This window comes from Oratosquilla oratoria, chromosome 23 (assembly GCF_046742065.1).
Source record: "Oratosquilla oratoria isolate Oo_2021 chromosome 23, ASM4674206v1, whole genome shotgun sequence".
NCBI lineage: Eukaryota > Metazoa > Arthropoda > Malacostraca > Stomatopoda > Squillidae > Oratosquilla > Oratosquilla oratoria.
In genome coordinates, this window is record NC_134799.1 from 6,017,878 (window position 1) to 6,089,966 (window position 72,089).

At 39.8% G+C, this 72,089-nt stretch overlaps 2 protein-coding genes across 2 annotated transcripts; one reads left to right on the forward strand and one right to left on the reverse strand.

The window, feature by feature from the left end:
• Nucleotides 1–7,904: 7,904 nt before the first annotated feature.
• On the reverse strand, nucleotides 7,905–33,675 carry Tti1 (Telo2 interacting protein 1). Its single transcript, XM_076206587.1, has 12 exons — nucleotides 33,356–33,675; nucleotides 32,928–33,067; nucleotides 31,698–31,875; nucleotides 28,007–28,181; nucleotides 26,242–26,445; nucleotides 24,442–24,620; nucleotides 22,087–22,199; nucleotides 18,756–18,866; nucleotides 14,282–14,464; nucleotides 13,030–13,242; nucleotides 9,148–10,736; nucleotides 7,905–8,500 (listed from the first exon to the last, which is right to left on the reverse strand). The coding sequence occupies exons 1-12, from the start codon at nucleotides 33,565–33,567 to the stop codon at nucleotides 8,435–8,437; spliced, it is 3,363 nt and encodes a 1,120-aa protein (XP_076062702.1). The 5' UTR covers nucleotides 33,568–33,675; the 3' UTR covers nucleotides 7,905–8,434.
• A 24,632-nt stretch (nucleotides 33,676–58,307) lies between these two features.
• Inx2 (innexin 2) lies at nucleotides 58,308–65,566 on the forward strand. Its single transcript, XM_076206594.1, has 5 exons — nucleotides 58,308–58,822; nucleotides 62,644–62,885; nucleotides 63,033–63,254; nucleotides 63,378–63,553; nucleotides 63,761–65,566. Exons 1-5 carry the CDS (start codon nucleotides 58,463–58,465, stop codon nucleotides 63,841–63,843), a joined length of 1,083 nt encoding a protein of 360 aa, XP_076062709.1. The 5' UTR covers nucleotides 58,308–58,462; the 3' UTR covers nucleotides 63,844–65,566.
• The last annotated feature ends 6,523 nt before the right edge of the window (nucleotides 65,567–72,089 follow it).

Below are 72,089 nucleotides of genomic sequence, written 5' to 3' on the forward strand. Positions count from 1 at the left end.
GCTCCCCTGAAAATGACTTGTGCCTCCCTGAATTATTTGTAGCCTGTATGCCAATTTCTAATTGTGTAGGTTAATAATTTATTCAGTGGCCTAAGGTAATGTATTGTGGTAGTTGGGTTAAGCTTTGGACAGGCTTCTAGGCCACCATGCATAGGGTTGTGCTTTGTCTCGTATAGTTCGCTTCCTTTCAAATTCCCTGGTGCTGTGGGGTCCTCAAACAGATTCTCCCAGATTCAACTCGCCATGCAATAGAATCGGGTGCTCAGTGGTTCTGTTTTTTGTTCATCTATGGTTTCTTGATATGGTGAGGTCTGTCCACTGGCAATACTGCCAGTGTACTTTTTATATTTGTGTATATGATTGAAAAAAATGATGCAGTAAGCTGGTTCCATTCAGAGGATGCAACAAATGATTTTCTCCTACCAGATTATAAAATTTGCCTGGCGAATATGAGGATTTTTTTTTTTTTAAGATTTGTCATGTCTGAAGCTGGGTTTTGGATAGGGTGTAGAGAGGGGCGTGTGGTTATTCTAATATGGGCCTTACTAAGGTTTTGTGTAGACCTTATTTTCTCTGTCACTGCTTCAAATCTTCTTAGTTTTGCCGCAACGACTTTCGCTTGTTTTAATCGGTCGTTGACGTATCATTATTCCCCGCTGGTTCACTTTAAGTCCCAGTAACTCGTCAGTATTTGAGTATCGTGTGGTTCCTCTTCCTACTGTTATTAATGTTGGCTTGAACTTCGCAACTAATATCACTTCGAATTTGGATCTATTGTTCTTGATTGTCTTCAACTCCGTGACTTAGTTGATCGTTATTTTACTTTGCCATTATTTTGGTTGATCTTCCAGTGTAGACGATATTTTGTATTAATTCATCCGCATACATTACGTAGTCACAGTTTGTTTTGGTGGAGGAAGGAAGTCTGCTGTGTACACCGAGTATCAACTAAAGCCACTTACGTGAACCGGTCGTGTTGTTGATCTCATTCCCGCGATTCAACGCGTCCGAGCAAGAAGGGCACAACAGTCCAAAGCCGTTTGATGATGAGTGGATCCCGATATATATAGCAAACCCAACGGTCAGAATTGTATTCAAATATAAACTTCTTTGTAGTGAGCGACTGCTTAACCATTTCATTCTGGTTGCTACCAGACTACTTTATTCGGCATCATGAGGATTTACATTTTAAAAGATTGATGTTATCGTTTATGGAAGTAACGACTCCTTTGATTCTGAAGAGGTGTCAAATAGATGAACTGAATAACCTGGCGGATGTCAAAATACAATAAACCTAACAACCACAAAGGTATGTGTGTATGTTTCCTATAATCCCCTTTCTTGTCTATCTTTTTTTATGAAAGGAAACACGTAAACGTCGTGGGTTGATTATGTGCATTTTTTCTTATTAAATTCAGGTGATATTATTCAACTGTACTATCACCCTATATTCCCACCTTCCCCCAATTTTAAGACTAACAGTTATCTCGATTATTCTTCTTAGCACCAAACGACTTAAAGGTCAACCGAGAATATTTTCAAAGAGGTAGTGAATATTTGGTAGATACAGGGCCCCGCCAAGGTAGGGGCAGAGGGGGGGGGGGCATGCCCCGGTGAGGCACGTTTTGTGGGGCCGACACTTTAGGCGAGAAGACACTTTTGTGCGGCCGACACTTTTGGTGAAAAGTAAAACAAATTCCCACTAATGTACTTTTAATGCATGATTTATTTATCATGAGTTGTGTGTGGGAATGATGTGTGTATAAACGCTGTTTTGTGGATGAATGTTACATGTGAATCGTGCTGGTGACCATCATATGTGGAAGGTGGTGGTAGTTGTGGTGGTGTGGGGGGGGGCGGCACTTACCCATGTCGGAGCCCTGGGTAGATGTATGGCTTAGTCACCACTACCAGCGAAATTGTGATGGAATGTGAAAGTGACCATGGTGACAGAGCCAGGCATATGAATGATGGCTTCTCTTCCCTCACAACAACCACTACCTATGGCACATAATCTTATAGACATGTCTGCGGGTATCTTTGGCTAGCCTTCCTCTCCCCTTCAGTCAAATCATTTCTCTATTTTCTTTGCTGCATAGGACTGTTTTATTGTGCCTTATCACAGATAAAAACTATTTGTAATTCATGAATCCTTGATACTTTTGCATGTAAATATGAAGCTTGGCATCCAAATCCGATAAATCTTCTTCACTCGATGTGATGTCACTTGCGTATAGCTTGCTGGCCATGTCAAATAATGTAAACAACTCTTACGTCATTAGTTGCCCTAGCGGTGGAAAATGTAACTACGACATTGAAAAGTTCGTTTGCTCTCAGTCACTTTTGGGACCATGCTATTTAGATCAAATCAAGACTATAAAATGCTAGAAACGTGTATTTTAGTGTTCTAACTTCCAAGTTATATTTACATACATGACATAACAATAAAATAAAGAAATCCAAAAACCTTCTCAGTTGCGTTTTTATCATCTCCGTTTCTCTCTTGGTCGCCAAAGAGGATCATAGATAAAATAATTTTCCTATTGATGATAGAAGGGTTTTGGACGCAAATGTCATACGTACGCATATATCTTTGGTCGTTTTCTTATTTCTTGGTCCATACTTAGTACTTCGTACTGATTTTTCCAATTATGTAAAGTGTCTTACTTATCCTATGGATTGGAGACAAAATAATAATAATAATAATAATAATGAATGAAAAATAACAATTACGATATTTATAATGATAATGATTATAGTAACGATAATAATAGTAATAATAATGATAATAATGATAGTAATAATAATAATAATAATGATAATAATAACAACAATTTCTTTAAAAATCTTATTAGCCACCACTATGACTCCACCTCTGGCGCTATGTTGCTCACCCGCGCCAACCCAAAGATAGGAACGCTGGTCCTCTCCAACAAAGTACTAATCACCTTCTTATGGCACGGTCAACCACGCGGAGAAGATGCCTGCTTGGTCCACTTCGTCTATCTTCCTAGTCACAGGTTCGTGCCCCGCACTCCTCCCCGATTCCCAGCAGTGACTGTCACTTCCCTGAGCCAAAAGGGGCATAATGGAGCAAAGGTGACGGTTTCGGCCGCAGCTATTCAGAGCCTCCTGGCGTAGGCTATGTGGTGAACAGAGTCCCCCCCACATGTGCGTCTACGCGACATTTTGGCTTTATAGTATCGTCGCTGCAGAAACGGGATGGACAAGGAATTTATATGTTGTGTAGAAACAGCTGGGCTTCGGCCTTATATTACTATTGTGTAGATTAAGCCTATATTACTGACCCCGCGTCAACTAGGCTTTAACGTCGGGATCGACACCGCTAAGGAATCTTGGAATTACTGAAATAATTGGATTTCACCTTTGAGTAGAGCGTGGTGCATTTATGATCGCACACTGGAGCCATGAAGTACACTGCATTTCTAAAAGTACAAGGCAAGATCCAACCTACGGACAATGTTTGGGTAAATTTAAGTGACTGGAAAAATCAATCAAATACTGGAATTCAAGCATCCTAATTCCATATATGAATAAATTGATAGATTAATACATAAAACGAATAAATAGATAACATAAAGAACCAAAAGAATTTCTATGGAACCCTTGTCATTCTTCCATTATGGTTCCCAAGTTAGATCCACACTGCATCTATGGACCTTGGTACTTTACCCCGTCGCCAGCGTGTCGCCCCCCCCCCCACACACACACTGATTTAAATAATTTCGTGTCAGCCAGAATTAAAACAAAAAAATACGTCACCGGAGCAACGGGGATTATGATTATTTTCTTATATAAATCCCGCTTGATAAACACATTTCTGTGTGGCGTTCTTTAACAATACTGCTCTCTTTCGTCTACGTGCTTCGTAATGATCGATTAAATACACGGAAAAGGCCTGGCCTGGTTAGGATACATCCTAACCAGACCATTTAATATATAAATTCTAAGCAAATATGACTTTCACTGTTATGTCAGGAAATTTCTGTTTACAGAAAAAATAATTAATTCTAAAGATGTGTACATATTTATATAGATGAAAAGGACAGAAAACCTTGTTTGACAAATATTACACAATAGAAGCTCAATCCAGCGCAGTCCGCCAAGTTATGACGCTTTGATGCTGCACGAAGCATTTAAACGTTCGAGGTGACATTAAGCGATTTGTTTTGTTTCCTCCTCCACTGATTCACACTACCGTTGGTAAAATGCTGCAGAATTTCATAACACATTATTCTTAGTCATTCCGGCATTGTGGATTCTCTTATATTGAACAAAACGTGTCGTGTGTCGTATTTCAGATAAAAATACGATACGATTTGATAATGCTGCCTGTTATTACAATTAACCGTTCCATTGCAACTAGAATGAATACAATCTCTTATCAATTTTGTGGATCTATTTACAGATAACATTGTCAGTAGGATTATGAAATTATGTAATTCCTGACAACAAAATTATGAATGAATGTGTAATGATGGGATAACAGTTACGTCGGTGAATGTCAGCGACATATTCAAAATATTCTACGTTGTGAAAGGACCATTCACTATGGAAATCGGATATTTTTTGCACCATATGATGTTGACATTTTTATGGTTAACACAGTGTAGGTATATGCTTCATAATATAAAATAAGTATTTTTTTAGATTTTCTCTACTAATAACACGGTATAATCACATTTCAGAAAGTATTTCATATTAATTCCTCAAGTTTAAAGGAAGAAGGTTATTGGATGGTTACGTGGAAGTAGATAAGAAGTACGTAATCTCATCCCACCCATTGGACCCGATTGGCCAGACTCACCTGGCACCTTTTGGCCGAACCTGTGTGGTCCACCAAATTAGATCTCTTCTTTCCGCGGATGCTCAGGGATACCAACGGTGTTTAACCTTCCACCCACCAAGAAAACCCTAAAGAAATATCTGCAAATAACATTTCATTTGTACTTACCTCTAATACACCATAATGTTTCTGTTTCAAACACTGGGTACTGCAAATAAATCCCAAGATTGATAGTAATTCATCATCATCAAGGGGGACTGCCAAAATCACCGGTTGGTACCCCTATCAATCAATGAGAATGATAAATCTGAGCTGTTTATTTCGGTAATGACACGTCTTATGAACAGTATTTAAATACATTCATTTGCTAAACAGCGCACATATTTACGTATCTATTCATGGTTTGGCTTGCGAAACAGATTTTTTTCTTCCATTATACCATAAATTTGGTTCAATTCCACTTTGAATTCACAGCTTGAACTTTTGTATTTAGTGGACACACACCTGATACATCTATATATATATAAATTGGTTAATTATTATGGCAATATTATTGTTGCAATTTTTTATTTGCTTTTTCTTTTTCTAAATCCATTTTTGCCTTCCACAGAAGTTGACACAGAACGTCTGTATAATACATTGATTGCACTTTGGCACGGCTACCGAAGTAAAGTAGTAAGCCAGAACAAGTTTTCACACCTCTTGGATTGTGCCAATGGAGTTAAAGGAGGCATTGAGCTCCCTAAACCTTTACGCAATTATGCAATAGGCTACTCCAATATGCTAAAACCCACAAACCCGGCAATAAGCTACAACAAACTTTTTATATTTCAAAAATTTGTTGCCTACTTACCACATATCTAAGAAACTTGCCGAAATTCTCACTTCATACAATCCCATTGATTACAGTGTCGAGTCCTCCACTTTCTGGATCTTTTGGCAAACAGTGACTCAAGGGACATTATCGCATTGTTAGACCCGGAGTTCTTCTGTACTGGTATACAGGTTGACTATGCAATTCAATACATAATAGACAAAGTCTATTACAATGATACCATTCCCAACTATATCCTCAAAAAGGTGATAAGAACCCTATTAGAATGTTGCACCAAAGGAGCCCCTTTCATGTGCCCCTAGAGGAAATAATAACTGTCAAACTGATGGTGTTGATATGGGATCACCACTCAGAGCTCTTCGCTATCTTTTTATGGGAAAGTATTGAGGATGATATTTTCTCAGACCTACAAAAACCACAAATCTACTGTAAATGTATAGACGATATTTTCATTCAAGTTGAACAGCAAACAGAAGAACTAAAATGGTAATTAATAAAGGCTTCTGGTATCAATTTTACAACTGAACATAGTGGATGACTCTCTTCCCTTTTTTAGATATATTGATAAAACAGAAAGACAAAGGCACTTACAACACTTCTGTATATGTGAAAACATCTAATTTAGGACAATGCCTTTGTATTGAATTCCCCTTCTGATTCAAAGACTCAACCATCAGCACCTACATTAGAAGATCCCTTAGTCACTGCAATGACTGGCAAGCAATGCATAGCCTCTCCGACCCTTATAAACAATGGATTTGTCAATAAGGAGCATCATACTGTCATTCTGGCTTACTGCCCTGTTGCTTTCTTAATTCCTCCCCCCTCCTCCACAAGCAGATTGCCTTGGGACATGACTTGAAACGCACAAGTCGTCATTTCCCTTGCCATCCCGTCCACTCCCCTTTTCACACTCTTATAGCAACCCATATAACAATGGTGCCCAAATTCACGGCTAAATAAAACCAACTCTCTATCAGAGTTTGTCTTCAACCTGCCTAATAAAGTCCTTCTTTTCCACAGCCTATAAATGACAGTGATGGGTGAGGAAAATGTAGGAGAAATAAGAAAAGATGAAGTGCAAGTAATTATTAAAATGATGAAAGCAGGCAAGGCACCTGGTTTAGATGGGTGACATGTGGAGACTAAAAAGTGTCATGAGAAATAGGCATTTGGGAATGGATGCAAAGAGGAGATTATATGAAAGGATATTTGTGTACTGTGTGGGGCTTAGACTTGGAATTTGAGATTGTATGTGTTTGAAATTAAATGTCTGAGAAGTATGATAGGGGTTACAAGGTTAGATAGAGTGAGAAACAAGGAGGTGAGAAGAAGATTTGGGGTGGAAAAGATGGCAGATAGAGCTGATGAAAGAATACTGGGATGGTTTGGACACATGGATAGAATGAGTGAAGATTAGTAAGAGGTGTGGAAAGCAGAGGTGGAGGGAGTGAATTTTAGGGGACAACTGAGGATGAGATGGATGGGGTGAAAAGGGCACTGAGCAAGAGGAAAAAGTCTGTTAAGTAAGGAAGGTAGAAGGCAGGAGATAGGGGTGAGTGGAGAATGGTTGAGTATAGATGATACAGTGATGCAAGGAAGGGATGGGGTGGGGAATGGGGGATAGCGAGTGGTTATATGTGATGATAAAGGTGGATGGAGTGAACATGAGGGGATGACTAAGGATGAGATGAAAGGATGGGGTAAAAGGGGCAGTGACCAAGAAGGGGATGTCTTGTTGAGCAAAGAAGAGAGAGGGCAGAAGACAGGGGTGAGTATAGAATGGCTATGTATGGATGATACTGTGATGCATTGAAGGGAGTGGGTAGAGGATGGGGTTAAGGATCGGTTGTGTGTGAATGATATTTTGATGCAGCATGAAAGGATTGCTCCCCATCTTCAATGTTGCTGCATGAGGGAACAGAGAGGGGGAGTCACCGATTGAGTGAAGTGGCCTTGCTATGGATGTGCTGTGTCTTGCTACATTGCTTCTGTCCCAGGGCAATGGGTGAGATGTAGTGATGTTCTGTCATCCAGGAGGAGCTAAGGTGAAAGTGAGGGAGGGAATAGTGATGAATGGTGGTGAAATAAGTAGGGATAAAATGTGTGGGAGTGGAATTATGCCTTTTGAATTTGGCTACCTCCCTTATAAGGGGGAAAAGGCCCTTGGTGTGTGTGTGTGCGTGTGTGTGTATATATATATATATATATATATATATATATATATATATATATATATATATATCTATATATATATATATATATATATATATATATATATATATATATATATATAGTCATCAGCCAATTCAATCCACTGACAAACGCCTCCCTATTCCATGCTACCAAGTCACTAACACATTTGTTACGTCCCTCTAAAACTGCTATTCATATATGCCTCCTATTTCTTTGTAAAGTGAAACTATACAAGCACTCCTCCAGTCCTCTGGCACATTCCCCTCCTTTGGGCACACAACAACCTCAATAGTCAGTCCACTATAACAGTTCCTCCCTTTGTCGGACACTTCACATGACATCCATCCATCTAACACATACCATCAATCAACCAATTCATTACTCCAGGTCTCTCTTGTATATACATTACTGTATATCAGTATATCATTCACACCATAAAAATGAGGAAAAAAAAATACAGGATATACATTATATATATATATATATTCAAAATTGTAATGATAACAATACAATTTATTATCATTGTAAAACAATTACCTTTGCACACACAGTAATATACTGTATTAATGATGTCCATATATATGAAATTACCAGCATCAAGATAGATCTTCATATATTTTTTGAACGTCTGGTGGCAAATTCTTATTTTTGATACCAAATATCTGAAAAATAAGTAAAAAATCAGATTAGCAACTCAATCAATCCATTGCCCCTGTTCCCCTTTGCAGAAGACTTGCAGCTCTCAAAATAACAGAGTAAACTGATAATACATTTTCCCCAAAAGGCAAAACTGGACATGATAAAATCATCATTCTAAATGAGAACTTTTTATTTTGTCTACTGTACTGTATGCATAAAATTACTCAAATCATCCCATATAAATGAATGTATTCCAGTAGCTGTATTTATCAATTTATGATCTACAGAATCAAGACAACCATAGATTTTTTTATCTTTAACCCTTTGAATAAAAAACAAGGGGGTGTCACATGGCTGTGTAATGTCACCATGGTTGTTTAATACGTACAGTACATGGATGGGATGGTATTGGAGGCAAATGAGAGGATGATGGGCAGGGGTTCAGTGATGGTACAAGAGTAAAAGGAAATGGAAGGTATACTTGTTGTTTGCATATGACATTGCATTTGTGGCTGGGTCAAAGGAGAATCTGAGGCAACTAGTTGCAGAGTTTGGCAGGGTATTTGAGAGGATAAAGTAAATAAGGGCAAAAGTACAGATATTACTTGAAGAACCTAATAATTTTATGTCAACATTTGGCAAAACAATAATAATCAACAAAACAAAGTACCTTGACAGATGAAAGAGTTGAAGATGGTGCTACTATTTTCATGGGCTGCTGCTGAAAGGCAAGAGCAAGCCATACATGGTGAGGGTAAAGTTCACTCATGGTTGATAACAGCTTAACTGCTTGACTGCACAAATCTGGGGGTTGTCGTTTGTCAGCATAAATAATCAACATATTTACAAATTCTGATGCTTCCCTGGTACGTAAGGGAAATGATATCAGAATGTTCCTGAGCTCCTGCATAATGATTCTTTGTGCCCTGTAAGCTGCAGAGAGATGGTAACCACTATGCTGATTTTTTCCTTGACTTGTTTCTCCTTGACTCTTCAGAAAGTTCATTATTTTGGGTAAAGCTTCTTTAAGGACTCTTCTTTGAAGAAACTCTGCACTTGTAGATATCATGACAGCCAGTGCCTCTACTGTTTTTATCATCACCACAAAATCTTTATCATTCAGCCTGTTCATCAAGGGTTTCCATAGTTTGTGCAGAACTGGAAGTCTTTCATCTTCCTCATACGACAATGCCTTAGTGGCTACTTTTACTATGCTAAGTACAACCAGCTTTACTTTGCGGTCATTTGTGTACAAAAGGTGGGAACATCTCTCAAGGATCATGACCACAAGTTCTATATACCTCGGTACAGGTTTCTTCTTTTCTTCTGTAATTGTTCCATCTTCTTCCATTTCATTCTCTTTCTCTGCTTTGGCTTTGAGGTGCTCTTGCATGCCTGTCACTCCATCCACTGGTTCTTCATCATCATCTGAATCTAAGACAGGAACCTGAGCTTCTTGGTTTTTCTTGTGATGCTTCAAAAGGCACAAAGCTACAGGTCCTAAACTATTACTGTGTTCTGCCTGTTTTGAAGTACCCTCACTGTGTACCTTTTCATTATCATTGCTGTGTTCCTCTTTTCGCTCTTGCATCAAACGAGCAACTGCTGAAACGTAGACAAACATGACCCTTAATATAGGAGTAGCATGTTCACTGTAGTGCGTATCCAAGGAAAGTAAAATATCCTCCACAAGCTCCTCTGTGAAAGCTAACACATCAAACCCTGCATATTCAAGTGCCACTTGGAGAACCAAAGGAGCTGTGGGGAACTGGTTCAAACGGCGCAGTCGTAAGGACAGGGTGAACCAAAAGTGTGGGATACTTTTTTCAATAAGTTGTGCTACATTTTTATATTTGCATACTTCAGCAATAGTTTTAAGGGTATTGTTGGCTGTGTTGGATACCAATACATTTGGCTCTCCAGCTTTCTCCAAGATAGAACACAAAGTTACACTTAGGAACATGATAAAGTTGGGCCCCATTACTTCTGCACATGCCCCAATCAATCTTAACACGTTAGAAACTAAAACAATGTTACTCTTGATCTGTTCAACAGATATGTTTGTATACGAATTCACTGGCACTAAAGACAGATTCTCATCGACTTCAGCTTGTACTTTGTTAGAAGACACAGATGAAAGAGAGATGGGTGCATTAAAAACTTCAGTGGTGTTCACGATGTCTAGAATATTCTGGACAATATTTTCTATTTCTTCTACTTTTCCTTGTTCATCCTCTTCAACTAAAGATTTACTTTTCCCTGAAATGGACCAAAAGAAAAAAGAAATAATAACTCACACTGTAACTACCATATAGATATAAAACTTTATATAAAAAATCCCTATGCACTGAAATAATCAAAACATAGTTCATGAGTTTAGAAGTTTCTACATCAAACCAATGCAAAATAGAACTACAGTAAAGTTAACAGAAATAAAATAATATGAAATATCACACAAATATCTAAAAAAGAAGACAAAAGAATCATACATAGGAGAAAGTATAGGAAATGTGGAAGAATAAAACAAGGGTTGGAGGAAGGGAATAAGGGACCAATATGCAAGATAGAAAATACTTTAAACACAATAAAATATCCCCTTCCCTGCCACTTTCAGCCAGTGACATAGAAATGGTCTTACACTGATACAACACAGAAAAACAGTTCAAAACTTCTTTGCAGAGATCTGTGGGAAAGCCCAAGGACCATTGCCAGCTACTACGGGGCTGCAGGCTTTTCGCTTTATGAAACTGAAGGCAACAATCAATTAATTAGAAATGTTACTTTAGCGTAGACAAATGATGTGTGGTTCTGTTTTGTAGGGGCATCCTAGTAACAGTCCGTAAATTATTGATTGCATGACACTATCTAGTCAATATTCCAGTACAGGGACATGTGTATACAAATATACATATTCCTCCTTATAAGGGGGTGGCCAAGTCAAAGGATACACACCCACTTCATGCACAATAAAACCTATCTAACACTTCTTCCATCTCGGAACCTCATGAATGAAAGGTTATACTGATCCCCTCCCACATTGTTTGGGCCTAAGGCAATGTAGCAAGACAACACTTCTATAGGAGGGCCCAACAGCCACAGCTAGCATATCCCCACTGCTTTGTCATATGGTGACACCCCAACCAATCCCTCCTCATCCACTCAAAATACTTTATAAAGTAAATGATAAGAACATCCCTTCAGGGCATGTCATCCTTTTGTTCATTCATATTCTCCCATCATTCACTCCCATCTTGTGTACTGCTTCTTCTTCATTCAACACAATTCCTCACACATCCATCCACCTCATCCTATGTATTCATCTCAAATTCAATCCAGAAACTTGTGCTTTCCGCCCTCTTTTGGATAGTTTTTGTTCTAACATTCTTTCCATATACCCAAACTACCTCAGCACTCTTTGATCTACCCTACCAAACAGCTTTCTTTTCATCCCATTCTCTGTGGATGAAGGAGGGTTATTATCCTCTTTGATATGATGATGCCTACACAGACATCACGAGGAACGAGTGGGTATATGAGGATGCCAGTGTTGACGTTTTGATTATACAGTGAGTCATCCTTATACGGTAATTCTTTATACGGTAAATTCGCAGTTACGGTATTCGGTAATTACTACCCTTGATTCTATTTACGGTAAGAAAAACTCACAGATATGGTATCCGCTCATGTTTTGGAGGTAAAATTAGATATTTTGAAGAGAAAAGAGCAGGAAGAAGGTACGTTTGCCATAAGTCAAAACTTGGGTTCGGTATACGGTAATTTCAATTTGCGGTAAGGTTTTCAGGAATGCATATGTACCGTATAATGAGGACTCACTGTATTTATTTTGTAGTTGTAGCTGAGTGATCCCTGAATTCTGTGAACCTGTTTGAGCACATTTTCTGTGTTTATTATTACTCAAGAGTAAAAGAGAATGAGTAATACAACAGTTACTTTATATTCTATAACGCAAGTAGTGTGATGCATTGACCCAGGGCAGTGGACAAGATGCAGGGATGACCCGTCATCCAGGAGGTGCCAAGATAAGAGGGAGGGAGGAGGGTGGAGGGGAGTGGAATATATAGGAAATGGAATGGGTGGGAGTGGTTTCTATGCCTTTTTCTTTTTGGCTACCCCCTGTGTAGGGGGAAAAAGCTTTTGGTATATGTATGTATGTATGTATGTGATGCATTGTACATTAGACATCTGATGCTGTACACAAGAATTTGACTTGTATTGAAGAGGTTGTGTAATAAAGTGGTAAGGGTAAACCAGCTGTGGTACTTGAATTTTGCTGTGGAAGCACTGCGTTTCAGTGCATCGTCTTTTATCCGAATGACGGGACAGGGACAGGGATGACCCTTTATCCATGAGGTGTAAAGATAGATATGTATTTTGTCTCAACCACCTTTCTTACAAGAAGGAAAAGGCATTTCTAAGATTGAAAAAGAGCTCAATCATTATCATTCACATTAGAATTGTGATAACAAAGCTGTACATTAATCAGGTACTAATTCTACCCCTGAGAGGTTTTAAAAGGAAACTAATAAGTCACCTGTAAGTAGTAAAGTCAACAGAAGAACCACTTCCTTCTGGTTAACTGCACTCTCCTCCAGCAGGTCCAGGCACACATCAATCATTCCCTGCAGGTTTCCATGATGCCCCATCAATCGGACAGCAGTAGACACAGAGTGAAGAATGCGGTGGTCTTGGAAGTTTTTAAACGTCATGCCCAAGTGTGGGTTAATAGAATACACCTCAAGTGGATCTGCAAAAATGAGGATTTATAGATTATAATATTTTCATCTTTTATTTTCTACCTCATTATTCTAGTGTAGAGTAACTTTTTCATAACTGACTAAAATTTTTGGTTTAAAATCAAAGAGTACTGTAAATATTTTAAGAGATGAAACATGTGGGTTGTAACTTAATATTATACTGTCCAATGGTAACGGAAAGAGAGCGGGGGTGGAAAAGGAGTTGGGAGATAGGGTTGATGTGAGAGTATTGAGATGGTTTAGACATATGGAAAAAATGAGTGAAGAAAGATTAATAAAAAAGGCATGGAAGACAGAGGTGGAAGGAATGAACATGAGGGGGCGACCAAGGAGTTATGAGTCAGAGAAGGGAAACAATTTGGTGACTGATGGGAGTGGGATGGGTGGGAGTGGGTGCATGCCTTAGCTGGCTACTTCCTCTATAAGGAGGAAGAAGCTTTAGGTAAATAGAATAGTTAATCCCTATGTATGTACATAAATATATCAAGGATTTTTCCTCCTTACAAGGGAGGCAGCCAAAATCAAAAGGCATAATTCCACTCCTATCCATTTCATCCCCACATACTCCACTCTCATTCACCATCCCTCCCTTCCTCCCTCTTATCTTGACTCCTCCTGGATGATGAGTCATCCCTCCATCTTGCCCACTGCCCTTGGTCAGAAGTAATGCAGCAAGACACAGCACTTCCACAGCAAGACTTCTTCATTTAATCTGCGAACCCCCCTCTCCTTCCCCTTGTCCAGAAAAAGAGAAGACGGGGAGAAATCCCTTCAGGATCCATCAAAATATCATTCACACATAACCACTCCCTAACCTCCCGATCCCCCATCCACTCTCTTCCGTGCATCACAGCATCATCCATATACAACCATTCTCCACTATGTATTCCTGTATAATCTTCACTTCCATATGTAGTACTGCTTTAACTAAAAACTTAAGTCCACACTTTGTGATACAGAATGACATCAAGTTTTTTCTAATTGCACAAACAAGTTGTTATTGTAGAAAGACATCAAATGACACATTACCTTCTGTTCCAGCTTTCTCCAGGAGAAGGTTACTGTCATCACTGTCCATCCTCAGAATGAAAAGCACAGCTCGAAACAGACGGTGTGTATGTCCGAAAGCGCCCACCAAGTTCCGCAAACGAGGTCCTAACACCTCCAGGTAGCCTTCCAGTAGCCGAGTGGTCGAGAGTGTTTTGTTGTCGTCTGTTCCAATACAACAAATGTAATGTTAGAATATTGGTATATAAATGATTTATTCTTTACATTAAATGTGGTGGTAAGGATGTTTTTTGGGCCTTCATGGATTTGGAAAAGGGTATGACAGGGTAGACAGAAAGGCACTGTGGGAAGTTTTGCATATATATGGGATTGGGGGAAAGTTGTTAGGGTCAGTCAAGAGTTTTTAGAATAGTAGTAGAGCCAGTATTAGAATTGGGAAATGCTAAGAAAATGAGAGTGATGAGTGAGGAAAATGGAGGAGAAATAAGGAAGGATGAAGTGAAGGCAGCAGTTAAGATGATGAAAGCAGGTAAGGCACCTGGTCTTGATGGATGCCATGCAGAATGTCTTAAAAAAGGAGGTATAGTGATGGTGGACTGGTTGGTGAGGTTATTTAATGTTTGCTGGAGAGAAGGTAGAGTGCCAGAGGACTGGAGGAGTGCGTGTATAGTTCCACTTTACAAGGGAAAGGGGGACAAGTGTGAATGTAGTAGTTTCAGAGGGATTAGCTTGTTAAGTGTAGTTGGGAAGGCTTATGGGAGGATCTTGATTGAGAGGATTAGGAGAGGAACAGAAGGAGTAATTGGTGAGGAACAGTGTGGATTTAGGACAGGTAGAGGTTGTGTAGATCAGATTTTTGTGGTAAGACATATGTGAGAAAGCTATAGGAAAGGAGAAGGATGTTTTTTGGGCCTTTATGGATCTGGAAAAGGCTTACGACAGGGTAGACAGAAAGGCACTGTGGGAGGTTATGCGGATATACGGGATAGGAGGAAAGCTTTTAGGAGCTGTCAAGAGTTTTTATGAGAGTAGTAGAGCTTGTGTCAGGATTAGAAATGGAGAGAGTGAGTGGTTTGAGGTAAAGGTGGGACTTCGTCAGGGATGCGTTATGTCACCCTGGCTGTTCAACTTATACATGGATGGGGTGGTGCGAGAGGTGAATGCAAGGGTAGTGGGTCAGGGATTGGAGATGGTTAAGGAAAATGGAGAAAAGTGGGAGGTGAGCCAGCTGTTGTTTGCGGACGACACTGCGCCTGTGGCAGGATCGGAGGAGGGATTGAGGAAGCTGGTGACAGAGTTTGGGAGAGTGTGTGATAGAAGAAAGCTGAAGATAAATGTGGGTAAAAGTAAGGTGATGAGATGTACAAGGGGTGAAAGTGGCAGTAATCTGGAAGTGAGCATTAAGGGAGAGCAACTGGAGGAAGTGGATAGTTTTAGATATTTGGGTGCAAATGTGGCAGGAAAGGGTGGAGTGAAGGTGGAGGTAGAATGTAGATTGAGAGAAGCGAGTAAATGCCTTGGTGGTTTAAAAAGTGTAATGAGGAATAGGAATCTGGGAATGGATGCTAAGAGGAGACTGTATGAAGGAGTGATTGTGCCAACAGCACTGTATGGAGCAGAAACATGGAACATGAGAGAGGAAGAGAGAAGGAACTTGAATGTGTTTGAGATGAAGTGTCTGAGAAGTATGATGGGGGTTACTAGGCTAGATAGAGTGAGAAATGAGGAAGTGAGGAGGAGAACAGGGGTGGAAAGGGACCTGGGAGATAGGGTGGATGAAAGAGTATTAGGATGGTTTGGACACATGGAAAGAATGAGTGAAGAAAGACTAGTAAAAGAGGTGTGGAAGGCAGATGTGGAGGGAGTGAACATGAGGGGACGTCTTAGGATGAGATGGATGGATGGATGGGGTGAAGGGGGCTTTGGGGAAGAGGGGAATGTCGGTTGAGGAAGGACGGGAGAGGACAGAAGACAGGGGTGAATGGAGAATGGTTGTATATGGAAAATGTTGTGATGCATGAGGTGGATTGGACGGGGGAATGGGGGTGAGGTAGTGTGTGTGAGGAAAATTTTTTGATGCAGCCTGAAGGGATTTCTCCCCGTCCACTCCTTTATATGGGGGGACGGAGAGGGGGGTCGCCGATTTAATGAAGCGGCCTTGCTGTGGATGTGCTGTGTCCTGCGACACTGCTTCTGACCCAGGGCAGTGGACAGGGTGCAGGGATGACCCGTCATCTAGGAGGTGCTAAGATGGGAGGGAGGGTGGAGGGGTGTGGAGTGTTTTTGGGGATGAAATGGGTGGGAATGTTTTTGTGCCTTGTCCTTTTTGGCTACCCCCCTGGTAAGGGGGAAAAAAGCCTTGATATATGTATGTATGTATGTATGAGTGGTTTGAAGTAAAGATGGGTCTGCGACAGGGATGTGTCATATTGCCATGACTGTTCAACGTATACATGGATGGCTTGGTAGTAAATGTGAGGGTAATGAGCAGGGGACTGGAGATGGTTAAAGAAAATGGAGAAAAGTGGGAAGTGAGCCAGTTATTGTTTGCTGACTACACTGTGTTTGTGCCTGGGTCAGAAGATTAACCACTTCAGTAAGATAACGCCTACGTAGGCGTTATGAGGAGAACGTGAGTACATGAGGATGCCGGCATCAGCGTCTTGATTATATTTTTTTGTAGCTGTACATGAATTACCCCTGGATTTTGTCAACTGGTTTGATCATGTTTTGTGTTTATTATTACTCAGAGTAAAAGAGAATGAATAATACAGCAGTGACTTTATATTTCATAATGTGAGTAGTGTGATGCATTGTACATACATACATACATATACCAAGGCTTTTTCCCCCTTACAAGGGAGGTAGCCAAAAAGAAAAAGGCATAAAATCATTCCCACCCATTCCATCCCTGAATACACTCCACACCCCTCCACCCTCCCTCTTATCTTAGCTGCACACGAGAATTTGACTTACACTGAAGTGGTTAAGAGAGTTAGTAATGGAGTTTGGGGAGTATGCTATTGGAGAAAGTTTAAGGTAAATGTGGGTAAAAGTAAGGTGATGAGATGTACAAGTGCAGAGGATGGTAGAAAAAAATAAAAAATAAAAAAAAATAATAATAATAATAAGAATAATTAACGTCACACACTCCCCCCTATTGGGAGGCTAGGATGGTACCCTTCACAGAGGGCTTTGTAGTGTGGAATTTAATGAACCATGCCCTTGGTTCAACTTTGCTGGTGGCAGGATTCGAACCGCCCTCTCCTCGACCTTCCCTGCAAGTAACAACGAGCTAACCCACTCAGCAAGCGAGCTGCAACTTGGAATAAGTCTAAAAGGAGAGAGGCTGGAGGAAGTGGGTAGCTTCAGGTATTTGGGGATACATGTGGCAGGAAATGGAGGGATAAATTGTAGAGTGAAACAAGTAAATGTCTTGGAGGATTAAAAAGTGTCATGAGAAACAGGCATTTGGGAATGGATGCAAAGAGGAGACTATATGAAGGGGTGATTGTGCTGATGGTACTGTATGGATCAGAGACCTGGAATTTACGAGAGGTAGAGATGAAAAGTTTGTGTGTGTTTCAGATGAACTGTCTGAGAAGAATGTTAGGGGCTACAAAGTTGGACAGATAAAGAGGTGAGAAGGTGAGGAGAGCTGGAGTGGAAAAGGAGATGGCTGATGGGCTGATGAAAGAATATTGGAATGGTTTGGACACATGGAGAAAATGAGTGAAAAGAGATTAGTGAAAGAAGTGTGGATGCTAGAGGTGGAGGGAGTGAACCTGAGGGGATGACTGAAGATGAAATGGATGGATGGGGTGAAGGGGGCTTTAAGAAAGAGGGGAATGTCTGTTGAGCAAGGGAGTAGGCAGGTGGTATGGGTGAGTGGAGAATGGCTGTATACAGATGATACTGTGATGCAAGGAAGCAAGGGGGTGGGGGATGGAGAGGTGTGTGGGGAGTGGCTATGTATGAATGATATTTTAATGCAGCCTGAATGTATTTCTCCCTGATTTCTCTTTTTTCTGCATGGGGTCACTGATTAAAGGAAGCAGCCTTGCTGTTGATGTGCTGTGTCTTGCTGCAATATTTTTTATCCAAGGCAGTGGGCAGGATACAGGGATGAGCTGTCATCCATGAAGAGTTAAGATGAGAGGAAGGAAGGGGTGGTAGATGGGAGTGGAATGGGTGAGAGTGGGTGCTTGCCTTTAGACTTGGCTACCTCCACTGTGAGGGGGAAAAAGCCCTTGGTATATAGACATTAAATATGTGTGCATGTTTGTGTGTGTGTGTGTGTGTGTGTGTTTTTTTTTTTTTTTTTTTTCTTCTCGATGATGATGATATGGTTTAACGTCACACACTCTATCGGGAGGCTAGGACGGTGCCCCTCACAGAGGGCTTTGTAGTGTGGAATTTAATGAACTATGCCCTTGGTTCAACTTCAACAACTTTTTCTTCTTATATAATGATATAAGAGGAAGCCAAGCCATACCTCCTTCCCTGGTGATAGTGGGTAGACGAGTGGCAAGACTGTAGATACTCTCTTCCAAGAGCTCATACATGTCCCGGTTGCCACGACCTTTGGACTCAGCTTTTACCAATTCTGGAAGAAATTAAAAAATACATTAATACATGGCTGGCCACAAACTGAGGAAGATTTGGGAAAAATGTTCTGGAGAATGGGTGTCTGCAAATATGAACTGCAGAAGAAGAAGGAACAGTGACATATTTCCATAGAAGTGGGGAGTCCCACTACCTCTGCCCAAACACCCTATTGGCGAGGATTAGATAAACATGGTAGCTGAAAGAGGAGAGAAAAGTTATAAGTGGAAGAGAGTAAATCCAAAAACTCTCTTAAAATGAGAGAGAAAACTATGGTTTTATGGAATATGAATGCTAAAGTACATAATTTGAGGATTGAAGGAGTGGCTAGTTGTTCTGAGTGGTCCTGAGGTGGATAGAAATGGAGTGTTTTGTGTACAGCACATATGCATGATTGTTGAATTGAGGTAAAGATGGGACTTTTTCAGTGATGTGTTATGTTGCCTTGGCTGTTCAATTTATACATGGATGGGGAGGTGCGAGAGGTAAATGCAAGGGTGGTGGGTCAGGGATTGGAGATGGTTAAAGAAAATGGAGAAAAGTGGGATGTGAGCCAGCTGTTGTTTGTGGACGTCACTGCGCTTGTAGCAGGATCAGAGGAGGGATTGAGGAAGTTAGTGACAGAGTTTGGGAGAGTGTGTGAAAGAAGGAAGTTGAAGATAAATATGGGTAAAAGTAAGGTGATGAGATGTACAAGGGGACAAAGTGGCAGCAGACTGGAAGTGAATATTAACCCCTTCCATACGGTGATGCCTACGTAGGCGTCATGAGGAGCAAGTGGGTACGCGAAGCTGCCATATTGGCGTCTTGATTATATCTATTGTAGTTGTACCTGCAAGACCCCCATACTCTGTAAACTGGCTTCATCACCGCTTCTGACCCAGGGCGGTGGGCAGGGTGCAGGGATGACCCGTCATCCAGGAGGTGCTCAGATGAGAGGAAGGGTGGGAGGGATGTGGAGTGTATTTGGGGATGTAATGGGTGGGAGTGTTTTTGTGCCTTTCCCTTTTTGGCTACCTCCCTTGGAAGGGGGAAAAAGCCTTGGTATATGTATGTATGTATGTATGATCAAAATTCACGGGTGAAAGAGAACGAACAATACAGGGGTTACATTATTTTTTATAATGTGAGTATTAAGACCGCAACATCGCACGTCTGGCAGCTAATGCTGCCTGCGAGATTTTGGCCCGGAGTGAAGGGGTTAAGGGAGAGAGACTGGAGGAAGTGGATAGTTTTAGGTACTTGGGTGCGAATGTGGCAGGAAAGGGAGGAGTGGAGGTGGAGGTAGAATGTAGATTGAGAGAAGCGAGTAAATGCCTTGGTGGATTAAAAAGTGTAATGAGAAATAGACATTTGGGAATGGATGCTAAGAGGAGACTGTATGAAGGAGTGATTGTGCCAACAGCACTGTATGGGGTGGAAACATGGAACATAAGAGAGGAAGAGAGAAGGAGTCTGAATGTGTTTGAGATGAGGTGTCTAAGAAGTATGACAGGGGTTACTAGGCTGGATAGAGTGAGAAATGAGGTGTGGAGGAGAACAGGGGTGGAAAGGGAGTTGGGAGATAGGGTGGATGAAAGAGTATTGGGATGGTTTGGACACATGGAAAGAATGAGTGAAGAAAGACTAGTAAAAGAGGTGTGGAAGGCAGATGTGGAGGGAGTGAACATGAGGGGACGTCCTTGAATGAGATGGATGGATGGGATAAAAAGGGCTTTGGGGAAGAGGGGAATGTCTGTTGAGGAAGGACGGGAGAGGACAGAAGACGGGTGAATGGAGATTGGTTGTATACGGATGATGTTGTGATGTATGAGGTGGGATGGGTGGGGCGGTGAGGTAGTATGTGTGAGAAAAATTTGACGCAGCCTGAAGGGATTTCTCCCCGTCTTCTCCTTTTCTGCATGAGGGGATGGAGAGGGGGGTTGCCAATTTAATGAAGAGGCCTTGCTGTGGATGTGCTGTCTTGCAACACTGCTTCTGACCCAGGGCAGTGGACAAGATGCAGGGATGACCCGTCAACCATGAGGTGCCAAGATAAGAGGGAGGGAAGAGGGTGGAGGGGAGTGGAGTGTATTAGGGGATGGAATGGGTGGAAGTGGTTTTTATGCCTTTGTTTTTTGGCTAACTCCCTTAAAAGAGGGAAAAAAAGCCTTTGGTATATGCATGTATGTATGTATTTTTGAAGCCTGTAATTGTCTTCAGGGCTTTGTTATGTATGGTCTGTAACATATTGTGGCATGTCTTAGTGAGATTAGGGACCCATGCAGTGCTCACATAATTCATCACTGAGCATATGCATTATTTGTATACTGTAGTTAGTTTCTTTGTTTAATCTAGGTGTGCATTTTGTCCTATGTGATATGTTGTTTGAATGACATGGATGCATCACATGTTATACCAAGTATATTAGGCATATGTGTATGTGTAGTACGAGTGTTGCTGATAAAGAGGCATGATATGCATTTGTTCCCACTATCCAATTAGTGTGAAGTGTGGCTGTAGATTTGGTTGGGGCTATTTTGAGTCTATTTGTTGTGAACCACGTGTTGAGTGTGTTGAAGTATGGTTGTAGTATTTCTGCAATTTTGTCCGTATTATAGTGTGTGCATGTAATTGTTATGTCATCTGCATTAGATAATATTTGTATTTCCAAGGTGTCAGGTGTGGGTATATTGTCCATGTAAAGATTAAAGAATGTGGGGGATAAAACTAAGCCCTGTTCTCCATTCTTAAAGTTTCTGGTGTGCAATGATTGGCCATTATATGACATAAGCTTTTCTACCTGTCAGATAATTGGCCAGCCATCTTTTGGTATTATTGTGTGTATCTGTGTTGTATATGTTGTTTGTGAGATTGTGATGGGGTAGCATCAAAAATTCTTTGTGCGAGGTTTATCAGAAGTGTTTGTGTAGTGTAGTGTAGTGTAGTGGTCTAAAAACATGCTGTAGTATGAGGAGTTCTATGACTTTGAAGGGGGTGCAGAAAAGTGTGATTGGGCAGTGTGATGCTGGAATTGTTGGGTGTTTGTTGGGTTTGGGGATTGTGATGATTTTCCCGTGTTTCCAGATGTGAAGTATAGTCTTGTGTAAATAGCCGTAGTTTGCAATATTGGTGAATGCATGTATGCCATGTGATCCAATGTCTTTCAGGTGGAGGTTACAAAAATGTATGATGCATGGCTGTCCATGTCTTAGATTGGAAGATTTATAACACTTACTAACCATGCATCAGTTGTGTGAGGTCCCTTTGTGCTGCCTGGCTCACATCCACTACATCATCACAGCGGAACTTAAGAAGAACTTCCACTAAGGGTATCACAGCACCAGCAAGGGACCTGTCACAGGAAATTAGCTTCTGTCACACAAGGTATAGAAAGTGTTAACAATGCACCATTATGATATATAAATATACATACATACATACATACATACATATATATATATATATATATATATATATATATATATATATATATATATATATATATATATATATATATATATATATGTATGTATGTATATATTTCTTTAACCTTAACAAAATGTCCTTTCAGACAATTCCATTACAAAGAATCTAAAAGTTCTGCCTGGTTACAAACCATTTGCCCAAGATGCAAACACAGCTGGTGCTGACAGTCTCATACAAGAAAGATATGAGGTGATGGGTTGAACGAGTACACACACCATTCAAGTGAAAGAGAGCACTTTTAGATGCACCCATCACTGTATGCTCTCTATGAAAATGATAGTTGACAAGAAGTCTATCAAAATAAACACTGTGTCAGGACAGAACCTTTATTGGTACAATGTTTCGCTTGTTGCAGCTTTTTCAAGTACAGCGAGACCTCTCATTACCGGACGTTAATTAGCTGTGTTAGCGGTGTTTTTGCTGTGTTCTCAGTGTTTTGGAGTGGTTTTTGGGTGGCATAGTGATTGCACGCACTAAACAACAGCACCAAAAACACCGAAAACACAGTGAAAACACTGCAAACACAGCTAATTAACATCCGTTAATGAGAAGTCTCACTGTACATAGTTTTGATACACATGACTGAGATTAATAAGAGGATCAGGAGGAATGGGGGAGATCATTGGAACCTAGGAAAGGTTAAGAAGACGAATCAAATGTCTGGATGAGGAAAGGTTAAGGAGAAGATGGATCAATTGTCTGGATACAGGAAAGGTCAATGAAAAAATTAAACACTTGTCTTGGTGAAGGGCATTAGTTCATTGTTTTTGAACAAAAAAGAAGAAAATAAAATGGGAGGGCATTTGTCCACTATGGGTGGACAAAAACCATGAGAGAAAAAAGGTGTGGTTGGGAACTAGGGATGGTTTTCTAAAATTTTGTCGGCAATTGGAAGCATAGGAAACAGGTGGGGTGAGATATTGAACATGCCTCTATTTTGTTCAGTTGTGTTGGATCCTTAGATGAAAAAGCAGAGGCCAAAAAGAGCCGATGAAAATGTTTGGAAGCAACCATCATCCAAGAATCTAACACAAAGGAACAAAATAGAGGCATTTTCATTATCTCACCCCACCTGATTCCTTTACTTCCAACTACAATTTTTTTTTTTTAGAAAACTAACCCTAGTTCCCCTCCACACCTTTTTCCTCTCACGGTCGTTGTCCATCTGAAGTGGACAATTGCCCTCCCATTTTATTTTCTTTCTCTTTTTGTTCAACAGCAGTGAACTAATGTCCTGCTCCCAGACAAGTGTTCCATCATCTCCTTAACCTTTCCTGCACTCAGACAATTCATCCATCTTCTCCTTAATCTTTCCTGCACCATGAAAACTGATCTGTCTTCTCTTTAAAATTTCCTAGGCTCCAATGACCTCCCTTACTTTCCCCAATCATCTTACTTAATCTGTCATGTGTGTACTAAGTGAAACGTCATACCAACAAAAGCTCTGTCCTTGTATGGCATTTATTTCAATAGACCGTATGATCTACTGATATACAATTGATCAATTACATGCTGCATCATGCAGTACTGCCTTTGACCTGAGTGATGGGACAGGAATAGGACGACTCGTCATTCAGAAGAAGATAAGATGGGAGGGACAACAATTTTTTTTTTTTTCCCTTTTTGATAGGTGTGGCATAGATGAAGATGAGCGTATCCCTTGATCTGGCAACCCCCCTTATAAGGGGGAAAGGGCACTTGGGTTTGTATGTAATTCTAATAGGCTTTCATGACCTTTAAATATCTCACAATAATGGATTTTTCTGTATCATTTATATCTGGAAAAATTTCAACTGATGCATATTGGCAAATTAGTAAAGGAACTTTGAAGTTGTATAGCCATTAAACTGGTAATACTGTTTTTTCTATATTACTACATACATATATGAAATTTTTTATTTCCCCCTTACAAAGGGGGTAGCCAAAAATCAAAAGCATAAAATCCACTACCACACATTCCATCCCCACATTACTATTACTACATACTATTACATACTCCACTATATTACTATATGAGGAAATAATTTCATATAGTCACCCTATGTAAGGCAGAAATAATTTCATAAATTTACTCTATGTAAAACAAACACCTAAATTTGAGTACGTACCTCTGACAATTCTGCAAGATCTGGGAGGAAAGCTCTACCAAAGCAAGACTAATCTTCCAGTGATCAGACACAGTGCGTTCACATAAGTTATGGACTACCAACACAACTTTTTCACAGGTGCTTTTGATCCATTCCCTGTTGATTGAAACATTTTTCAACCTTGGTACTTCTGGCGGTAGCTGCAAAAGTCATAAAAACAAGAATTAGTACTCATTTGTTTCAAGATCAGCACTTTCATTTTTTTGTATATATTTTCATTTAAAATTTATTTTCTACTTGAATCAATTTGTGGCATAGGTCATGAGTAGAGACAGTTCAAGCCCAACTTGGCAGCAAGCAAGTTCATAGTAAGGCTTCAGACCGCATTTCATAAGGAACCACCATCCCAGCCCTCTCTGAGAGGGGGAATTTGTGATATCAAACAAAAACTGAGCATAAAAGTAAGAATGAATCAAGAGAAAATTACAAAGAACATACATTCCTCCAATCTACCAGCACACTCCCTTTCCTTCAACACACATCAAACAATATCAGCAGCCAGGCCTAAGACCAAGTCTCAGCTTCTTTGAGCTGTACCTCCAGTTAGAGGGAAGGGCAGTGATGGGTTTTTAAGACGAGCAATAAGAGGGAGGGAAGAGGGTGAAAGGGAGTGGTGTGTGATAGTGATGGAATGGGTGGGCGTGGTTTTTATGTCTTTGTTTTTTGGCTACCTCCCTTATAAGGGGGAAAAAGTCTTTGGTATATGTATGTGATAAGGATAATGGTTCTTCCTGATATTCACATAACAGAACCACTACTTGCAGGTACCCATTATTGGTCCTATTTGAAGACAAGTGGTGAAGGGACGATTCTCCCTATTGTCTGTCTCACAGGACCACCACAAGCAGGTGCCATTCATTAATCAAAACAAGATTCATATTTTCCCAATCTCCTTTTCACAAGAGCTGCATTAAACAAAACCATCTATCTATATACCAAGGGGCTCTTCTCCGTTATAAATGAGGTAGCCAAATTGTACTTAGAAAATTCAAGAAGTCATCTTCTAGTAAGATCTTATTCAATTCAAGTGGTTATGATTCAGTTTTGCATCACAAGCTCCCCCCCCCCCTCAGAGGAGGCCTAGATGATGCCTATTTACTGTGGACTTTTAAAGCAGAGACTTTATTGTAGCGGGCCCTAACTATGAATTTGCATTTATGGCAGGGTTCAAACTGCCTCCATTCCCAACCTCCACCATAAGTAGCAATGCTCTAACTCAATTTGCTAGAGCATAAATGCTAAAAAGATGTACAAATGTATGTATAACATAAGTTGTAATTGATGACAATGATACATACATATGCAATTTGTAAGCAAGCATAAACACTAAAAAGATGTTCAAATGTATTCATATCATAGTGACCTAAGTTATACTTGATGATGATGGTGATTCAGTTTAATGTCGCAACCCCACCTCCCCAATCAGGAGGCTAGAATGGTGCCCCTTATAGAGGAATTGGTAGCAAGGAATTTAACTAATCATGCCCTTGGTTCAAATCACCGGTGGCAGGGCTCGAACTGCCATCACCTCAATCTTCGTTGTAAGTAGTGATACCCCAATCCTCCCGGCCACTTAAGATGTAACAGTGATAAACAAATTATATTAACAATTTTGTGATTTAACTACAAAAATAAAAAGGGGAGTGAAAGATGCAAATGGATGATAACAGCAAGGGTGGGTAGGTATGAATGAATGAGAAGAAGAAGAAGAAAAAAAAAAGTTAATGCTAATAGAGTACAAAGGAACTATCAATTATTTACTTCATCCTCAGGTTCAGGAAGATCAAATTTGCTCTTTTTTTCCTTCAGACTTTTTTGTGTCTTCTGCTTCTTCTTTTCATCCCCAAAGATCTTCTTTCTCAAATCAGAAGCAGTGTCACTGAGGCTGAAGTTAGAGACATTCTTGTTCAGGAACTTGTCATTAAGTACCAAGACAACAAAGTAGCACCATGTATGCAGAGACATCTGAAAGATAAGATAAAATGTTAGTTGATGTGTTCTTTGGTTCTTAGTCTTTGGATAATCATTAAAGTAGTGATTCTTAACCTTTTTCATCCTATGACCCCCCCCCCACCCCACCCACCCTGAGACTCTTCAGGATGTTACTGTAACCCCTATAATAAATTTTGAAACAATGAACCTTGTGAAAAAGCAAGATAAAACACTGTCACAGCTAGGTATGATACACTGGAGAACATGAGACATGATTCCACAAACAATGTTCTTTTCCTGTGTATCAAAATTAAGTAAATACACACTACTCTTAAAAAGACTGCTCTCTGCGTTATTTTGGTGTGGGACTGTCTCTACCTCACTAGCTGGTAGGAAAAGGATGAGAAGCAGTCATCGATTGTCAGTTCTCCTTACATGAAGAAGTAGAGCAAAAATATTCAATGATGATATTCAAAGATCTTAACCCTGTCTAGAGACTAAGTGGCAGCCTTTCTGGTGTTCATGGAATTTGAAGGCAAATGGCATGGAGATGACTCTCTTATGTCCATCTTGCAGGATCACCACAACTAAATGCCCATCATTGGTTCCTTGCTCATTTAGAAGAAAAATATATCATTGTCGCTAATACAGAAGTCAATTATCAACATAAACAAATAAGTACCATATCCCAACAGGGGCTTTGTTGGTGTGATAAAGTACCAATAAAAGCAAATAAGTTTAAAAGTGTTGAGAATGGAAGTGGATTGGACAGTGTGAGCAAACCAAGACATCCTCCTTGCATCTGAGGTTATTTAAGACATCAATTCTGTCTGAGCACACTTAAGCCAATCTCGGCCCTCATGTGCAAAATGCTCTTTACACCCAAGAGTCCACTCTCTAGATTTTGTGACAACAAAGCAAATTCAGAGGTAGTGCAGCATTATACTGAAGGAGGGGGGAAGGGGGGTGAATGAGATAATATAGAATGACACCAGGGGCACAGCAGGGTGAGTAGGAGTAGGAGTAGGAGGAGGAGGAGAGGAGGCAAGGAGGAGGAGGTAGTGATGGAGAGGGAGAAGGAAGGGAAGGAGAAGGAAGATGAGGAGACAAGGAGGTGGAGATGGTCATGGAGGAGGTAATGAAGGAACATGAGAAGGCAAGGAGGATGTGTAGGTGGAAATGGAGAAGGAGGTGGAGGAGGAGAAAAAGCACAAGGAGAGTAGTAGTGCACTGAGTTTTATTCTCACATGAGTGAATTAGGAACTTGACTAGAGTTAAGTGAAAGGAGTAAAGAGATATGACAGAGGGAGAAAAAACAAATGGAAGGACAAAATTGGGAAAATAGGATAGAAAATAGAATATAAAGTTACAAAGAAAAGAGAATAAAAGTTAATTTATAAAAGCAGAATTAATTCAAGATGAAGGGTGAGCCAACTTACTGAAATTACATGCTTGTTTGTTATCCCCTGGGGCCACTTAAATTGAAAGAAAGAAGAAGAAAAAAATAAAAGATAAATAAATAAATAAAATAATAATAATAATAAATAAAATAAATGACATAAATAAATGATAACTCAATACTTGGCCAACTTACCGAAATTACACGCTGCCCTTGTTTGTCATCCCCTGTGGCCACTTTCCCAAGACCAAGGACAATGCCAGGAAGGAAGTTACTGAAGACTTGGCCAATATCTTCCATCTCCTGAATGGACCACATTTCCTTATTGTGCTTCTGGCCCAATGCCAGCAAAACCTCCATACAACAAACTCTGCATTTAAAGAAAAAAAAATTATGTTACAAGTATATATCAATGACCTTTTTATCCTTTTAAGGAGGGTGGTTGAGTGAAAACATGCACTTACTCTTCACCCGAGAAAATAAGAGAAAAGTGAATTCCCAATCACCTCATTCTGACCCATTTAACTGCCTTTTACAACATGCCTGAGAATAGTACAGATTGACCTCTCATTAACAGACTAAAAGGGGGGTAATGGTGTCCATTGATGTGAATAATCCATTGATTTGGAGTGGTTTTTGGGTGGCAGTGATTGCACAGCACTAAACAACGGCACCAAAAACACCGAAAACACCGTAAACACAGCTAATTAACGTCCGTTAATGAGAGGTCAATCTGTACTGGCATTCTTACCCCCTACTACAGGAACCTGAGAAAAGAAAAGGCAGTGTACTAGGAGTGATACAGGAGATATTTAAGTAGAGCAAAATAAATGCTGGTGAAAGACAGTAGCTCAGTATTCCTTTATGAATCAAGATCAGTCACTCAATTAATCCACTGCATCTTGTCTCTCTTGTAGAGGACCTGTGGCCTTCGGGTAATTGAATGGAGATTTGTCTCTAAAGATGAAAGAATGTATGACTGATCCATAGAAATGCCACTTCCTAACAGTTTGAAACCATTATTTCTTGTTTGATTTGTATTCAGTGTGAAAATTTTGTTACTGTTGATGTCAATTTCCTTCAGAATTTTAAAGACCAGTATCAAAGCATCCCCAAGTCTACACTTTTTTAGGGAAAATAGACTTGTGCGTTTTAGTTGATTTTTGCATGATTTATTTTTGATATTTGGAATCAGTTTTGAGGCTCACTGTTGTACTTTCCCAATCTGTCAATGTCTTTAATGAGATTTGGTGACCATACAGAAGCAGCATATTCCAAACGTGGGCGAACTAAGGTTTTATATAGCTTGATAATGACCGATGGACTTTTAAAACCAAAAGATCGTGCAATCAGTCTTAGAATCTTATTTGCCTTCTCTAAAGTGGAAATACACTGCTTAGATGATTGAGATTATCACTGATAATTACTGTATGCAAAGATCCTTTACACTGCCCACTTTGTTAATGAATTTCATAATAACTTGTAATCATACTTATTGTTATTTTCATCTATGTGCATAACCTTCCATTTACTTGTGTTAAATTTCATTTGCCACTTTTCAGACAATTGCTATAGTTTATCTAAATCTTCTTGAATATCTAATTGGTTTAAGTAAAGTGATCATTTGCCATTCCGCACAATTTTGTATCATCAGTGAATTTGGAGACAATAGATTTCAGCACGTGGTCTATATTATTTATATATACTGTACAATGAATAGAAATGGCCCAAGAACAGGACCTTGAGGAGCTCCACTTGTAATATTTTTCCATCTAGATGTTTTGCCATTTAGAACAACTCTGTATTTACAATCATTTAATCAATTACTAGTCCAGCTTAATAGGCTACCATGAATTCTGTGTGATGCTAATTTAGCAAGTAGTCTTTTGTGCAGGATGATATCAAAGTCCTTCATAAAGTCAAGATATATTAAATCTATACAATAGTTATAATTTGAGATGACTGCGTTGTAGAACTCAAATTAGTTAGTCATGTAATAATGTTCCTGTCTGAATCCATGCTGGCTATCATTTATCAAACAGTTACTTTCTAAATGGTGTTCAATAGCATCTCTGATGATGGTCTCCATAATTTTTCCTATGATTGATGTTAAGTTTTTAGGCCTGTGGTTCACTGGTTTCTTTTTGTCACCCTTTTTGAATATGGAGGTAATGTTAGCCAACTTCCGTTCTCTGAGCACAAGGTTCCTCTGATGTGGACATCTGCTTTCTGTTGTCTGAGGAACACCAGTTGTGTAGCATCTTGCAGGGTAGACAAAGCAGCACATTTGTTGAAGTGTCATTCCCTTGCCCCTGGTTTCTCTTGCAGAAGACCCGTGGCCTTATGAAAACCAGCAATAGCCTTGGGTTGGGACCATATGTCACAATATCTCTTCTCTAAGTGACTTATGGTCCCAACCAAAGGTTATGGGTCTTCTGCAACAGACACTCAGGGCAACAGAATGATTAAATGAAAATTGGTTTTTACATTAACACTTGAACAAATGACAAGAATATCTATGATTTGAAATAAATGAAATTCAAACTGACTATATGGATTTGCACAAACATGCAAAATGGAGACTCAAGCATCTGAAAATTAATAAAGATTAACAAAATCTACATACAGAAATAAACTATAACAATCATAACAAAAGAAAAATAAATTATAATGCTGCATATTATAGGGACCAATAATGTACAAATGGACAGCAGAGAGAATAAACTTCCTGTTACCCAATATCAAAACCTGTCAACACCCCTCATTCCCATCTAATGTCAGTCCTGAGACTTGGTCTCTGCACTGAACCCAAGATCTTTGTTTAACAAGTTAGACTGTATTTGTATCACTTTTTCACAAATGGTGAGATAACAACTGTTGAGTGTTCTTCTCTTAAAACTATCAGCTTACTAAATTGAAACTGTTTCATATTAATACAACACAGACAACAGGGGTCACATGAAGAATTGTCACCCCAGAACACCCACATGAAGAATCGTCACCCCATGAGATCCAACCTGAAGAACTGTCAACCCAGTATGCTGAATGTCAACAGTGGAAGATGAGGTTAGGTTAGGTTCAATGAGGGTTATGCTTATTGTCATCAACTTATACAACTGAAGAATTGTAAACCCTAGATGGCCCACATTAAGAATTATCACCCTAGGATAGCCCACATAAAGAATTGTCACCCTGTTGAAGTCTGGGGTGACGGTTCTTCATGTAATCCAACAACAGTCCAATGTTTCTTCCCAGCAAGATATATGCAAGGGCCTGAGGGCTGCTGCCAGCCAATGTGGATCTATGAGTTTCCAGCCATTTATTAATCAATAGGCATCTTGATTTCCCCAAAGTGGAGAACCCACATGTCTACAGTGGCTGGCAACAATCCTTGGACCCCAAGGATCTCTCTGGAAAGAAATGTTTGATTGTTGTCTGTGATGTACTAGTGTGGGATTGTTTCTATGTCATTGATTGAAAATGGAAGGGATGAGATGCAGTCACCAATTGTCTGTTTTTCATATATGAAAAAATGGAAGAAAAATTGCTGAACTTGACCAAAATCTTGGGCCCAATCCTGACTGAGTGTCAGCAAATTTTTAATATGAGCAGCTTTGCTGTCTATCTTGCAGGACCATCCTTTCCAGGCACCCATCATTGGTCCTTTGCAGTCAGTAAAACTGAAGGCAACATTCATTATCATTAGTATCTGGTATTAAACAAGATGCATAAGAATGGGTACCACATTTCCCATCCCAATAAAGTTCTAGTTTATGGCATTTTATCTAAATATGCATTATGTTCTGAATCTTCAATAGTGACCGCTACCTTTCTCTTCTTAAGAGTGTTAGCCTATTCCTATTTGACAACATTTCACTCTACTTACTTAAGGTTCCTGTTCTTCTCTGTAGACAGTATCTGAAGGCACATATATATGCCATGACCAAGCTGGGGCCTAAAGGAATCATGATACACTCTCTTGGTCACATCACTGCTAGAGTGTTGTACTAATACCTCAACAGCCCTCAGCACATGTTCCTTACACTCTTCACTCACTGCCCCCACTGGAATATGAATGAAATCAGGGTTAATGAGCAAAACCATGAAAATCGTGAAGCAAAGCCAAAGCACCATAGCTTCACCCAGTGAAGAAAATCCACTGTACTCGATACCGATTTTTAATGGAAACTACCATTATTCATGAAGGCAGTATCTACTTACCTTACCAATGTGCTATGTCTATGACATCAGCGATCATAGAACTCCATCTTTTCTGATCTTGAGCCAATCTCATTAAGTCTTGAACTTTCATTCCCTATCCAATATCCTGCATTAAGCTACCCACATATGTCTGTCGCTGTCTACACAAGCCCTCTTCCCTTCAATCATTCCTAGTAGGCTGACTTTTTCCAGTTCTAATGTACAGACTACATGGCAAAGGAGAGAAAGTTGCCTACTTCTGATGGTTTCTACAAGTGATCTTTTTGTATCTGCTCTTCCTAAAAACTTTTTAATTTGTTACCCTTTCAAATATATATTCATTCTTCAAAGGCACCACATCTCCATTGCCTCAAGTCTCTTTTTCTTTTCAGCACTTATTGTCTATGTCGATTCACACCCATAAGTAGATGTCGATCATACAAAACTTTTTAAAAATCTTAATCTCAGGTTCTAAGTCATATTTACCTTTGTCAGAAGCTTCTTTTCTTTTCCATATGCTGTTTTTCTGTACCTTTTCATGCTCTAATTTCCTTTTCTGATCTTCTATCCTCTTATTATGCTACCTAAATACTTGAAATATTGAACTTGCTTAAACTTTTTCCCATTTAGTATGATCTCTGCATTGTTTCCCTTTTCTTTATCACTACCATTACTTTGGTCTTATTTGAGGAGAACCACCTCCTCAACACCCCAAATTCAACCTGATGGTGTAACCTGAGAGGCAGCCCCAAAGTCTCCACCAAAAATTATCCACATGAATGACATTTCATTATGACAACTTTAGTTCCAAATGCACAAAATATGAAGACGGCAAAATGACTCTCAATCACCAAAGATTTAATTCACCTACCATAACATATGAAAAAATTACCACAAAATATCCTTGCATACTCACATTTCTGAGGATTCTTCTTGTCACTAATAAGCATAAACAGTTGAGTGAATATGTCTTGAAAGTACTGGAAGGTATCAACTTGAGAATGACGAAGAACAATCAGAAGACATAGCACCAGTTCTTCCAAAACTGCTGAGGAACTGCCATGGAAATACAACACATTAAAAAATACACATGTGCACATCAATATGAATGTAAACCATAAAATGTGGCATATAAGCTTACTAATGACACCATGGTCGCCTCTAGTGACCACTCACACAGTTATATTTCCCTAAATTTGATCAATTATTCTATGTATAGTTTACAAGTCCATGGGCATGTAATAATAAATTATGTATGCACTGTTAGTTACTGTAAGCCTAGAAAAATCTATCAATTAGTAATTTCAAATATCTTCTATAGTATAGATCATCATTCAAACTTACTTTGCCTTGCCGCTTTTAAGGGCGATGATAAGGGGAAAGACAATATACTCCTTGAGATCATTTAAACAACACCAAACTTCACCATTTCTTTCCACCATTACTGTCAATCTTTCCAACTCCAAGCGTAAGGCCTTCAAATTAACTTCATTGACGTCCCTTGCCACATGTACACACAGTGGCTGCAAGGTCATGAAAGCTTCTTGAGGATCCATGACTCCTTATTAAAGTACCTCATCCAATATACAAATACAAAAACGCATGTACTTGTTCATGTCCACCACTTGCACGACGTTTGTTCATATTTGTTTACATCTAGGCAACACGAACAGTTGGAACTAGCGTCAACAAGCCCCACCGGACTTAAACGTCGAACTCCAGTGGACCGCCCCCGCTATTTCAATGGCAAAACATACATACAGAGGACTCCTGGCTTATAATGAGGCCAGATGCAGAAAAATAGATATTACTAAATACAAATAGATAAATAACAAAATGCTAACAAAATGCTGAAATTGCATATATGCCCTCAATTGCACCCTCTATCTGTATGAACTCAATTTCACTCGTTACTACATACATATACCAAGGCTTTTTCCCACCTCCCTAGTAAGGGGGAAAAAGCCTTGGTATATGTATGTACTACATACATACATATACCAAGGCTTTTCCTCCTTACAAGGGAGGTAGCCAAAAAGAAAAAGGCATAAAATCATTCCCACCCATTCCATCCCTGAATACACTCCACACCCCTCTACCCAAGATCTAAGAATATAAGGTCTAACCACTTCCGACCGAATTTCGAGGGAGTTGGCGCAGCGGGCCCGTGAACGTCACCTGGCTGTTCAAAGTGGGGTTAGCGGGTCCTATAGCTGTCAGTTGAAGCTGGTCCGTCGTTCGAAAATGACGTCGCCTTCGCTCGCACCGCTCCACTCAGTTATATTCTGACAAATATTATATAAAATATTATAGTTCCTGTCTATATATATGAATATATATGATATATATATAAAATATTATAGTTCCTGTCTTCCTTGGCGTTTCACAGATTTCTTCAGTGTATCACAAAGAGAAAATGGACGCATCCAAATGACGTCAGAAGGTGCGCAGAAGAATGTAAACGGTCTGACCTGTATATTTAGACCTTGCCTCTACCCTCCCTCCTATCTTAGCACCTCCTGGATGACGGGTCATCCCTGCACCTTGTCCACTGCCCTGGGTCAGAAGCAGAATATTAATACTTCTACGTTTCGACCTGCAGATCTTGATCACAAAGCTGACAATTCAAGAACAATAGGGGCTTTATATACATAGTCGGGTCACCTCATGAAACGCATGGGAAATCTTATCAAACTGAATATTTGTGTTTATTTTTCAATATTAATACATTCATGGTTTTTGCTAATTTTACAAAAACCTTCTCTATGGTTAATGTCGTCATTAGTGTTAATGTAGGCTGCTTTAATTGTTTTTCTTATACTTTTTGTGGACCCTTTGTCGAGTATGATTGTGTTGTTCCAGTCTGGAAGGTGGTCATGTTTGTCCACATACATCACTATGGGGTTAGATAATATGTGGGTTTTACATACTTCTTGTGTTCATTTATTCGTTTGTTAAGCCCACGACTTGATTCTCCAAAATATGATGAGGGGCAACTTTTGCATGAAAACAGTACTGATCTGTTGGCTGCCCTGCAGTGGGCTGTGTACCCTGGCATAAGAGGTTCATGAAATAGTGTCCTTCGGTATTTATCTAGCTCGTTCTTGAATCTGATGTTGGAACAGCTTGTGGGATTTCTAGTGTGTTTTGGGGACGTACTGAATGCTGTTGTGCCTCTGTATGGGGAGACTGGAGGCAAAGAGAGTTTTGATTCTCTCTAGTGCTGATGTGGGAAAAAGAGTGAATTTGACACTGGCGTCCTGTGAGGGGCATTTGCTCTGGCTTGCGTTTGCATAGAGGTAAGGTCAGGCACATTTTTTTCTACTATCTTCCACACATATATGATGCAATCTCTCTTCTCCTTTGTTGGGTATATAGTCGCACTTTCCTCAAGCGCTTTCCTTCATGACTGTAATTTTCCTGGTGAAGGCCTTCTGTAGCGACTCCATTTTCTGTAATTTTCCTTTCTTGTGGGAAGACCAGAGCTGCATGGTGGCAGTTAGAATAATTAGATAATTGGCTACATTCGATACGGAAGAGATTAGCAGACATTATGATGACTGAACCAGACATTATATTCATGAACAAGGTCACGGCTTAAATGAGAATGGTCCTGCTTTCGATGTGCCGTAATATCTGCTACAATTTCGTCCTTGTGTGAGCGGAAATGATACAACATAGAGCTTTACCAGCTTCATTAGCGAGGAGTTCCAAAGGTCACGAATAAACATAAAAATGGCTGCAGAATAAATAAAGGAAAAATGCTGCTAGGTACGTAAGGTTTTATTATGGAGAAAGGTCGCGACTGAATATGCACACATTTGTGTGTGGCAGTAACTATGTAAGATATCTTTATGCGATTGTTCCATCCTTATGTAATAAAGCGTGTTCGATATAACTCTCTCTCTCTCTCTCTATATATATATATATATATATATATATATATACATATATATATATATATATTCAGAGTCCACTAGGAAAAGAAAAAACACACGGAGTCCGAGCGCTTTCATGATATATTCACATTATCAAGGAGTACAGAAAAATGAGAACAAAAAAACGAAGATACAGAGTATAAATAGGACAAGAGGGACATTTACCCTCCTCTCCGAAGCCTTAAAGCTCAGGTTGGGTCACTCGGCGAGGTCATGGAAAACTGAGCTTTCAGGCTTCGGTGAGGAGGGTAAATATCTCTTGTCCTATTTATACTCTGTATCTCCATTTTTTGTTCTCATTTTTCTGTACTCCTTGATAATGTGAATATATCACGAAAGCGCTCGAACTCCGTGTGTTTTTCCTTTTCCTAGTGGACTCTGCATATTTGTGATTCAGGTGTGACTTGTGAAATTTGTGCATATATATACACAAATATATATGTGTGTGTGTATCCTTTTTCTGTCCATTGGTATGGGGTGCTATTAGCTAGTTTTATGCAGTCAATAAGTTAGGGACTTTAGGAACCCCTACGGACAAGAGTCATATAGCATTCTTCTATGGTTGATGATCAATCTCCACTCAAAGAAGAATAAAGATTACTTTTAAATTCTGCAACCTCTACTTTCTTCAAAACCTCTTGAAATGTCTCCTTTACCATTTCTGTGGTTCAACTTCTTTGGTTCGATTTTGCCACCAAGGATAGAGGCGATGGTTAGTTGTGACAAAATGCTCTCTCACTCTCTTCCCCCCCCCCCTCTCTCTCTCTCTCATGTAAATGAATACACTTGGGAGATTTAATTTGGAAGTGGGTAGAAACAACTTCGCCAACCGTGTAGTCAATGAATGGAATAAACTTTTTGCAGAGGCAGTGCAATGTAGCACAGTCCGAAGTTTTAAGATTCATTTAGATAAGCACGTATGAAATATGCTGTAATCCCTGCTATTTTCATTTATGCATTATTTATTATAATCTGTTGTTATTTTTCTGCTTGTTTATAATTTATCATTATTCCATTAATTGATCTACTTATTTATTTAATTTTTTCAGCATCCGACCTAGTTATGGTCCAAAAACATCTCTTCCTTTGTAATCCTTTGTAATATGGGATCCATCTTGGGTGCAAGAAGGTCATAACCTCGATTTGTAAGCCAATGTCTTAGGAGGTATTTATTCTTCGCAGACGTTGCTAAAGCAAAGCATACGATTGTATCATCGCGCAACTTCTAATATTCATTAAATTAATATTAGTGTGTCTCACAGATATATTTTAGGAAAAAATATGAATTATCTGAGTAATGAATTATGCTTCTGATACTAGTCCCTGAAATAATAGGACTAGTATTCAACTTCAAATATCCATTAAATTAATGTTAGTGTGTGTCACAGATATATTTTAGGAAAAAATATGAATTATCTGAGTTATGAATTACACTGGGGAACACTCATTTTGTTGCATTTAAAAAAAGACTTTTCTATAATCAACTTGAGTGTGCTGATTTCAAATCTGAAGTCGGGTTTTGTCTGCAAGCTACAGATTTTATGCAATTTGACATTTTTATTTATTTTTTAAATTTTCGTTATTATAGGAAATTGCAATATCAGCCACAATTCTTTTGTTCACTTGAATCTTAAAACAGTATGAAAGCCATTTCTGTACATTTATTAAGGCAAAAGAAACAGAACATTAACAGAACATCTATCCCAAAGTTAGATTAGCATCCTTCAGAACATCACCACAGCTGATGGAAGCTTATCAATTTCTTTGTGTATTTTTTTCAGGCAGGAATTTGCGTTTGTAACTTTTGCGTTTGTACATTTCATCTGGGCAATTTCGTTTAATGCTCCAGCAGTAGTCAGCCATCATACTTTTGTCCCAGCGCCCTTGGTAGCGTTCTTCCATGATCTTTAGGTCTTGGTGGAATCGTTCTCCTTGTTCGTCACTCACAGCCCCCAGGTTGTCAGGGAACTGATCAAGGTGGCTGTTCAAAAAATGAAGCTTGATGCTCATGTTGCACCCGAGATCACGAAAAGCGAGGAGCATTCTGTTCACAAGTTCACTGTAGTTCTCCGCCTTATTGTTTCCAAGGAAGTTCTGAACGACTGCCACAAAGGATAACCATGCTGCCCTTTCTAAAGCGGTCATCTTAGCAACAAACTGATCATCACGAATTAGGGTTCGAATCTGTGGGCCATCAAACACGCCTGCTTTGATCTTCTCAAATGATAACCCTGGTAAAGCTGTGATGATGTGTTGGAAACATTCACCTTCGGTTTCCAGTGCCTTGACAAATTGTTTCATCAAACCTAATTTGATGTGAAGAGGAGGAAAGATGATCTTATCTCTGTTTACAATTGGGTCTTGTATGATATTTGGCATGCCTACTTCAAGGGTGTCACGAATAGGCCAGTCCTTCTGGACCCAATGTCTGTCTCGTGCTCGGCTGTCCCACATACAGAGGAAACATGGAAACTTGGTGAAACCTTTCTGTTGTCCAAGAAGAAAGTTGACCATCTTTAAGTCTACACAAATTATCCAATTGTGCTCACGATACTTTAATAAGTCCATGACCATTCTCATATCATCATAGTCTTCCCGCAAATGCACTGAGTGACCGACAGGTACTGCTCCATAAACATTGCCATTATGTAAAAGAACACACTTTAGACTGCGTTTTGAACTGTCTAAAAAGAGTCTCCATTCAGCAGGACTATAGTAAGGTACACCCAGTTCTTTGAGAAGCCCTGGGATGTCATGGCAGTAAACAAACTGTCTGTCTTTTGAAAAGAAGGTCACAAAAAGCTGGTCACGCTTTCTGAAATATGATACTTTAACAGAGTGATCAACAAGATTTCTGCCTTGTAATCTTGATGCCAAAAGCCTGGGGAAGAGGCTTAGGGACGGGGAAAGGTTCAGTGTCTGAAGAACAGTCCTCCGATTGTGAACACTTTTCTGACAATTCACTGTCACAACTGTCTTGCTGGCTTGTATCATGTCCAATGTCTTTATCGTCCAATGAAGGCAAGCCTTTGAAAACTGGAACAGGTACTTCTTCAGAGTGCGGAACAGGCCGAATAGCTGAGGGAATGTTCGGATACGTAATCTTATGTCGGTTTTTCTTCCCAACACCCGTTGTGTTTACCATGCAGAAATAACAGTCAGTTACATGGTTGGTGGGTTCGCGCCAAATCATTGGAACTCCAAAAGGCAGACCTTTGCGTTTTCCTTTGGTCCAGTCTCGAAGCATTTCCTCACAATTGTGGCACACAACATGAGGAGCCCATTGCTTGTCTTGATCACCAAGATGAACTTCAAAATATGCCTTGTAGGCACGCTTGACGAACGAGGATATGTTACGTCTCTGACGATTGAGTGTGTAGCATCCACATATGTAGCAGAAGGCATCAGGCTTGTTTCTGCAATGATGTCTCATTCTGGAAGCCATGTTTGAACTGAAACAAAAGAAGAATGATCAAAATATTAGAAGCTATCTATATATATGGACGTTAAAATGCTTATACATGGTTTACGCAAGTTCACATATGTACAATTTCATTAACCTCAAATTGCATACAAACTAGAGCTTGTAGAGAAAAACTAATTTCAGATTTGAAATCAGCGCCTAAAACGCTTTCAAAATCCGTTATAATATCCAATGCAACTCAAAGTTACTGAAAAAGTGTTCCCCTGTGTTATGCTTCTGATACTAGTCCCTGAAATAATAGAGATAGCGTCGTTTCACTAATGCCGACGCTATATTCCTGCAGTGACTTCAATGTACCACATACATGTATACTGTAGATATGTGTTTGTGTATGTGTGTGTGTGTGTGAAAGAGAGAGAGCGTGCAGTAAATGTAATAAACGGACAAATTTCACAAAACTGGGTCAGACTAATTCACTCATTGAGCCTCTCAACTTTAGGATTTAAGCCTTTGCCAGACGATTTAATTAATCCTTGAAGATATCTATCTGTCCTGTAATAAGTCAACGTTTCGTGTCCTATTGAAATGAAACTGATTAGGTTGTAGATAATCCTCCCAATGACTATTGATGATGACGATGTCCCTAACGTATTCAAGTGTTACGAATAATGACCACTGACCATTTATTTGTGCATACACAGAGGACCTGTGTCGTGTTTGAGGTCTCCAAGTCTACGCGTACTTCCCCGAGGGTCGAGACGAAAGCGCTTGGAAACAACCTAGTGCCGTTACAGAATCTGGGTCTCGCTTTCGTGTCGTAATCGTTAGACAAACGACATGACGTCACCGTGAGCCGAGGACATTTTTTTTTCTGACGTCGAATGCGACCTTCCAGAAGTGGGTGGAAATTACACTTAGTCATGTCGCTCTACAACGAGCTGGTTTAGCTTCGGGACTACTACATTACTGCACATATCATACGTAGCCTATTTTTTGAGAAGAAAGTGTTATTATGGAAACGCTTCACGTGAAAGCATGAAGTCATCGAATCACTTTTTTTTCCAATATAAAAGAAAGACATCAAGGAAACTTGAACCTATTCAGTTTGACGTCACTTTTATGGATAGAAGTAATTCTTGCGTCATCTTATTCTCCTTTACCTCACATTGGAGAAAAGAACAACAACTTGGGAAGTTTTTTAGACATTTATGACCAATCTCTCAGTGTGCAGGTCCATCTTTAAAATCCTTTCACTGCATGAATAGAAACTTCAGGTAACCACGGAGCCCTTATTAAACATTTCGCTTGTTGCATCTTCGATAACAAAAAGAAACGCTCGAATTCGCTCGGCCTGCATTATTCTCATTCCAGAAACAGTAGAAGATTTGCAAGACATACTAAATAATCTGAACAAGAAAGACCCAAAGTAGGTTTGGAGATAAGCAAAGGTAATGCTAGATTTGAGCATTCAAGTAAAGCAATTATAACCGATGGGGAGAATCCTGAAGAAGTTGAATAATATAATTACTTAGGCCGAATGCTAATATGACTAAGGGTCATGAAAATGGAATAAAAAGAAGAATCTCAACTGGCTAGAGAATGGTTGTTAAACATATGAACATCGTGAGAGGCTCTCTGCCTATATTTCTGAAACACAACTTTTTACAAGCAATGTTTAATACCAGCTAAGATCTAAGAATGTAAAATCTGGAAATTGACGAAGGTGATGGTGACTAAACTAAAGAGTGTATGCATGAATGGAGAAATCATTGCTAAGGGTAAGCTTGAATACAAGATTACAAAGTGAGTAAGAAAACAGACAGAAATGAAATTTCATATAGGCCAGGGGTGTGCAACTTTTTTAAGTGTGTCAAAATCAGCCAGATCTTTGATACAAAATGTTCTCGCGTGTCAACAGAGTAACATAAATGATAGCCTTACACACGAGTATTGGTCACCTCCTATAAGGGCCCCAGTCCCCCGCTCAGTCAATGGTCATACAAAAGAAGCTGGATATTTATTGGTTATCGTTTTTAAGATGAGCTCTTGATTTCGTTAGTGTGCCAGAATGTGCTCGCGTGCCAAGCGTTGCTCACCCATGATATAGGTGACATGAAAGCGGAGATACAATTGGACAAGTAAAGTAGCTGAAAAGAGGTGATGAAAGATGAAGCAAGTGTGTTACTGACTGGACGCAACGAGATGGGAAGCGCAGAAGAGGGAGACGATAACAGGCGGAGAGAAGCAATAGAGAAGTTTGTAGGAGTTACATGGCTGAGCCCTAAGCCGCCACCTTTGCCCTATGTACTTTAAGGACTATTACAAAGGATTACAAAGGCGGAGCATGCCGACAGGAGACCTTTTGATCCATATCTAGGTCGGATGCGAAAAAAATCATATTAATAATAAATAAAAACTATAATAATGTAAATAACAATAACAAATAAAATATATAAATAAATGCATAGGTATAGTTAAATAATAAACAAACAGGTAACAACCACTACTGGAGATCTGAGAGCAGCGCAGGATTCGAACCCGCAACTAGGAAGTACGAGACCCACACTCTTTCAAAATTAGTCGAAAGAATATATAGAATATGTTAATAAAAAGTCGAACAAGACACAGTAGGATGAGATGATCATGGCGGAAGTTTTAGCACAAGGTAGGAAGCAGCTCTGCATGTGACACTGACGACTAACTTCCCGCTTTCAAGTCGTTTGTGACGACATCGTCCGAAGGTTGTGGCCATGGCCACGGAAACTATTTTTGGTGTGAATCTCTAAGATTGTGTGTGTGTGATGTTCGCTCCGATATTTTGCGAAATAAAGAAAACTTCATATATCAGATGGATTTCAATTACTCTGGTATATTTTCGAAAGTCGTTTCCATCCAGATAATAGAATATTTCCGAAACTTGGAAATTTCCAATATGCGGCGACAAGTTACAGCAAACACAACCTAGTGTAACGCTTTATGAACCAATTCTCCTATTACAACCGCCTCACATTAACTAGACGGAGATTTAACAGTTACAAAATAAATTTAGATAACTGATTAACTATATTTGTAAAATATACACATGAACATGGAAAGAGAAAATTATGAATAACTACTGTACATAAAGAACAACGGTCTCAAGCTGTCAGGACGTAGATTTAATTTGAAAGTGTGTAGAAACAACTTTGCTAACCGCGTAGTCGATGAATGGACTTCCCGCAGAGGAATTACAATGTAATTCGGTTCGAAGGTTTAAGATTTATTTAGATAAACACCTAATAAATATGCTCTGATGCCTCCCAAATAATTATCTGGTCTGATCGTTTATTTCTTCGTTTGCCTTTTCTTAGCATTCGACCTAATTATGGACCAAAAGGTCTCTTGTCGGTATGTTCTCCCTTTGTAATCTTTTATATTTGGCATGAAGCCCATCAGCACAGCGACGTAATTTATGTTTTTCGTTCTGATCGATGACAGACTGTTTACTGCATCTGAGAGGGGGGAAGGGACCCCGATCAACCGAGACACCACTTTAAGCGAGAGTGCTTCCTATCAGCTGATTGGAATCGTCTCTCCTTACCCATCAAGAGAAAGTAGATTAAGAAGAAACCTTGGATATCAACATAGTCAATTTGTGGTTCGATACAAGGTCCATCTTGCTCAATGTGAAATATGAAATACATATACGTCTGTGTGTATATATATATATATATATATTTATATATATATATATATATATATATATATATATATATATATATATATATATATATATATATATAACTACATGTTTAGAAGTCTCAATAGCTCAGTTGGTAGAGCTTCAGCTTTGCATTTCATACGGTCCCGGTTCGAGTCCGGGAACGGCTATTGGAATAATTATATATATATATATATATATATATATATATATATATATATATAATATATATATATATATATATATATATATATATATATATATATATATATATATGATAAGGGCTTAGGTCCTCTATGGACCTTGGGAGCGAAGGCGATAACTTTTTTTTTATTCATAGAGATAATGACTTTGATAATAATTATCAGGACGATGATAGGGTATGGAGCATTACCATACCTCAACGACAATTTTATACAAACACGAGTATTGTCTTCGTGATCGTTTCCGATAATGCCTTTGCGACAATGGTATAGTGTATGTGCGTTTTTTCCGCGTATTTGTAAATATATAGACGTGTGTACTGTGTATGTATGCACGTGTACATTCGTGTGCGTGTGTCGGAAGGGACCTCCATTACAGGATCCTGTGATGACGTTTGTGTCCTTTCCCCTTTTCCGGAGAACACAAAACTTCTGACGTGGAGACCCTTGCCCAGAGACCTGGAGGCCATCTATCTTTCTGTCGAATATCTTCAAGGTTTTATTAATCGTGGCACAAGATGATCAGCCAGCCGGGTGGTCGTTTAATACATGTCATACTAAAAGAGGTTCTGTTCCAAAACATGGCTACCGGATGTGTCGCAGTAACTTCACTTTTTTATAGGGGGGGGGGGCGTGCATGGGGGATTTCTGAAATCTTCAGCGCTACCGTTGACATCACTAATTTCCGTGGGATTACCGGTGACTGCAAAGGTCGCGTGCTCGCGCGCACACAGCGGCCGCCACAGTGCCGTTTTCTTTCCATGCGGAGATTAAGCACCTCATCGACACATTTTTTTTTATTCCGATTACAGTTGGACCATTTTATTCAGCTGATGGGTCGTTATCGTGCTGAGGACACTGGGACATTTAGGGCTATTATTAGGTGCCAAGATAAGAGGGAGGTAAAAGGGTAGAGGGGAGTGGAGTATGTAGGGGATGGAATGGGTGGAAGTGGTTTCTCTGCCTTTGTCTTTTGGCTACCTCCCGTGTAAGGGGAAAAAAGCCTTTGATATGTGTATTATTATTATTATTACTATTATTATTATTATTATTTTAAGTATAATAACCACATTAATGATATCATTACATCAATACTCAATGCAAGAAGCATTGTTGTAGAATATGTTCACATTTAAGATGTTAACACATTTTATACAACAACCATGCCTTTATGGCAACTGCTTTCCTAAAGAACAGTGTCCTTGAAAAAAGGGGGAATAGAATAACAATAACTACTTGGAGCATTTTCAACAACACATCACAAGGCAAGACTCACAATCACATTAGAGTAACATAAGATGAATACTCACAATAAAGAGCATGGCCCATTCACATTTATAATATATTCACAACAGTATGGCTTCCATGATGGATTAATTTTTTTCTTTCTTTTTGCTAACCTTATATACCATGATTTCTTCATATTTTCCCCGTTCCAACATATTATTTGGGTCATGTTTTGCTTAAATGGCATATGTAATAATTATATTGACTTTAGAAATGTTTTGAAAATTTGGCGCCAAGCTGCTCAAAGAATAAAATTTGTGTCACCAAATCCCTAAACGCCAAATTACCTGGAGCCAAATTGTCCTGAATTTCAGAAGATTTCCCTCGGAGGTAGTGTAGTAACTAAAACATGCTTGGAATGCAACATATCACAATTATATTAACTTTAAAAATATCTAGAAAAAATTAGCGTAAGTTTTCCAAAGAGTGAAGGTTTCTGGCGCTAAATTTATGAACGATGAATTGTCCGGATCCAAAATGTCCTGGATTTGAGGAGGAAATTACCCTAAGATGCCGTATAGCCCTCAAAACATACTTGGGTGTTCTACTGACAATATATTATTGTATACTCCCAAGAGGAGCGAGAATGAGAAGCACATTATCAAATTGTTCTTAAATCTAATGTTTACAACTTCCTACCAATGCAACGCATGGAATGCAGTAATATGTGACCCCTTCACAGCTTTTGATGATTTATTTGTTAGTTACGGCTGCCGCCAGGCGATTTTATTCAACCGAACGAAACCTCATTACGCAACGAAAGAATCAAACGTATCTTGAATTTGTCACCGTTTCTCGTGACTAACTGTGTTTGTTTCGGCTTGTGCCGAGTGGGACCTGCGCAATATGTATAAGAAAACGGTGTTCAATAGGTTTCTTTACACGATTGTGTCTCGGTTATATAGTAAATGTGATCTACGTGAGCCATTTGGGGCAGTATACGTGGAAACCTTCACTGTTGACACAAATAGCGATGACGATATGTCTCACTATTATTCTGTACTTTATTTATGGAATATATATATATATATGTATATATATACATATATTTATATATGTATATATATATATATGTGTGTGTGTGTGTGTGTGTGTGTGTGTTTGTGCGTGTGTGTGTGTGTGTGTGTGTGTGTGTGTGTGTGTGTGTGTGAGAGAGAGAGAGAGAGAGAGAGAGAGAGACTGTATGGTGTTAGGAATGGCTTGGAATATGAGGGAAAGACAGTGAAGATTCCATTTTCTTTGTCAAAATGTCTAATGCGACGTTGCCAAAGGAAATGGAAACTTTATTGTCTTTGTCTTTCCCTTAAATCCCAAGTCATTCCAAACACCATACAGTTGTGTTATGAATAATATATATATATATATATATATATATATATATATATATATATATATATATATATATATATATATATATATATATATATATATATATATATACAGAATAACAGACAGATCGCCTTGCGCAGGTCATCGCTAGATGTGTCAACAATGGGGCTCACGTTAGATCATATTTACTATAGTAATTATTTCCTTGGTCCCTCTTGCCTTTAAGTTAACCTAATGGGTTCTGTCGTGGCGTCTGACTGAAGGCTGTGGTCTGCCACATAACACACGTTCCTGAGTCATACAACTCTCGCTCTCGCTTATGGAACGGCGGTGACTGATGACGACAGTGCTCCGGTGAAGTGTGATGATATGAGTGAGGCTGGGCTCGCTCTGCTGAATACTAATCAACACAGCCTAGTATATTCCATTCTCGATCAGTGACTTATTCGTGTACTTCATATATATATATATATATATATATATATATATATATATATATATATATATATATATATATATATTATAGAAATCAGCCTCTATGTTGATCTGAGGACTATTCAAAGAACCCATAGAACTGGTTTTGCAGAGGCCTTCCCTTAACTGAACAAAATCATCCACAAAAAACGTAACATGGGTGGTTGCTTTGAGCGGGTCAAGTGCCCTCATTAACGAATTCGTGTGTGTTGGGGGGGGGGAGGTTCTACCAACAAATGAATAAAATCACCTGTCGTTAGCCAGAATGAAATACACCGTCACTTGATCTTATCCAATCCCGTGGTTCTTTCCCACCTTGGGTGAATAAGTTAATACGAAAATATCTAAACTGCGTATTGACAAATCTGGTTCCCTTACTGGCATGTTAACCACATTGCATCAATATTCATAACCCGTGTAGGTAATCTAGTTAGGTTAACCTAGTTCTGGGTAAGCTAGTTAACGCTTACAATCTCTCATTTCCATGGGAAACACATAATATGGTTTTTGTCTATCCAGATGTCATATTGACAATATTCTGTTATGTCCATTACCTAACGATTTAATTCAGAGAGAGAGAGAGAGAGAGAGAGAGAGTGTGTGCGTGCGTATGTGTGTGCTTGCGTGTGTGTGTGCGTGCTTTTGTGAATGTATACGTACGTACACAAACTCCATTCCTAGGAAAGCCACACTTTCCATCCCATCATCATTTGTGGTTTCCTGCTCACGTCTGGTGCCTGGAGTCAAAACCAGGTAAGGATTTTAAACTCGTTCATCGACGGTGTCGTCTTGCATCCTCCCGCCAACCGTCATCGATCCCATCAACAGAACGAGAAATGGCCGCGATATCAGTAACCACGTCCCTCTTCCACGACAGATATCGTGCGGTGAATGAATGTTCTCAAAAACATTCTACTGGATGTCTATTGTATGTTATGGATTACATTTTATTTGTGATTTTTTTTCTTCTCTCTAGTCTTTCCAAATGCCAAAAGTAAAAAACTCCAAACGTCAAGGAAGGCCAGGACAATTTTCTTCGGTGTATTCTTGGTTGTAAGTATCGTACATATAAATTAGAAGTAGCATTCACACGAATGTCCGATATAATCACGAGGTATGCACGTAAAGTCGTAGACGAACAAAGTGATCGTTGCGAAAGACAATGCTCTTGTCAAAGGGCAACATGATCGTGGCGAAAGGCAAAATCATCGTACCGAAAAACAAAGGCGATAATGTTCGACTTGTGTGAAAGCTACTTGAGCTTATTATGACATAGATGGATGAATTAAGGTGTTCAGACGGAGTTTACTACAAAATAATGGGAAGTGATTTATTTGATATTATTTGTTTATTTGTTTTGTTATCATTTGTCCGTTTGTTTATCATTGATTGTTTGATTCTCATTTATCATTAGTTATATGTCAATTTATTATTATTTACTATTTACCTGTTTATTATTTAACTATACCTATGCATTTATGTATTTTATTTATCATTTACATTATCATAGTTTTTTATTCATTTATCTATTTATCATTATTACGATTTTTTCCCATCCGACCTGGATATGGACCAAAAGGTCTCCTGTCGGCATGCTCCGCCTTTTTAATTCTTTGTAAAGTCTGGGACCTCTTGATCAGTGGCAGGGCGGTGAGGTGAACACAAAACTGTTGATCATATAAAGCCAACAAGGTTGCCATTGTTGTAGTTCTCAGGTGGAAGCTTCTGTCAATTACTATTCTATAATTCTCTCCTGTTCACTACTTTTCTACATTCATCTCCTATCCACTACTTTTCTATAGTCCTCTCCTGTCCACTACTTTCCTATAGTCCTCTCCTGCCCACTACTTTCCTATAGTTCTCTCCTGTTCACTACTTTTCTACAGTCATCTCCTGTTCACTACTTTTCTATAGTCCTCTCCTGTCCACTACTTTTTTATAGTCCTCTCCTGTCCACTACTTTCCTATAGTCCTCTCCTGTCCACTACTTTCCTATAGTCCTCTCCTGCCTACTACTTTCCTATAGTCCTCTCCTGTTCACTACTTTTCTACAGTCATCTCCTGTCCACTACTTTTCTATAGTCCTCTCCTGTCCACTACTTTTCTATAGTCCTCTCCTGCCCACTACTTTCCTATAGTCCTCTCCTATCAATTACTTTTTTATAGTCCTCTCCTGTTCACTACTTTTCTATAGTCCTCTCCTGCCCACTACTTTCCTATAGTCCTCTCCTATCAATTACTTTTTTATAGTCCTCTCCTGTTCACTACCTTTCTATAGTCCTCTGCTGCCCACTACTTTTCTACAGTCCTCTCCTGCCCACTACTTTCCTATAGTCCTCTCCTATAAACTACTTTTCTATAGTCATCTCCTGCCCACTACTTTCCTATAGTCCTCTCCTATCAATTACTTTTCTACAGTCATCTCCTGTTCACTACCTTTCTGTAGTCCTCTCCTGCCCACTACTTTTCTACAGTCCTCTCCTGCTCACTACTTTTCTGTAGTCATCTCCTGCCCAGTACTTTTCTATAGTCCTCTCCTGTCCAGTACTTTTCTATGGTCCTCTCCTACTCAGTCTGTGACTGTGGTTGGTAGGAGACTTTAGAGTACAAAGAGTGGAGGACCGCGAGGAGAGAAGGCTTTCACATTGTGAAATGTGAAGATTGTGAGGAGTGTACTACGCCAGGAGGAGCTAAGCAACTGCGACCGAAGCCGTCACCTTTGCACTAAGCGTTTAAGGGCAATCGGAGAGGAGTGCAGGATTCGAACCCGCGACAAGGAAGATACGAGACCAGCACAACAAACCTAATTTAACCTAACCTATCTTAACCAAGTTAGGTTAGGCTGAGGAGGTTTTTTTTTAACAGTTGGGATGAGGGCGTTGTTCATAAAAGGACAATAGGGCGGAGTGGGGATGTCTTAATTCAATAATCCGAGAGAACAAATTCGAATAAAGTGCAAACAAACGTCACACTATGACGAGAAACTGTAATCAATGACAAAACTCTGTCCGCTCACTTTCTTTTTCTTTGTTGTAGCTTTGCCTTTCGCTTGGCATTTTCAGAAGCAGACATTCTTAGGCTTAGACATATTTTGTACACTTCAGTTCCGGCTAGGTCAGGTTAGGTCAGGTCCACTGACGAGGTCTTGGGCACCTGATATTGTCCTGGAATCAATTGAAGAATATTTTACCCCCAATTTTGCTCATGTGAAGAATCCCCCTAATAGAGATGGTACTGGATTCTACATATGACCTTTACTACCTTCCAATGCAGTCGCATGGGACACTACGATGTTTTAAGCTTCATATACAGGATTTTTTGTTGGTTTGAAGATGGACAGTTGCTTAACGATCATACGTTACAAGGAAGATATATATATATATATATATATATATATATATATATATATATATATATATATATATATATATATATATGTGTGTGTGTGTGTGTGTGTGTGTGTGTGTGTGTGTGTGTGTGTGTGTGTGTGTACAACATTGAATGGGTCTCAGTGCACATATTTACACTTATCAACCACAATTCACTTTAATTCTAAGCCATCAACATGTATGCCTCCTCGAATTTCTCGATGTTGATGGCTTAGAAATAAAGTGAATTGTGGTTGATAAATGTAATACACACACACACACACACACCAGAGATTGTCCCTTGTATTTACGAATGATAATCAGAATTTAATTTCCATGGTCAAATTCTAGCACCAGGTATGAGCGTACGTTTTCAGGAGGAACTGAAGAAGAGACGAAAAGGTGGTAAGATATAGCTAAAGTTAAAAGTAAATAAACATTTTTATACGTCCATTAATATCCAAGATCTTGTTACTCTAGAGATGTCACGAGTACAGTGCCGTACTGAAGTTTAAAGTGAGCGACATGTGGACGAAATGTTAAATTTTTACTTATAAGCATCCCTCCATTTCTTGTACATGACTGCGAGCGCTTTGGTAAACATTTGTCTGTATACCCATGCTTAATCGGTGTTTGGAAACCTCTTCTTGTCTGCTTCATCCTGGGATCCTGCACTTGGTTAAATAAAAGTTGTACGGTGTTAACGTTAATGTATAAAAGGATATATTTACTCCGAGGTTCCGCCCATGAATGAATTTAACTGTCGACATCAGAGAAAATGTGAAAGGAGTCATGGAAGGGACATATATATATATATATATAATATATATATATATATACATTATATATATATATATATATATATATATATATATATCACTGTCCAGTAATGTCGTTACACATTAGTAATTGCACTAAAAACCCACTATTATTTGTGTATATATATATATATATACATATATATATATATATATATATATATATATACATACATACATGTGTGTATGTGCGCGTGTGTGTATGTATATAGAGATATCAAACACATTGCAGCGTGCAGCGGCTAGAATATCCGTTTTCTGAAAACTTCGCTTTAACATCTCCAATGCTGACGCCAGATGTCTCTCCTCGCCGGGGTTGCCTCTTACTCGTTGGAGTTACCTGCAACGCTTTCCTGAACTTTTTACGGAAACAAATCATTTCCTCCTTGAGCTACCTAAAAATGCAACATTTGCCAGACGGAACGCATAAAAAACATGGTATTTCCCAGATAGTAAGCATAAAATGTGATATCTGCACATGTGTTATTCGATATAGGTTTTATTTCCTCTTTGTGTAAAGGCGTTTTTCGTTTGCTTCGTGAAACTGCCGGAATAAGATGACATTCCCTACAGATTAAGACAATCTCAGAAATGTTCTACGGGACACGTAAGGGAGGAGCCATTCCTTGAAGCAATGACAACCAAATGAAAAATATGCGTGCACCTATGAAGTAATTTGAAACAAAACGCAAAGTAAGGACAAACAATATATTGACTCATTTGACTTTTGATAAGTGGCCGTTGGGTAATAGATGAACTCATTTCTGCCATTCATTTCATTAGTTTACTCAAGGCTTATTTACTGCAGACAATTTTCTGTATCCTTAACATTCATAAAACTTCCAATATTCGAAAGAACTTTTCGAATAAATACCAGAACATTACAAAGACCTTCTGATGTCCGGAATTTCCTACGATTAAGAATATCTTGTTCTGAATACTGAGAGATATTTCCAAATAGAGAAATTCTTATTAGGGATAAGTATCCGCACTGAGACCTGAGTTTAGCCCAAACACCCTTTGCGCAGCCCTATCTTGATCCTTCCTTTATTAGGCTTGTTGGGAAGGGAAGTTGGAGAGAAGGGAGCGGATCCATCAATGTCTGTTCATTCACTACGGTTCGGCTGTCAAAATGCATGAGCCTCGTCATAATTCGAATTTAACCTGTGTGATATACGTTTTTCCTCTACCTTCGAATATCTGTATACAAATAGTTTTAAAGATGGGTGAAGCGGAAAGAAGGGGTTGATAGATATGTAGGAGTTGAGGGTGGGTTCCACTTTGGACTATGAAGAGAGGAGGAACGAGTGTGGTAAGGACCACGAGGTAGTCGTGGGAGGAGGCGGGCTGGCTAGAGCGAGTGTGAGCGGGAGGGGGAGAATGTGGAGGGGGGGGAGGGGGGAAGTAAACCGCAGACGGGACAGGACGCGGAGGCAAGCAGCAGGAGAGACACGGGGAGTGGAGGGGGAGGAGAGGAGGAGGGGTTTGGGTGGGTGGATGAACCGGCGAAGAGAGAGGTATGGCATGGGGACGGGAAAGGTTGGTGAGGGGGGGAGAGGGGTGATGTCAAGGAGGAAAGGGCGTGTTCTAGAGGCAATGGGGGGAAAGTTTTGGGTGGGTTAAGCAGGGAGGGGTGAAGGTCACCTTTCGAATTAGGAAGGAGCGTGAGGTTCGGCCAAGTTCCTCCTATTACAAGGGTCCCTAGTAACACACTGCATGTTCCTGCTTTTGTTTATTCACAGCGTTACTCGACTTGGGTATTGAAACTTTTTTACTACAACATTACTAGCATGGTATTATTCACTTTCTAAGGTAATTTAGCCTGTATGGACCAGTGCACGTTTTGTGCATACTATTTCTTCCCGCAGGGTTACTTGATTTGGTTATTGGAAAAAAAATAACTACAACATATCTAGCATGACATTATTCAAAATGTTTTGAAAATATTTAAGTAATGTATCACCGTATGGGGTGATGACAGAGAGACAGAGGAGGCAGAAGTGGTGAAAATCGAGTAATGTTGAGAATCCTGGGGGCGGATCCCCAGACAGTGTTTGGTGTAGGAGCGATGAACTGACCAATCCGCCAACAGACGCCACCACCAAGTTTGTTCGTCAGCTTCTTCCCCCCCCCCACTCCCCGTGAATTGACGAACAAAAATCGACGTCAATTCTGCCTCGTGTGAAGGCAAGTTTCTCGCGCCCAGGCTCCTTTCTCAGTAAATCGGCTGACAAAAGTCGACGATCTTTGGACTCTGTGAGGGGGCAAGTTTGTTCCGTATCGAGACTCCTTCGCCAGTGAATCTACGGACAGTAGTCAACGATCTATTTGTTTCAAGTGAAGGTGAGCTTAAATCTCGTGCCGCTACTTCTTCCGCCGTGAGTCGACGAACAAAACTCGACGATATTTTTGACTAGTGTGAAGGCAAGTATAAGCCTCATGCCGAGAGGACAACGTAACGTCCAGAGTAAGAAGGAGCACAGCGCCCTCTTTCTTTTGCCTGTCAACCTGCAACACGATCTCCGTCCCCGATGCTTTCGAACAGGACAACGACTGTCTGGAGAAGGAAAGGCGTCTCGTTCTTATCCTAGAAACCATTATGCATATCAATGAACTCGGCAATGTGCATTTTTCATGAGTAATGGGTTTAAAGAATCGTAAACCCAATTTACCCAAAACAACCTTGAACCGAATGTTACTCTGGTTGTGTTGTGTGCGCTGTCTATAGCTCCCACCTGCTCCTCACCATGTATCCATGGAAATCGCAAAGGCGGACCATTTTTGCAAATTCTGCGGTTATACAAGGCTTTTGATGTGCAGATACAGCGGGCTAGTCCAAGCACCGCCTTCTCTTCCATTACCTCATTCCTTTAAAAGAGACAAGGATATTAGTCCGCCCTTTAACTTGCACACACACATTTTATGATACACGAGTTCTGATCTCTCATGCGGGAGGTTAAAAACTGTCTATAACAAATGCAGTACATAATCCAAAACTATGGTAAGTATGTCCCTCTTTCATACACACACAGCATACACAAACAACCTGGTCTTCTGCAAGTATATTTGAAAGTTAACCCTTCTTCCAATGCTCAGAAAGGCCGGAGCTATATAAGATTCTTGAAGAACAAAACTGCCCGCATGAGGAAACGTCAAATTTGTCTTACTTGCTGCAATTTTCCTTTGTATACGATATATAACTAGTCTTGGTTCTCACAAATCGTCGTGGAACTGATTGGATACGGGTTTGGACATTTCTTTGAATTCATACACATATACTAATCAAAATTTTCTTCATTTAGCAACATGCCAAGAATCTCAGGAAATATAGTTTTCCACACACATTTCTTCATTTTTTCTTCTTTTGGCAGCATGCAAACTAAAGGGGAAAACGGTGGCGAAATAGTATATATCTGCTTTCACAAATCGTCTTAAATTTGACATGTAATTTTATGGCACTTCCTTGAAATTCCCATACTCCCGGCAAATTACAGCCCGTAACAAAAAGCACACCTCATTTTTTTTATTCTTGCATCATCCAAATTTCAGAAAAAAAAAGAACAGTAACAATGAATAGTCATATATGGCTAAGGTTAAATAAATAAGTAGGAAAGAAATAGTAGTCCCAAATCACACATGCTTTTAAACAATACAAAGTGGCAGTCATTAACGGTACATAAAAAAGGAGAGGGGACAAGACCATTGACCAGAGTATGCAATGCACGGGGTGGTGCGCCCGCTCGTGTATACAGGTGCAACCACTGAAGGGTTTGATCACTAATATTTCAAGTAACTAAAGGTAGTTGTGAACGAATGTGAAAAAAGAGATACTGTACAATGAATGATACTCTTGCACTTTTTATTTTGTGCACTATGTCGATGCACTCACTTTATTTTGCTGAATGATGCCAATATAAAGCCAAAGGATATTTTTTTTTAAACCAAATTATTTAACACCGGGAGCAGCTTTTCATATGGCATTTCAATTGCATCGCAGTTTCCTTAGATTAACGGTTTTTGCAGCCAACCCAGCAGTAGAGATGAGATCACTCACCATATCCAGCCGAGTTGATGGCCTTGCTTTTAAAACTAGTTTCCCTGCGACCACTCACCCTTCATATAGACGCGATTCCCGGCTCCCAATCCTGCTGGCTTTTGCCACATGCCTCTTTTCTCGCGAAAATAAAACTCATTACAGTATCCAAACGCTAACTGCCCCCCCCTCCCCTTTAAGTTTGCTGGGTTGATTATACACCACTACACTTTCATTTTCCAACAGAATTTTATTCTCTTCCACAACAGCCAATTTCGTGAAAGCGGGTGGTCTGACCTAGCATGATCAATGTTTTCAAAATAACAAAAGGAGCGGTCAAAGACAACAGCCAAGATCCCTATGTTCGGAATAGCAATGTCAGGGCATAAAACAAAACAAATAGGTAATAATCATAAGGACAAGATGCATGAAGGATCTTAGGCAATACAGTTCTCCATTCAGATGCATTAATTTTTTTTCTAAACCTGTTAGGATATAACAGAATCAAAATACAAAAATTAAGTTGAAATTGGCGATCGGTGTAACACACACACGTTCACAAATATTAACAGTACAAGAAACGATTTCCGGTTGTTTGTCTGAAGAAATTTCCGACCACAGGAAAACAATACTGTTTTACTCACAAGTCACTGCTATTCCCCACGAAGTTTTCGTGTAACCTACATGTAGTACATGCATAAGGTCACACGTACAAAAACAAGCAACCTTTCTCTTTCTTCCTTTGTCTCTCTCATGGGGATTACTCCAGTATTGCATTACTAGATTAATAAACACAAGCACATTTTCTTTATTGGTCATGTATTGGATTACTCAAAAATTATTTTATATTCTAATTATAATATCAATTTACGAAAGCTGAAAATGGGGGTTGTTCTACTCTGCACTTCAACAGAGGAGGTTTTGTGTCTAAGATTACGGACAACCCTAAATGTCAACATAATATTTGGTCACGCATACGCTAGCTACATTAGAGAATCGGCAATCACATGCACCTATCGCCATGTGTTCGGTGTTTAGAGAATGATGCATCACAATAATGTGTTAGTGCAACGCGCCTCCCAGCAGTAGCTTTCGGCAGCAGCCAGCTTGTACGCTACCGAAGAGTCCACACAGGCAGGTATAGGAGGTACCATTACATGACAGAACCGAATAGTTTGATGGTAGCCAGAATTAGAATAAAGAAATAACAATACAAATAAACAAACACATATTAGCTGGTGAGATAGGGAACAAAGTAAACGTCTTCATGCTCAACAGGAATCACTCGTCCCCATGATTTTCCTTGGCATGAAAGAATATTGTTGTGGGGAGAGAGGAAACAACTTACCACAAGACATGGAGTCATGGACTGAAAAGTAAATGCAAAGGTCACCGCAAACACGCTTCCACTTGGCTGGCAGCCATATCGTAGCCTCGACTTGCATAGGTGATAAGTTTCCGAGTTTTCCCTTGATCGTTATATTCAAGTTAGTTTTTCATCTCAAAACCATTTAAAAGAACACAGTATCATATTGACATTAAACTACTGGCATGTAGACTTGTTTTTTTTTCTGTCCACAGTATATTTTTATTCGTATTCTAAGGAAGATACTACTGGCATGCATCTTTAGTTTTTCTATTCATAATATAATGTGCATTACTAATCTATGGAAGGCGTCGGTGTTTCTACGCAAGTCGAAACGACATGCTGTAGGACTAACAGGAATTTACTGTACAATTTTGAACCTTATGACCCGCGCACAGCTCATATTTAGTGGGTATCCCATCTCGCGTTAGGCCTTTCGCTGATGCACTTCCACTCATCTGTATTTCCACGGTTGAGTGGAAAGTACTCAAGCACAAACGATATTTTCGCGATGATATATATTCCTTTGCATGGTGTCATGCTGAACACGTCGAAATGTACCATACGTTAGATTGACTGGGTCGTTATTTTAATTTTAACGCTATTTCGTGGCGCAATTGATTAAACTGTAATATAGTTCTTGCCAAAAATCGCGTATGCCTTAGAGGAATGGATGAACGAATGTTTAAGAGTGGAATGAACTAATTTTGAATTTAATTGAAAAGGAACAATTACACTGCGCACAGTCAGTAAAGTAGAAGAATTCTGACGAAAGGGTACAGGATATCCACCTGACGTAAGGGTACTAAGTCTTGGGAATGTAAACGTACAATTCAAAAATGAACAGAAATGAGTTTCCAATAGATGGTGCGTACAGTAACTAAGGTACATGATATCACATTGAGTTAAACATAATAAAGAAAAATAATGACTCGGGGAAGTATGGTTAGGGGTAATGGAGAGGGGGGAGGGGGGATACGTGCGCGTGAGTTTGGGCATGGGGGAAAGAGGAGGGTTGTGCGTAGTGGGGGAGGAGTCCTCTTGTGAGATTTGAAGATGGTGTTGGGAGAGAGAAAGCAACTGTATCTTACACATTTGTCCTGTGCACTACGTCTTTTTTTCTTCTTTGTAATACAATGCGGTAACAAAGTGCAAGAACGAGATGAATTCACTTGGAGAAAGAAAATGATCCTCGTATTCGGTGTTCTGGCTTAAAAAAATATTGCACCTGATCGTTGAAGTATATATCGCATCAACGAACAAGGGTTGTAAATTGTAGGTTGCATGGTCGAGATTACCTCTCAGTGAATTTGATTTCTGAAAACAAAGTCTAATGGTCTATGCAGGACTGCATATGCTTTTAAATGTGTCTAAACACTGCGTTTGTATATGTTGTTTTCAATGTCCTAATCAGAAAATTTAAGTTACAGGAATCTGCCCAGTACATTAAATAATAAATATGCACCTGGGGTTACCGAAAGTTACCTATAAGCAAGAAAGAAATTAACGAGAACAGCACAAATTCATACAAAAATACTTTGACCTCTAAATAATCATATGGACATAGCAGGTATGAAAAGAAGACATACATGTAGACGTGACAAAGGTCAGTAAGCTGGCAGGGAAGCCGTGAGGTAGGAGAAGCAGGTCGGTGACGGGTTGGGCAGAGTTCGGGCGAGCCTGGAGTTCATGCCTGCTCCTTTCTGCGAATTGAACTTGAGTGGTCGCCCGTGACCAGATGCCAAGTATCTTTTAAGTGTTCGAAATATCCATAATAATGAAAAGCATAACAGGACGCCCAATCCGTGTGCATAATAACTATATTTCTGTTATCACGTTTTAATTTATTTTCATATAATTGCGTGGTACATTATTATATTATATATATTCTAAACATTATGGCAAGTAGTCATTACCAATCTTGCCTGCCTGCATCTCTCATTACTACACAAAAGAAATTATCTTCTTTGCTAAGAAGGTAATGGGAACTGAATAATTCTAATTATTATTAATATCTAATGTTCTTCATGTATATGAAAGTAGCAAGTAATTTATATAAAAATAAACTAGCGAGAAAGCGGTGTATGACAACTGTTGCCCATTGGTGTTCCCCATCTTTTCGAACACAAGTGGTAGGATATTTCGTTTTCCTGTGCAGTAGTGATTATTTCACAAATTAATAAATTTTTACTGATTCACTTCCAATGTTTAAAACACATATGTAACGTTGTAAATCATATAATAGACGAATAAAACGCGTTTGTTGAGGTCTGCCCTGAGAAGCACCCAATCAAGCGGTGTATTTTCTGGAACGGCCCTGACGTCACAGCGTACCGCGTGAGGCTACTGGGAACCGGAGTCGAGAGACCAGAGTTGCGATATAGACGCCGGAGAGGGAGGACCCGTCAGTAGTTAGTTCTACACTACAAAGCGTAGACCTGACAATACTCATAGTGTAGTCTTAGCGACCGAAACGGACTTCCGAACTGTCAGGATAGTTGAAGTGCCACCATGTATGATGTATTCGGATCAATCCGGAGTCTACTTAAAGTAGACTCCGTTAGCATCGATAACAATATTTTCCGAATGCACTACAAAGCTACCATGTTTATTTTGGTAGCCTTCAGCTTACTAGTGACTCAGAAGCAATACCTTGGAGATCCAATCGACTGCATCGTAGATGGCGTGGATTCTGGTATCATGGATACCTACTGCTGGATTCACAGTACTTTCACCATTCCATCACTCACTGGTGAGGTGGGAAAGGACATTCCTCACCCTGGCATTTCGAATCCGCAATCTCCAGATAAAAGTATGGAAGTTAAACACCACAAATACTACCAGTGGGTAACCCTCTTCCTGTATTTACAGGTAAGTTTACAATCCTATACGTGTTTGATTTTAGCAAATTAGTGCGCAAACTTTTTCGCTGTGTGTATGTTAGATGTTTTATACGCCACCCATGAATGATAAGTGATTCATTCTTGTTGATGATTTCTGAGGATGTTGTAGAAATATAGAATAAGCTAGAATTTTACTACCATTTTATTTATTTGCTTATTGATTAATACAGTTCGATATGTGTTGAGTGGTATGTTTGTTTTTACTTTTTTGATCGAGTATGTCGTAAGATATAGGAATTCGCATAATTAGCCATTAGACGCCCATTCATTCACCGTGAACTGTGGTAGTTTGGTAGTTTTAGTCATAATACAGGTAAGTAGTACTCCATGATACTGCAGAACGTGATGTGAGTAGGTTACAGTGGTTTAGTTTAGGCATACGTTGAAAGTTGGGTAATGCCACTCAGGGTCAAAGTTGACGGCAACTATAAGTTATTTTTTTCTTATTTTCAGCCACAGTAATGAGCTGACAAAAGTAGCAGCGTCTTATTCGTTTTGTTTTTTAATTGACGAGTTATCATTTACAAGTAATTTTCCTTGTGGTTATCCGTGCTGATTATTTAAAATAAATATATAGTATAGTTTTCCCGCGTATAATCTGGGTGAATGGAAGAAAATTATATCTTGAGATTTTTCGGAATACGCTACTGTTATTTGCAGTGTGTGCGTACTGGGCATTTTGGAGTTTGAAAACGTTTTTTATGTAAATTTCTTAATATGACATTTTATACGATTTGTTTTTGTAATCTCAAATTTGCATTAATGCAAATACTGATTTTAAACGTACTATTTTTTCATTTAGCCCTTGTGCAATATGTAGGGAGGATCTTTACTTTAATATGTATGCGGTGGTTGAAATCAAAGTCTAAACACTCGGAAGGTCGCACCAAGCTTGACGGATGCCGTTTGGATCGGAAAGCGTCGCTTGGTACGGGGCATTCGACGAGTTTCCCGCGAAATGAAATGTTTATGACTTGTAGTTTTCGGTTTCTGCATTTTTAATTTTCGGGTGGCTGTGGGTCACACATTCCGTCTATAATGTAGACTACAGGCCTGACAGCGAAAGAGCTTTGGCATTGGCCACCCCTTTGTGTACGTGATTTGGGTCACATTCTCGTTTGTGCCGATAATATATGATCTAATTCAGCATTATTAGCACTGGTCAACAACAGTGGCACTTGGAATGTTGTTTGCATCGTTAATATATTCTTGTTTGTATACAATTTTTCGCATCTCTTGGTTCAGCTTTAAATATGAAGGCGTTCCAAATCAGCGCGCCATGTTATGCATTTACAATGTTAAATTGTTGGCCATATCTTTGAAATGCTTCATTTGTTTTACTGGTGGAGAACATGTTATAATTAGGTTTAATTATTTTGCAAAGTCATGAGACGTGGACTCTGTTTAAACATTCGAGTCATATGGACATCGGCTTCATCAATTTATAGCTTCGATTGGATCTGACCTTACTGGACATATGCCACTAAGTAGGATATGGAATACATGATTCTCTCTCTTTATATATATATATATATATATGTGTGTGTGTGTGTAAGTGTAATATGGACAGTAAACTTCGATTATGTCGCATCCAAACGAGCCAGAATGCGAGTTGCCCATATTGGCTGTGTATATTTAATTTTTTGGGAGAGGGGGTTGTCGACTAGTTTAAACTTTCTTCGACAAAATTTGTTTACTTGAACAACTGAGCCAATGGAGGTACCGGCTATATCTGTTCATATACGTATCCTGTCTTACAGTGAAGAATATACGCGTGCTTGCTGTCGTCTTAGTTTCCTTTTCCCTCAGGTCATAACACCAGTATCACCCGTTTGTCGTATGCGAGGCGATTCCAAATTAGCAGAGTAATTGCTGGTTATTTGGCTGTACCTTCTGTTGTTGACAAACCTTTACCTCGTCTCATGAACCCTTTTTATATCGTTCTTTTAACCCTCGCCCAACTGGACAAAATCTCCACAGTAAATTAGTTTTTTTTTTCTTAACGCCCGAAATAATTTGTGGAAGTTTCCTATCCGCCCTCTTTTCATAGCCAATTTAGCGCTTTATGGTCTACATTATGCGTTTTTGCAGCCAAGCTGTCTTGTTTCCTTTATCATTTTGTTTATTTATTAATTTTTTATTATTGTCTTTGCATCAATGATGTATGGTGAATTATCACTGAACGAGAAGCTTGGGCCAAGGCTACAATCTCCAGCAGCTGTCACCAATGCCCAGCGCGCGCGCGCGCACACACACACAAACACACGAGAGCTCGTATTAAAACGGCGGCACTGTACTTGCACGACACCTTGACAAAAAAGGCTGCCTGAGATAAGCTGCATTTTTGACATGCATAACAGACTGAAAATAATTACAACATGCTGGACGAAAGTCCAGTTACTTCTTTTTCACTTTGAAACAAACATGTTCACACCACAAACCCAGACCAGGAACCATAAAGCACATCTGCAGCATACTGCTACTTATGTCGTGCATACCCATCCCCCGTACTTTGGAACTGCATCCACATAATTATTGTTCAAAACAGTCAGGACATAGATTGGCCCTGCGTTTGCTTTAGAAACAGGATACGTCATGCCGTGTGTAATTCGCCAGGATCTAAACACAGGTCAATGGGAAAATGTGATTTGGAACTACATCTGCATAATTATTGTTCAAAACAGTCAGGACATAGATTGGCCCTGCGTTTGCTTTAGAAACAGGATACGTCATGCCGTGTGTAATTCGCCAGGATCTAAACACAGGTCAATGGGAAAATGTGATTTGATGGCGCGTTGGTGTGATTCTTGTTCAATTTTCCCATATCATTTGTAAAGGATGTTTACTAAGTTCCCCCATTTACTGACCTGCCTGTAAACTTCGGTTATTCCTAGTTTTTAGCATACAAGTCTCCACTTCGAGTTGTTCCCTAAGGCGCTTACGATTGTGTGTGATGGGATCAAAGATCATTCCTGTGTCAGCCGGGTGTTCTGCCACTCCCTACCACACTGCAGTGTTGTTTCCCAAACCTATTTCGTTCAGAACTATGATCGTTCAAGTCTGCCGTCCGGGCTGAGAATATGTTGTCCGTGGAGAATTTTGTTTATTTAATTATTTTGTTCAACTACACCAGGAGTTTTGTTTTTGTGTGGGTGTAACTGAGGTTTCAACTCTTCTCCTGTGTAGATGGGTGTGTTCTTGGATTGCTCAGCCCTATTAGATATTGTATAGTATTATGGATATAGTATTCAATGTGTTGTGACATATTCCAGTAATATGGATGGTGGTTATGGGAACTGATAGGCATGGGCTATCGTAAATTATATCTTGATTGATCCTCCTGTATCGTTAAATCTTGTACAATCGTGGGGTTGGTTGGTATTTGTTCAGTTAGTGACTTGTTTGCTTTGGGATCATGCTGTACGTCATCAGCATTAATTACTTTTTTTTTCATTGTTACTCTTCACCATCAGCATTACCGAATGTATTGAATTGAACACATGATGTTCAGTTCGAGGCTTTAAGATTCGTTTAGATAAACATTTAAGCGAGATGCTGTCATGACTGTCATATATTTTATATTATTTGTGTTGTCTGTATTTATCATTTGCTTGATTACCATTTATTGTGTCAGTTTATCATTTAACTATACCTATGTATTGTTTATTTTATTTATTATTATTTATATTGTTATAATTTTTATTTTATTTTTAAAATGTCTCCTGTCGGCATGCTCTGCCTTTGTAATCCTTTATGATGTATTCATCCGTACCCGTTCCCTCTTTACAGGCCATCATGTTCTACATCCCACGTTACCTGTGGAAGACGTGGGAAGGAGGAAAGATCAAGATGTTGGTGATGCAGTTGAACTCCCCTATTGTAGATGACGAAGCCAAACGAGATCGCAAGAAGATGCTGGTCGATTACTTCGTCGTCAACTTCCACAACCACAACTTCTACGCGTTCCGCTTCTTCCTTTGCGAACTCCTCAACTTCGTCAATGTGGTTGGCCAGATTTACTTCACTGATAGGTGCGTGTGTTCAGTATTTGTTGAATATTTTTTCGTGGGGTCTTGGCGAATTGTGAGGAGGGAAATTGCACAGTTAGATATTTGCCAGGCCTATGTATTTCCCTGCAGGTTTGTTTTAATGTTTTTTTCTATGTTTTACACTAACAGGTTCCTCGGGTATGAGTTTACGACCTACGGCACTCGCGTCCTCGATTATTCCGAACAGGAGCTTGGTACCCGTATGGATCCCATGGATCAGGTCTTCCCTAAAGTGACCAAGTGTACTTTCCACAAGTTCGGTTCTTCAGGAACTGTGGAAAGGATTGACGGTCTGTGCGTTCTGCCCCTCAACATCTTCAACGAGAAGATCTACATCTTCCTCTGGTTCTGGTGGGTTGCATTTCATGGGAGAGTAGGACATATTTGAGTAATTTGTTGTCATTAGGTTCGGGGTGGATTTGTTATTTATTTGTGTGTTGCGTTGTCGCTTTACAATTTTGTTTCTTTTGTCAGGTTTATTATCGTGGCCGTCATCTCTGGTGTAGGCCTCTTGTACCGCTTGTCCACATTCAGCTCAGCCTTCAGGCAGATCCTCCTTCGCACACGATCTCGCTTGGCCGCGTCCGAAAACGTAGAGGCCATTTCCAGGAAGTGCCAGATCGGAGATTGGTTCGTGCTCTACCAACTTGGTAAGTCACTGAACTCGGCTTAGTGGGCGGGAGTCTGGGATGGCCACGACATTCACGAGGAGCTAACATTGGGGTGGGTGGGGGTACATGCCTTGGTTGGCTACCCCCATATAAAGGGGAAGAATTATTTTATAAATAGAATAGCGACTTTACATTGCTTCGGTTCCAAGGATAAGGTATTAATTTTATTTTTATTTTGCATTACAGCTAAGAACATGGACCCCCTTATCTACAAGGAGTTTATCAACGATTTGGCGCTCAAGCTGCAAGGCAGGGGACCTGTCTCTTAAGGAGTTAATTTTGAACGACTTTCCTCTCAGTGCCCCACGTGCATGGTGTTCATGTACTGTATGTATAGATAGGGGATGTGAAGGAAAAGGAAGTGTAGAATCCTTGCATTTGAATTTGGATGTACACATTGTAGAAGACAAAGAATGTGTAGCTCGCATAACGAGAATGACTGGGAGAAGTGCGAGTGATTCCACTATTCTCAAACATTTTTTTTTGTTGTATGGAAAAATATGGTGTTACAGACCCAAGCATTCGCACGGACTCGGTTCTGTGTCATATTTTGTTTGTTATTCTCCATGACAACACGAAGTTTTCGGCGTGTTCCATTTTTTTTTCTTCATTCAAAGGACCGCTTGCCATAGTCGGGCAATTTCCTGTGCTAGCCCAGGTCATTTCGTTTCCTTAACATGACCTATATGGGCGGACCTTGTGCTTCATTTATCATATGGTGCCGACGGTATGCGTTCTAATGCTTGGAAGTTATATATGCTGTTATGTTCACCTACGTAAATCCAAATTAGCTATGAATGTATGTAGTGATAGATAAGGTTGTTTGCATATGTAGCGTGCTAGGATTATTGTCGAGGCAAGATAAGGGATGGGACGTGTTCATTTTTGCAATACATCTGATTACCGTGGTGTCAAATATCTTGGTTTGTAGCATGCCTTCCGGCAATTTCACAGGTTATAACAATCCATTATATTATTTATATATATTTATTAGCCAATAAATATATAGGCACTGCTGCTACTCTTAGACAAGACAATCTGGGGCAAGTCAGGGTAGGGTGTGTGTGATGCAGACGTTTGCAAGATTACAAGTTATGATGACCTGTTATTTCTACTTAGTCTACATAGATCGGGGTGTGGTGGTGATGTCTAGGTTTGATACAGTCTGTAAAGATTGTTGTAGCTTTGATTTCTCCATCTCTGGGATGAGTCCCCTTCCCCTTTATTCTGATGTGCTAATTGAGGACTGCTCGCACAATGTAGAAATATTGTTGGCCTTTATTAACATGATTCTGCATAGTGTGTGTGGTCTTAGTGTAAACTCCAGTGCTGGTGTACGGGACCACAATGATAAAGTATTTTTCTACTTAAAGGAAATTTAAGATTTATGGTAAACTTGTGATTACATTGTAGACCTTAGTTCCATATTTTGTACTTGTGTGTCAATGTTTCCTTGTTCCCCGACTCAAGTAGGTCACATTTTATTGTCTTGAATTTCAAGATGGGTTTTGGGGAATCCATATCTTTGTAAATGTATTTATAAAGGTCCATTTTTTGTACTCTGGTGTTTTTCTTATTCACGAGGCTTCAAAGTCGATGTAGACTATGTAATTAGTCACAGAGGATTCGAAATGTCCATAATATTTTCAGCTGTCTGTGCCAATTGTTACAGACAGGAGTGTTACCCACTCGTTTCGCTCAACAGGTCCTACAATGCGACCGTAATTGGCCAGAATCTAATTCTTTTAGATATGGCCTGGGATCTAATCTACTGTGGTAACATATCTGTATCTGATAACAAGACGCTAGGCGGACTGATGCGCATCATTTCGTAGCACAGTGACTCCTTAATCTAAGGATTACATCAGGTCGAAATGACTGTAGGTGGATTGTCGGGGAGGTCTATTTATGTACATGTTTATATTATGTCTGACCGAAGATGTTGCCATGGTTACTATGTTAAGTTCGTGGAATAAAAGTACCAGAGGAAAACATCTGCCTTTTACTGGTTACGTTCCTTTGTACGTGAGGGCTGGTGTTCTTCAATCCATTTTGACAATTGAATGCAATGAAATGAAAAAATGCGCCCAAGAACTAAGACATTGTTTATATCTATACCACAGTTCAGAAGTGATACAAAGACACAGCAGGGAACGCCGTTTCATTTACAGGACGACCTGACCTTTTGGGAAAATATAAAACATGAGAAATTCCTTTGGTTAATCCATTTCGTTCTCGGTTTCACTACATCCATCTCTGCTTTCCACACGCACTTTAAGAATATTACATAACTTAACGAAATACAATCCTTTCGCTGTATTGGTGTCAATGATCTAGATGTCACGAGATTTGATTTGCATCGACCGCACTTGGCGGCAGCGAAGAATTCGAATAGCTTAGCACGAAGATGATTGAAAAAATCTTGCTGCGGCCTGAAGCAAATGAACGTTCAACCCAGCATGTGGCACGGGAAAGTCCGGTTTAATGACAAGGAAAATGAACGAAATGTCACCCGGCCAAAGGACGAAATGGAGGAAACAGCTGTGGCGAACCCTAACGGAAAAGGCCACCCAGTAAGGAAGGGAATGCTCAAGCTATGCTATACCCATCGGTGGGAGTGGCACGGCAGTGTTTAAATTAGGCTGGCAGCAACCAGTCAAATTAAAAAGTGCCACATGATATGGAAGGGGGCAATAACAAATTTCATGAATATATCGCATACGCAAAGCGTACGTTGTGTAGAGTAACTGATCCCGCGCGTTTGATGAGGTTATAATGACGTCATGTCCTTTCAACTCGCAACGGAGGCGAGATGTGGAGCTCAACCCCCACCCCACGACGTCACACTCTGAACATTTGTCATACGTTAACGTTATCTGATGCACACGCACGCTCCTGATTCCTTGGGTATGAGTTGGATTTCCGCTGTGGGCAGGGTGGAGAGGGGCGTCCGTACTCTGCGCTTGCGCGGGTGTTGCCACCCGACTCCCTCTCCCTTCACCGCTCGCCAAGGGGGAAGTCACGATTCCACACAAACCAATTTAATTTGCATAGAAATATGATTTAATTTTCATGAATTTATTTATAAGGTACAGTTACTCAGCGAGTGATAAATTCTAAACATTTGTGATTTCTGTGAGAGATTTATTACGTCGACCTTGAAACATCCCGGAAGTCGTGTGATCGCAGTAAACAATTATGAACTGCAGAGGATGCTATTCGAACGTAGTTTAAGGTCAAGGTCTCGACGATCCTCTAGGCGACGGATGCAATAACTCTGGCATGCTACATTATCTAATGTATCTTCCGAGGAGATTTGCACAAGACTTTTTGCAGCCACGGAAGTCACTGCCAGAGCATAGCAACTACCAGCCAATTGTTCCTGAGGCTTACTGTTTATGATATGAACAAAAATATACAAGAATAGGATACAAAATGACCGTCATTGGAGTAAAGCTAATGTCAACTTTAACGATATACTAGGAAAGAAAAATACCCTAGACTTCTCACAAACTGCTGAAGGTAATTTGTGGGCCTGCAACGCGCGGGCAATCGCGACGCCAAAATACAACAGTAGGGCAGCGGAAATAATGATGCAGAAGAATGGAACAAATGGATAATTTGACGTGGTTTATATTCTATCTATATACCAAAGGCTCTTTTTTTATATGGGAGGTAGCCAAGTCAAAATACACGTGCCCATTCTCAACCATTCCCCTACCATCCACCAGCCTTTCCTCTCTCATCCTATAGTCAGCGCAAGGAGAATTGGCCGATAAGGCGGGGCTAGGAGGTTTCCCGGTGTTGCCACATGTGGGCATCCATGGCGAGAACGTGCATGTGGATGCAATGTTTTCTGAATGCAGTATGAGGGGGGCGGGGCCAGAGATTAGATGTAGCGGCAAAGTCGCTCTCTCATGCATATATGCCATATCTAAACATTGCTTTGATTTTTACCTCAGTGGTGGTGTGTGACAAAAAATTATAATATAATCATATGAGGCAACATTATAAAACTATAAAATAGAATTATAAAATAAAACGAAATTATAGAATAATTATATGTGGCACCACAGGGGAACTCCCAGTGCTCCGCCCTAACGGCCAGATCTCAATGCAACGGGTATAGTTCCTCATGAATGACGGGTCGTACATGTATCCCCCCACTGCCCCGAGTCAGAAGCAATGCCACAATACCGTCTATTAACAGCAGGGCCGCTTCCCTTAATCGGCGACGCCCCTTCTCCGTCCCATCGTGCAGAAAAGGGGAAGGCGAGAAATCTCTTCGGGCTGCGTCAAAATATCATTTATACGTAACCACTCCACACACCCCACCCCCTCCCTTGCATCAGAGTCATTCTCCACTCGCCCGTATCTCCTGCCTTCACCCTTCCTTGCTCAACAGACGTTTCCCTCTTGCTCAGAGCCCCTCTCACCCCATCTATCCACCTCATCCGTTCGTCCTCTCAATTTCAATCAATCCATATCTGCCTTACGCACCTCATTTACTAATCTCTGTTCACTCATTCATTCCATGTGTCCAAATCATCCCAATAATCTTTCGTCAACCCTATTTGTCAACTCCTTTTCCACTCCCGATCTCCTCCTCAACTCATCTCTCACCCTAACCACCTTGTAACCTCTACCATACTTCTCAGACATTTCATCTCAGTGTCGTCAGTGCAATGATATCTTCATATAATATCTGCATAAATTCCCAAATGCATATTTCTCGTCATATTTTAATCCCCCCAAGGTAGATGTAGGTAGAAAGTTCTAGAAGTTCTCCTACAGTCCCCTGCCCATTACCCTCGCATTTACCTAGCGAACCACCCCATACATGTACACATTGGACAGCTATGGCGACATGACACATCCCTGACGCAGCCCCATCTTTACCTCAAACCACTCGCTTTCTCCTATTCCAATTTCAATACAAAAAAAAAAAAAACCCTGAACTTAACAGTTTTCCTCCCGATCCTATATAACTGCAAAATCTCCCACATTGCCTTTCTGTCTACCCTGTCATAAGTCTTTTCCAAAACTATATAGGCCTCAAAAACATCCTTACCATTTGTTAAAAAATCACATATCTGCCTTACCACAAAAATATGACCCACATTGCCCCTATGTTTCCTTAACCCACACTGTTCTTCCCCAATTACCCCCTCTGTTCTTCTGATCCTCTCAATTAAAACCCATAAGCCTTCCCAACTACTCGACAAACTGATCCCTCTAAAACTACTACACTCACATTTGTCCCCATTTCCGCTGTAAAAAGGATCTATACTGGCACTCTACCCTCCCTTAGACACACATTAACAATCTCACTTGGCAGCCCACTGTACCTCCCTTCAGAAACACCTCATGACATACATCTAACCCAAGTGCTTTACCTGCTCTCATCATTTTTAAAACTACTTAGGTCTAATTTGTTCTTATTTTTCCTCAATTTTCCTCTCCCATCACCGTCCTTTTCTTAGTGCCTCCCACTGCTACCACTAATCCCTCCTTATCCTCCTCCACATTCAACAGCTCTCTAAAACAATTAATCTGCTCATCTTCCCCTCACCGCCTTCCGTTAATCTGTCCGTTTGCGTCTTTTACCTTTTGTTCTCTACTTAACACACCTCCCCTTCACTCTTAACTTCTTTCTAAAACATCTTATATATATATATATATATATATATATATATATATATATATATATATATATATATATAATGGTTCGGTAGAAGGTTCTCTTTTAGGCAAATATTATTGAACTTTCCAGCAGCTTCTGCATTCGCGAGTTTTTAGAAAAGTTGGAAAAGTCAGTAAAGAACTTGTGAGGGGAGAATCTGCTACAAAGTTTAGAATGAATGTATATATATATATATATACACACACACACACAGACACACACACACACACACACACAACCCTCAGAGCTGTGACTTCATAGTGCTTCTGTCAATTGTTTCGGTTTCATTCCTTTTACCAATTATTATTTATTTTACCCATTTCCAATTCTGCATTATTTTCGCGTTGAATTTCTTATTCCACATTTCGATCCTGACGTGCATTCCGCCCGGGTCTTTTCGTAACCATTGCAATCTTCTACATCTTAAATCTCCTCTCTGCTAACATGATAGTGTAGCTTGCCACTCCTTTCATCACGTCATTCACGTGTGTCATTCACCACGGTGTTGGATCACCCACGCGCGTGTGTGTGTGATTCACCATAGTCTAGGATCATGTGTTGGATTCGTGATCGACAGCTATTTCCCTCCCGGAAGAGAGCTCAGAGCTCATATATGACCGATCTATGGGTAATGCTGTGACCTTACACGCACATCCCTCCAACTCCCCGCCCACGAGAGTTGGAGTAACAACCCGTAGCGCGGCGATACTGAAATTATTTCAGCCCTGGGCGGGATGCCCGGGCCGCCGCAGTGGCAGCCGGGAACTCTACCACTGCGCCACGAGAGAGAGAGATAGTGTGTGTGTGTGTGCACGCGCGTGCCTTCATACAGTAATTATGTTAATTAGTTATAATATACGGATTTGGAACAATGCTCATGGTGTGATGTCTCTATTCCTCCATTTGTCAAACGTCGTGTGTGCGTATGTGTTTGTGTACGTGTTTGTGTGTGTGTGTTTACTTAGGTGTATTTTGCGGGAAGAGAACTATGCTCGTAGTGTGTGTGTGTGTGTGTGTACGGGGGTTTGGTGCAATGCTCCTGCAGTCCCGTCTCTTTTCAAACGTTGTTTTGTGTGTTTGTGTCTGTGGACACGTTTGTCACCGCGTGAGTGCATCTTGTATCACGTAACACCAGCTTAGAAGACATCACCTCCCTACCTGCGCGACAGTCACCTGACGCTGTCGTCTGTTGCCGGATCGTGACATGTCGTGTTGCCACAAGACCGCGAGTACAGAGCACAACGGTCCTAACCGATTTTTGTCACAGGCGATTTCTCCAAGGGGAAAAAAAATCGAAATGAACAAATTGTATGCCAAGGTTTCGTGTGACTAGAATTATGGTGTGACTTAAAGAAATGTTGAGTCAAATCTGAAAAAAGTTAACAAAGTAGTGAGTACTGTCAGTGGAATTTTGAAATATCAAGCCGAGTCCATAGAAAATGGTGAATACTGTAACGACGTTTCTTCTGCGTCGGTGTAGAAAATATTCGTTCTGATCCGGCACAAAAGTGTCTGCGTTTGTCTTTATCATAATCAAACAATGTTCTTTTAACCCGCGTGATGCATCCCAGTGCCAAGTTAACTCGTCATCAGTGTGACATGGTGCCATGCAACATGACGAGTGTGTCGGACGTCTCCTGCTGTCGGGAAAGTACCATCGCGTAACGTGTGTCAGCAAGAGGCATATCGCGTGTCAGTGTGATCCATAACATGGATTGTCGCGTTGAGGTGAGTCTGCCTGTCTTCAGGATGATTTTAGCGTAAGTTATTTAAGTATTTACACACACACATACTGTAATATATATATATATATATATATATATATATATATATATATATATATATATATATATATATATATACATATATATACATGCACCAGAATACTCCTCTCCATTCTCCTCATCTTATTATTACAATAACAGAAACTACTACCACTTCTAGTGTTGCTGCTGCTGTTATTCCTACCCTCACAACTACTACTATTTTTTTTTCAATAAAAAAACGACCTCCATCCTCGTGGAGCTATGTGATGAATACAGTCATGATCTGTCTCCTGCACAGTTCATTGGCCCCTCTCTCGCCAATGACTGTGGTCGACTACCCTTTTATAGTTTGTATTATTTCACTTTAATGAAACCTAATACAGAAGTTCATTTATCCTACTTTCTACTACAGTCTGCTCAAACTCGAAGTTTTGTATATGTGCTGCTTTCGGGGGGTGGGGTCTTGGTACCTTTCAGGCATAGGAGAGTTGATCTTGAGAATGAGAATGATAGTTTACATCTCATCCACGCTACAATGTTGCTCTTTGTTTGTGGTTTCTTTTCTGCCATCACCTCTGCCAGACGAGCGTAGAATGTCTTTACCCTTGAACCCATCCCAACTGATGTCGTGAAGATTATCGGAGTTACTAATGAGCCCTGGTCTACACTCTGTATACACTCCTCGTACATTCTGATTTTCTCGTTCTCGTTTCAGGAGTAGGACACCTCAATGGTTAGGTTATTGTAACTGGGGGCCATTGGATCAAATATTTGCATGTCACAGAAGGCCAGTTGTCTCCGTGTCCAGAAACCTCTTGCGCTGACATCCACCCGTGCTTCATCTGATGTGCCGTGCCTGAAGTTCTCCCCTCCTAGTGGGAGTAATGTTGGTTCGATGGTCACATCCTTGCATACCTCCCGAAGCATTTGGGTAGCGAGATCCCTTTACTAATACTACTACTACTACTACTACTACTACTACTACTACTGCTGCTGCTGCTACTAATGCTCTCCTAAATGCAGTTTAAAGGAGAACAGTGCTAAACATTCCCCTTACTTATTGTGT

Coding starts and splice junctions, on each gene's coding strand:
- Tti1 (XM_076206587.1), bottom strand. CDS start 33,567: ATGGATCCTCAAGAAGCTTTCATGACCTTGCAGCCACTGTGTGTACAT. Junction 31,876..32,927: donor CAAGAAGAATCCTCAGAAAT/GTGAGTATGCAA, acceptor TTCATATTCCAG/TGGGGGCAGTGAGTGAAGAG. Junction 18,867..22,086: donor CCTCACACAACTGATGCATG/GTTAGTAAGTGT, acceptor AATTTCTTCCAG/AATTGGTAAAAGCTGAGTCC.
- Inx2 (XM_076206594.1), top strand. CDS start 58,463: ATGTATGATGTATTCGGATCAATCCGGAGTCTACTTAAAGTAGACTCC. Junction 58,823..62,643: donor CCCTCTTCCTGTATTTACAG/GTAAGTTTACAA, acceptor CCCTCTTTACAG/GCCATCATGTTCTACATCCC. Junction 62,886..63,032: donor CAGATTTACTTCACTGATAG/GTGCGTGTGTTC, acceptor TTACACTAACAG/GTTCCTCGGGTATGAGTTTA.